The sequence below is a fragment of the Ammospiza caudacuta genome, chromosome 24 (assembly GCF_027887145.1).
Source record: "Ammospiza caudacuta isolate bAmmCau1 chromosome 24, bAmmCau1.pri, whole genome shotgun sequence".
In the NCBI taxonomy this organism is placed as follows: Eukaryota; Metazoa; Chordata; class Aves; order Passeriformes; family Passerellidae; genus Ammospiza; species Ammospiza caudacuta.
Genome location: NC_080616.1, coordinates 5,024,304 through 5,087,137, shown reverse-complemented (window position 1 = coordinate 5,087,137; position 62,834 = coordinate 5,024,304). Strand labels below are relative to the sequence as shown.

Sequence of the window (62,834 nt, the reverse complement as noted above, 5' to 3'; positions counted from 1 at the left end):
CTCGGGGGTAATTGAGCCTCAGAACAACAAAGCAAACTGGGAGTTGGGGATTTAGGGTGAGTTTGAGGTGCTAGTTCCTCAAATACTGAGGGCAGAGCTTCTGCAAAAGGGTTGGGATGGTCCCTGTTTGGTGACCAGCATCAGGGGGGGATTTTAGTGGTTTTTGTCATTTCAATGGGTGAATGACAACCTGTGTGGACAGCACAGCAGCTGGGGAGTCTCTGGTTATTAAACTGAGCAGGAGAGCTCAGTCTGGCTCCTCAGCAGTGGCCACAGGCCGGGGTGAGCTCAGGAACTCAGGTGGCTGCTCAGGAACTCACTGAGTCACACAAGGCAAATATTTTCCCCTTTGATTTTCACCCTGAGAAAAATCTCGAGCTGACCTTGTTAATCCCACGTGTTGCAAACCTCCCCCTGTCCTTTATCGGGTTTCGGGATAGTGTTACCAGCTTAGCACCTCTGGCTGCTCCTGCCAGCATCCTGCCTGGCACCGTGCCACCCTGCCCGCTCTCCTGGCTGTGCCAGGGCTGCCTGGACACCCTGCCCACAGGGATGGAGGGAGGAGAAAGAGCTGCAGGGCTGTAGCTGGCTCCAGCAGGGTGCTGCACATCTGTTGTGGAAAATGCACGTGTTTTACGATTGGCTTTTTGCAAATATTCTAATGCATATTGTATGTGTTGTGTTAGAAAGTGATGCTGTGTTAATTCTCTTAAGTACTGTGTTAAATATAGTTTTAGGTTATAAAAATTCTTAAAATACAAACTGTGCTATGTAGGAGACTTTTTTAAAAGAAAAGACTCACAGTGACATAGCAGCCACAGGACACCTGAATCTTTCAGAGAAAAAGAATTTATTGCTCCATTATCAAGAGAAATGAACTTTTCTCACCTTGAAGGCGCTGCTGGGATTCAGAGGAAGAAGCTGACACTGACCAGACAGAATCCTGTGTTTGAATGGAATTTATGCATCATGTATGAGGTGTATGAATATGCCACAGGCTGTTGCTGTTAAGGGTTAATCCTCTGTTAATGTGGGGCCTTTTTCGGGCTTATGCTGCCCAGAAAAGGAACCCAGGCATCCATAACTCTTTGTATTTATTGTCTCATATTGTCCTAATCCAAATTGTCCAAATTATTATTACTCTTATTGCATTACTATTTTTATAACCATTTTATTACTACTAAACTTTTAAAATTTTGAAAACAAGTGATTGGCGTTTTTCACATCTGTGAGGCGTGCTGGCCAGGATTTCTGCACAGTGGTGATGCCACAGGAGATCCTGAGGCTGCAGCATCCTCCAGAGCCCTGATTCCCCTTCACAGCCCTGATTCCCATGTCTGGAATGATGCACAAAGTGCTGGGGCCCTGCTCAGGTGGAGCCCAGATGTCGCAGACATTTTTTCATGTAAAATTTTTCTTTTAAGCTCTTTTCTACCTGAGAAGCTGGAGGCCTCAGGGCCAAAATGCAATCAATGATTGTCTGCTGCTGTGGAATGCATCAAGTAGATTTTTGATTAGCCCATCCTAGATGTTTACAATTAATAGCCAATCAAGGCCCAGCTGTCTCGGACAGAGTCAGCTTGGACAGAGTCCGCGACAGCTGCCTTTTGTTATCATTCTTTCTTTACTATTCTATTCTTAGCTAACCTTCTGGGATGAAATTCTTCCATTATTTTAGTGTAGTTTTAATGTCATATATATCATAAAATAACAAATCAAGCCTTTTGAAATACAGAGTCAAATCCTTGTCTCTTCCCTCACCCAAAGACCCCTGTGAGCACCGTCACACCCAGCAGCTCAGAGCTTGCCTGCAGCTCAGGGTCTGACCCCAGCCCTGCCTGCCCTGCCCAGAGCATCCACCCGGACCCTGAGCCAAGCCTGCAGCTCCCACCTGGCCCCAGCTCCTGCCACTCACACGTTCCAGCCCCCACCGCAGCCCTGGGCAGTGCCAGAGGTGCCCAGCCCCACTCAGGGAGCTCCATCTCCCCTCAGGGCGTTTGTGTGACCTGCTCAGCCCGGGGTGTCCAAACTGCTAAAACAGATCGGGTTTTTGTTTGCCGGCGCTGGGAGCTGCTGGGAGAAGGGTGTGATGAGAAACAGCCTCGCTGCTGGCACGGGCAGTGCCCAACACCCCTGTCCCAACAGCCCCGAGGGTGCCAGGGTGGGCTGGGGGTGCTGGGTGTGAGGGGGGCTCCGGGCGGGCACGGGGTGGGCAAAGGGCGTCCAGAACGCGGGGAGGAAATAGTTAATGCCCCTCTCCTCGCAATAGGAAGGGACAAATCCTCTCCCCGGCCCGGCGCCCAAATAAACAGGCGGAGCGTTGCGTAAGGAGGGTGGGAACTGGCCGAGGGTGGGAATTGAACTGTCCGTTCTCCCCGGACGGGTGCTCCAGACACAGCCACAGCCCCAGCTCCAGCTCTGAAAATCAGGCTCTGAAGATCGCCTCTGAACTTTGGGCTCTGAAAATCAGCTTGAAAATCAGGCTCTGAAAATTTTCCCATCTTCAGCCCCATTTCCAGCCCCAGCCCCATCTCCATCTCCAGCCCCATCTCCATCTCCAGCCCCATCTCCAGCCCCAGCCCCATCTCCAGCCCCATCTTCAGCCCCATCCCCACCTCCATCTCCAGCCCCATCCCCATTTCCAGCCCCAGCCCCATCTCCATCTCCATCCCCATTTCCAGCCCCAGCCCCATCTCCATCTCCATCTCCAGCTCCATCCCCATCTCCAGCCGCAGCCCCATCTCCAGCCCCATCTCCATCTCCAGCCCCATCTCCATCTCCAGCCCCAGCCCCATCTCCAGCCCCAGCCCCATCTCCAGCCCCAGCCCCATCTCCAGCCCCATCTCCGCAGCCCCCAGGCCCCCCGTGCCCAGCCCCCGGTCAGGTTTCACCCATCCTGATCCCACCTGCCCTGCCCTGTCCTGGCACCGGTGGCTGCTGTCCCCATGGGCAGTGCCAGGGCAGCCTCTGTGACATTCTGTGTCACCCCTGCAGTCACTGGGGGGGTCTGGGGGGGATGACAGAGGGCAGGAGGTCTCTGGTGACCTCCCTGGGGATCCGAGTCCGTCCATCCCAGCCAGGGGGACGCTGCAGCCCCAGTGGAGCGGGGACAAGGCCGGGAAGGTGCCCGGGATGGTGCAGGAGGGAAGCGGGAGCCGGGATCTGCTCCCAGCGGGCTCCCTCTGCCGACAGCTGCCCTGCCAGGCCACCTCTGCACACCCACCTCGCACCTCCTCCTCCCCTCACCCAAAATTTATACAGGAAAATAAAATAAAATAAAATAAAATAAAATAAAATAAAATAAAATAAAATAAAATAAAATACAAAATAAAACAAAAAACCATAAATAAAAAAATTAAAAAATAAAACAAATTAAAATTTAAAATTAAAATATATAAAATATAAAATAAAATAAATAAAATATAAAATAAAACAAAACAAAACAAAATATAATAAAATAAAAAATAAAATAAAATATAAAATAAAATAAATTAAAATAAAACAAAATAAAATATAAAATATAAAAATAAAAATATTAAAAATATAATATGAAAATGAATATAAAATATTGAATATAAAATAAAACAAAGCAATAAAATAAAACAAAAATAAAGAAAATATAAAGTAAAATAAAGTAAAATAAAATGAAATAAAATATAAAACTCCAGATCCAAAATGTGTCCTCCAGCCCTGAGAAGCTGAACAGCCTCAGGGAGGGAAGTCTGGAGCCCCCCACCCCACCTTCCTGCTGCAGGATCTTGGGAGCATTTCACAACACATAAATATAAATAAAAATGAAATATTTAATTTCCTTTAACAAAACAAAAAAGAGTACCCTTGACAAAGTGCTTTTTTGAGAATCCTCCCCAGTGAGGCGGGAGGGGGAAGGTGTTTGATGGGGGATATGCACGAGAGGAGGGGAAACTGAGGCACGGCGTAGTTGCCTCCACAGTGGCAGCTCCCTGTGCAGGGGCCACCAGCCCCAGGTGTCCCTCAGGGCAGCCTGTACCACCCTGGGAGCCACGGGGCCACCAGGCTGTGCCCTGGGAAGGGTCATCCATGGTGCCAAGGTGTCTGGAGAGCCCTGCCTGCATCCCTGGCACCGTCACCACAGGGACATCGAGGGGATGGGGACAGAGCCACCACTGTGACACTGAGGTGATGGAGAGCAGCTCCAGAGCTGTGGCAAGCAGCAAATCCTGGGATGAGCTGGCAGCTCCTGGTGTGCCCAGCCCTGGCACGGCCCTGGTGTGCCCAGCCCTGCCACTGCCAGTCCCCGTGGGCAGCTGGGGTGGGCAGCAGGCACTGACCCTGGGCAGGGCTCCACCGTGGGGTCAGCAGCATCTCTGCTTGGGCTTGTCGTTGGGAGTGAGCTTGATGGAGTCGGTCAAATAACTCTCCAAAATCCCTTTATACTGGAAGAGAAGCGGACAAGGGAGAGGATGAGCGAGCGCAGCCCCGAGCCGGCCCCGCGGTTCAGCCCTGAGCTTGTGGCTACCGGCAAAATGCAGCAAAAGCCACCTGGAGCAGGGCTTGGGGACACCGATGTCGCCGTGGCACGGCCGCTAGAGGACAGTGCTGGCGCGCTGTGGGTTCCCATCACTGGGAAAAGCACATGGCAATTCCCACTCCTATTGATTTAGGGTCAAACACTGCTGCGTTTCTATTGCCGGGGCTCTCCCTTGCAGCAGGAGCTGCTCCACACGGGAGGATGTGTCAGATAAATCCCGGATTTACCCCAAACCCCCCCCCAGCACAGCTCGGAGCTGCGGGGTGCTCACCGTGCTCAGCGCCTGCTTCGCCAGCGTCTCGAAAGCCTCGGCCACGTTGATGTTGTTCTTGGCGCTGACCTCGAAATAGGGGATGTCCTTCTCCTTGCACCAGGCTGAGGCTGTTTCCTTGGGCACCTGAGGGGTGGGAGGATGGAGCCACAGCTCAGGGATGGGGACAGGGGACAGAGGACCCTCCTCTCCCATCCAGGCACTGCTGGGTGAGCCACAGCTCAGGGATGGGACAGGGGACTCTCCTCAAACTCTGGTGGGATGGGAGGATGGAGCCACAGCTCAGGGATGGGACAGGGACCCTCCTCTCCCACCCAGGCATTGCTGGCTGAGCCACAGATCCGAGATGGGACCCTCCTCACTCATCCAGGCACTGCTGGGTGAGCCACAGCTCAGAAATGGGACAGGGGACCCTCCTCACCCACCCAGGCATTACAGGGATGGGAGGATGGAGCCACAGCTCAGGGAGGGGACAGGGGATGGGATCCTTCTCACCCATCCAGGCACTGCTGGGTGAGCCACAGCTCAGGGAGGGGACAGGGCACCCTCCTCACCCATCCAGGCACTGCTGGGGTGGGAGGATGGAGCCACAGCTCAGGGATTGGACTGAGCACCCTCCTCACCCATCAGGGCACTGCTGGCTGAGCCACAGCTCAGGGATGGCACCCTCCCATCCAGGCACTGCTGGGTGAGGGGGTGCTGGCAGAGCCTGAGGTTGTCACTCCTGCTGCCCCTGCTGGGGACAGTCTGTGCCCCAAAGGGCAGCAGGAGGATGTTGCTCATCCCCTCCCAGAGTGCTGGGGGAGGTGGCAGCTCCTTGCCTGGAGCTCTGGTTTGTGTGAGGACAGGGAAAGGCTGGTGAAGGATCAGCCCTCAGAACCATTAACACCCTACAGCATCCCAGTCATGGAATTGTTTAGGTTGGGAAACACCCTTAAGATCATCAAGTCCAGCACCAAACCATGTCCCCAAGAGTACAACAGCACAAGTTTTAAATCCCTGCAGGGGTGGTGACCCCAGCACTGCTGATCCTGCTGTCCCTGCTCCACCCTTACCTGCCGGTCACTGAGGTCTATCTTGTTCCCCAGCACCACCATGGGGAAATCCTGCTCCCTGGGGATGACCTTCTCCAGGAAATCATCTCTCCAGTTGTCCAGGGCCTCAAAGGACTCCCTGTCTGTCACATCAAAGGCCAGCATGCAGCCGTCCGAGCCTTTGTAGAAGGTCGACACCATGGACCGGAACCGCTCCTGTCCCCCCGTGTCCCAGATCTAGGGCAGAGGAGGGGACGTGACAGGGGCAGGGTGGGTGCTGCAGCCCACAGGAGCAGCTTCAGGGGGTGCTGAGCCCCCAGAGTTCCTGTGGGATTCCAGTGCAGGTCATGGATGCTGAAAATCGGGCACTGAAAATCAGCTCTGAAATTTGGGGTCTGAAAATTTGGCTTTGAAAATCTTACAGAGCCAAAGATTAGCTCTGAAAAATGGGGCTCTGAAAATTGAGCTCTGAAAATCAGGCTCTGAAAATCAGCCCTGAAAAATCAGGCTCCAAAAATTGGGCTCTGAAAATCAGCACTGAAAATAAGGCTCTGAAAATCACCTCTGAAAATTGGGCTTTGAAAATCAGCTCTGAAAATCAGGCTATTAAAATCAGGCTCTGAAAATTGGGCTCTGAAAATCAGGCTCTGAAAATTTGGCTCTGAAAATCAGGCTATTAAAATCAGGCTCTGAAAATTGGGGTCTGAAAATCAGGCTCTGAAAATTGGGGTCTGAAAATCAGGCTCTAAAGATCAAGCTCCAGAAATGGGGCTTTGAAAATCAGGCTCTAAAAATCAGGCTCTGAAAATCGGCACTGAAAATCAGTGCTGAAAATCAGGCTCCAAAAATCGGGCTCTGAAAATCACCTCTGAAAATTGGGCTCTAAAAATCAGGCTTTTAAAATCAGCTCTGAAAATCAGCTTGAAAATCAGGTTCTGAAAATCAAGCTCTGAAAATCAGCTTGAAGATCAGGCTCTGAAAATCAGCTCTGAAATTTGGGCTCTGAAAATCAGCTCTAAAAATCAGCCCTGATAATTGAGCTCTGCACCTCATGACTCCGGTGACATTCAGGCCCAGCAGTCCAGGCTGGGACACACAGCTGGGATCAGGGTGGGCACAGCGGGCAGTGCCAGCTCACCCCGCTCACCTGCAGCTTCAGGGGGGTGCTGTCCACGGGCAGGACCTTGGTGAGGATGCTGGCGCCCAGCGTGGTGCGGTAATCCTCGTAGAACGTCTTGTGCACGTACTGGTGCAGCAGGGAGGTCTTGCCCACGCTGGGGGCGAGCAAAGGGGCATGGTGAGGCTTTGCCCAGCTCAGGGGGCACCCGGCACACTCAGGGGGCTTCCCTCCCTCGCCAGCTCCTTACCCCAGAGCTCCGATGATGATGATCTTCAGATCCACCTTCTTGCTGGCATCCATGGACAGGCGCTGGGGGCGAGAGGGGCACAGGGGGCTGTGGGGATGGCACCTGGGTGAGCCTTGGGGTCCCGTCCCGGGGGTGGCTGTGCTCTCACCGTGCCAGCATCATGCCCGTGCCATGCCAGCGCAGAAAACCCTCCCATGCCAAGCCCGGCCCCCGTCCCCGCCCGCAGCACGCCCGGACTCGCCGCTTCATCACCATTCAAAGCTGCCCGGAGCCGCTTCCCTGCTTCTCCCACCCCCTCTCCAGCGCACTCCCTCCCCCCGGGCCTGGCACGCACGCCTGGGGTCCTGCTGAAAGTTAAATTTATTAAAGAATACCCCAACCAGAAGGAATTCCTTGGTGTCTCAAGCACAGCCCAGAGAGCATCCCCGCCCAGGAGGTCCCCCCAGGATGTGTCCCCATGATGTCCCAGCGTCCTCAAATGCTCTGAACCTGTCCAGGACTCCTGAAACCCCCTCAGGTGGCACCAGCATCCCCCAGCAGCCGCAGCAGTGCCATCCCCACGGCACGGATGGAAACGCTGGCAGCCTCATCGCTGCATTTTTCCCTGATGCGCTGGCCGGCCCTGCGCCATTCCCCCTTGGAACACCAGCGGGGAACTCCCAGCTCTGAAAATCAGCTCTGAAAATCAGCTCTGAAATCAGGCTCTGAAATCAGGCTCCAGGCCCCCCTGCCCTCCGTGCCCAGCCGCGGGCATCATCCCGGGCACAGGCACAGCCACACACAAACTTCCCGCTGCTTCCGCCAGCTTTTGGGGACTCCAGATGTTTCTAAACTCAAAATGGAGTTCCTTCCCTCGCTGCTGCTCCGCGGCTCTGCGCGGCCCCCGGGACTCACCTGCGGAGCACTCACCTGCCGGGCAGGGGCAGCTCCCGGCGCCGCTGCAGCCGGCCCGGGCAGGGGATGGGAGAGGCGAGAGAGGAGGAAGCGGGAAGGGGCGGCCGATCCCGGCCCTCCCGGGAAAGGCGGCTCCGGGGCCCCGCTCCGTGACATCAGCACAAAGGGGCCGAGATGCCGGAGGAGCCGCGGGCGGGCGCCGGGGTGTCCATGGATCTGCCGAGTGTCCCCGGCTCGGGCTCCGATGGGGAAGGAGAACGAGGTTCTGGAGTTTGCGGTGGACTTTTGGCTTCTCCTCTGGCTCAGAATCCCCTCGGTTTCTTTCTGCCTCCGCCCTTTAAAAAGGTTTTCTGACCCTTTATCTCAACAATTCCCGCTGGGGAATTGTTGAGCGGTGAGGACAAAAGCCGGGCGGGGCTGTGGCAGCATCCCTGGAGCCATGGCGGGCTTTGCTCTGATATCGTGGGATGGGATAAACGGATTTGGGAGATATGCATGGGTCAGGAGCGGCTGTGATCCCTCTGAGCTCTTTGTGAATCCTTTTCCAGGCAGGAAAGGGGCAGGGTGGGGATCACGAGCATTTCCAGCCCCTCATGTCACATCCCCGCAGCCCCCAGCCCAGGGCTCCCACCCAGTACCCAGAGAACACCCCAGAAACACCCCAAAAACAGAGAACAGAGATGGTGAGGTCTGCAGGAGGATGTGTTCAATCAGTAAATGGGATTTTGGGGATCTCAGCTGGAGCAATCCCAGCACCAGGCGGGTGCCCAGGGCTCTCTGGAGTGGGAGAACCTGCTTGGCCACGGCTGCAAGGCAGAGCTCTGCTCCCCAACGTGCCAGGGCAGGTTCTGTGCCTTTGCCAAGCATTCTGTAGGATTTGGGCTTTGCAGTGGGAGCGGGGTGTCCCCCATCTACGAACCCTCCCTCATCCTGAACCAGCAGCCCCCAGCTGATGGTGGTCTCGTGCCCAGGTTTTGGTATCCCTGGCTTTTGCTTTTTCACTTCCAGCATTTTTGTAGATTTTTTTTCCCCCCTTGCAGACCCTGATGGGATCTCAGGGAGGATCACTGCATCCAGCAGGACAAACCTTCCTCCCCCTCTTTTCCAGGTGTAATTTTGGGACCTGTCTGGCCAGAAAAATCTGGTTTTCCCCCCAGAGGGCAGGCGCTGGGAGGAGCTGGGCTGAGGCAGGAGAACCCAAGCCAGTTCTCACCAGTGGTGGGTAAAAGGCTGACATTTCCCTGGAGCAGCTCTCTCCTAATCCCCATTTTCAGCCCCTTTTCACCATCCTGCTTCACCTTTGCTCCTGCACAGAGAATTTCTTGTTCAACCTCCCCCCACAACAACTTCTGCCCTCATTCCTCTCGTGTGTCCCTGGTGGGATGGGGGATTGCTCACCCCATCAGATGATCAAAGCCTCTCCACGCTGCTGGGGCTGGGGTTTGTGGTCAATCCCAAACTGCAGCTGATGCCCACGGCCACTTCTGCTTTTGGCCAGGGTGGCTGTACCCACCAGGGTGCATCAGCCTTATCTCTGCCTTTTGTTTGATTTCACAGGAAAAGGGATTTCCCCAAAGCTCCTGCTCTCCTAATCCCCCCTGGGCTGAGGTTCTGCCTGGATGAAGGCAGTGGGAGCAGTGGTGGGGAGGAGGTGGTGGCCAAGGTGTCGCTCTGCAGCTCCAGTGACCGCAGCTTCAGTTCTGTCCTGGCTGCTCCCCCACGTCAGCAGTTCTGAGGAAAAGGCGTGGGGTTTGTGGCCTGTGACTGTGAGGAAAGTGCTGAAACCCAGGCTGGGGCTGGCACAGCCGGGGAACAGGCTGATGGGGACAAGGAGAGGATGGCCTGTGCCCTGCAGGGCCCTGGGAGTGAGGGAAAGGGAAGGAAGCAAAGGGCATCCAAGCGTTCCCGGCACTGCTCAGCCTCCATGGGGGACAGCAGGCTCACTCTTTATTGGGATGCTCGTATTTGTTTGAGCAGCTTCCCCCCTAAACCTGTCAAGAAGGCACAGAATGCCCTGAGATCCCAAAAGCAAAGCACCAGAGCAGTCCTGGGTGACTCCAGGCCAGGCCAGCCCTCACTGCCAGCTGCTCTTTGGGGACACTGGGTGGCCCCTGTCATGCTGGGGGAGCTGGATGCTCCCCCCAGCCCCTGGGCTAGTGCTCAGCAGCACCTTGGCGTGCTAAGGGTTAAGGTGGAAGAGGGACAGGAGAACTTTGTCCAGCAGCCCCAGCACCTTATCTGGGACTGCAGCAGGGGTAAAGTCAACACTGGAAACGTCACAGAGCCCACACTGGTCAGTGGCACAATCAGTGCCTCTGGGCAAGGCAGATATCTCCTTTTATTGCAAACCACAAGCTCAGCTGCAAAGTTTACAACCAGATCTGAGTATTCCAGAGCTCCCAGGCCAGCCCTGAAGGCTGCTCTGCTCTGAGAGGGATGGAGCAGCCACCAGGCTGGGCTGGGACATGGACACTCCAGCAGCCCAGCCCTGGCACTGCTGGCCTCACTGCAGGGTCACTGGGGAAACCAGAGCAAAGGCCTGGATAAAAATAACCTTTCTGTGCTTCCCTTTCTCGCTGCCTCAGGGCGCATCACTCGTGAGCCACTGCCACTCGTGCACTGTCACACTCTGTCACGTGTGCCACGGTGACTCCTGGGGACCCCCATGGCCAGCAGCCCCTCTGCAGCCCCCCACAGCCCCCCACACTTTGAGTCAGCCCTTTTTGCTTTGCCAGCCCTCAGCAGCTGCTTTGCCCTTTTTGCTTCAAGGACCCACCAAGCACAGTTTGCTGTGAGTTCCCCAAAGGAATCAAATGGAAATCACCGGTGCCTCCGGGAGTTTTGTGGCACAGAAAGAGCCCCAGGGTCTTTCCACTCTCCTTGTTTCCTTTTTGTTTACCAGCCCCAGCTGAGGAAAGGTGCATTCCCAGTGCTCCCTGTGCCCCTGCCCTGCCCCTGGGATGGCCACTGCCACCTCCAGGGATTTCTGCTCTACCTGGGCAAAGCATCCCCTTCTTTCTGCCCCTGTGGAAACCCCAGTGCCGTGGATCACCCAGGGAGGAGAGCAGGACATGGGCAAGGAGCATTTAACCCCCAGCATAAAGCTTTGAGATGTGCAGGATTTCTGCAGGGCTGCTGCTGACAGAAGCATGAGAGGTTTGGGTTTATTGACATTTTTATTGGCTCAGGATTTAAAACGAGAAAATGTGCAGAGCAGATCACAGAGCTGCTCAAGACATTTTTATATCACAGTGTCCTGGTGTGGACTGAACCTCTGCTGGACTCTTCACTGCATCCCTGGGGATGTCTTCATCCCCCTGGGGACACCGAGGAGGACAGGGTGACATCCACTGCCCTGCCAGGGTCCGTTCCTCTCCTGCCCCATGGATGTCACAGCCCTAAGGGACAGCAGGGGCCAAGCCCACCATGTTATTCCCCCGGTCGAAGACGGAGTAGAACTGACGGATGAAAACATCTCCCAAAATCCAGAGGGGTCCTGTGGGAGGGGGGATGTCGCTGCCCTGGAAGCCACTGGTGCAGAAGGTCATGCCATCAGCATCCTCCTGGAGGAGAAGTGGAAAGCAAAGCTGGGGATGAAGCCGAGAGCCTCATGCACATGCAAACACCCGGGAATGGCAGTGAAGCAGAAACCAGCAGGGTTTGTCACCCTTGGGGACACACTGCCAGCTCCTGGCGTGGGGCTGGGCCACCTTTGCCACTGGAGCAGCTGGGATTTGGGGTTGGGGGAGGCACAGCCATACCACGAGGGTGTAAGCCTGGGCGCTGAGCGTGTAGGGCAGCCCGTTGATGGTGAAGGTCAGGTCGGGCATCATGCTGAGGTTGCTGCACTCTATGGCGTACTGGAACAGAGCTGGAAGCTCAGGGGCAGCCCAGGGGGTCCCTTCCAGCAGGGAAAGGTCCCCAAGGCTTTGTCCCCTCCTGTCCCCACCCTGGCTCTCACCTCTCCATCCACAGACACAGCCCCAATGAGGTTTTGCAGTTTTTTGATCTCCTTGGTGGGACCCACGATGAGCGACGTCCCGGTGTCCACGATGGCCTGGCAGCCGTTGGCACAGAAGGTCTCTGTCCCACCCAGCTGGATGCTGCAAGAGAAGGAGCAGGAGGGATTTTACACACTCTGCCAGCCCTGCCCTGCCCTGCCCTCCCTCCCTGCCCAGCAGCACTCACGTGTCCAGCTGGATCTGCCAGTAGCCCTGCTGGGTGACTGGCACCCAGTTCAGGGTGCCCGTGAAGCGGGAGGTGTCATAGCCCCCAAAAAGCACCTCTCCTCCCTGGGGGGAGTCAGGGTTCCTGCAGGGAGGAGGACACATGAAGGATTTTTGTCCATTTAGCATGAATTTACCCCGATTTTCTTCCCACACATGCTGCAAGACCAGAGGTGTGGTGCTCAATCTGGTACCAAACCCCCTTCATTATCTCAGAAAAATATTTCTATTTTATCAACCCCTTCTACTCCCTAAAGCAATGCCAGACTCCAAGCAGCATCCCAGAGCAAAGCCATGTCTGTACAAGCTCATGTAGACAGAGAAAAGGGGCAGCTCCACCAAATTTTGGGAGGAGGAGACATGAGGGATTTTTGTCCATTTAGCATGAATTTACCCCAGCTTTCTCCCCACACATGCTGTAAGGCCAGAGGTCTGCAATGCTCAATCTGGTACCAAACCCCCCTTCATGATCTGTATTTTAGCTCCCTAAAGCAATGCCAGGCTCCAAGCAGCATCCCAGAGCAAAGCCACATCCGTACGAGCTCATGTAGACGGAGAAAAGGGGCAGCTCCACCAGATTTTGGGCCATCATGTTGTCGAAGACAGGGGTGACCCCATCCACGGCCAGGGAGGGATAAGCCAGCCCCAGGATCCCATCGAACTCAGCATCCAGGAAGGCTTTTCCCGGCTCACTGATGCTCTCTGCAAACTGCTGGTTGCTCACGGCCAGACCCTCGACCTGCAGGGAGGAGGGGGTTCCATGGGGGGGCCGAGTCCCAGGAAATTGTCCAGAGCAGGAAAACCCAAAGGTCACTCACGGCCACTTGGTCGGATCCGATGATCCCCGTCAGGCTCCCGGTGCCGTACTGGATGGAGAAGGGGGTCCCGATCACCTGGTAGGTGCTGGACTGGGTTGGTTGGAACTTGGTGTGCCCAGCTGGGGAAGGAGATGGGATCTGTCACCAGAAATGGCTTTTTTTGGCATGGTCACAGCTCCCAGGAGCCCCCAGTGAGGCGAAATGATGGCGCAACGTGGTGTCACCAAAACTCCTGGTTATGGGGGCTCTGCTGAGGGATGTGCCGGAGTTTTGAGGGGGGAGAAAACCTCTCCCATTTCAGTCTGATGGAGGGTGGAAGGGCTCTTAGGGAGAGCAGGATCAGCAGCAGTTAATGAGTCCTGAGATGAGCACTGCTGTCCCTGGTTACAGCCAGCAGTCCCATTCTCCAATTCTCTGCAGGATCCAGTCCCATTCCCCAATTCCCTGTGAGATCCAGTCCCATTCCTCAATTCCCTATGAAATCCAGTCCCATTCTCCAATTCCCTGCAGGATCCAGTCCCATTCCCCAATTCCCTGTGAGATCCAGTCCCATTTTGCAATTCCCTGCGGGATCCAATTCCTGCTGGGCTCAGGGATGCTCTGGTCCCTCTGGGCTGTCTTGGGCTGGCTGATCACTGACAGCCCCAAAAAGCCACATTTGTCCCCTGCTGAGCTGCCACCCCCTGCTTTCACCCCTGGATTTCTGTCACTGTTAGGAGGGTTGCCATGGCCTTTTTGGGGTCAGGGGCTCCCCACTCACTGCAGGCTTTGCTGACACAGTAGACAGAAGGCACCCAGAGGTTGGAGGAGCCTGTGTCAAACACCACGGTGAAATTCTGGGGGGGTGTCCCGATGGAGATCTGCCCAAAATACTCCAACTGCCAAAGAGAGGGGGCAGAGAGCACCATGAGCTGCCAGCACAGCCAGAAATGCCAACAGAAATGCCCTGGGGTGTCTGCAGGGTATGGATGGGGCTCAACGTTTGATCTGTGCCGTGCCAGGTGGAATAAAGGAGACAAATATTTAAGGAACAGCAATGGGGATTGAGGACAAAAGGCAGCATGTTGGGTACAGGCCTCTGCATCTTCCTGGCAAGGCTGGGCCCTGAGGGGACCCTCATCACCAGGCAGGGCTTTCGGGATGGGGAAATTGGGGAATGGGGACTGAGGACAAAAGGCAGCATGTTGGGGACAGGTCTCTGCCTCTTCCTGGCATTGCTGGGCCCTGAGGGGACCCTCATCACCAGGCAGGGCTTTGGGGACATGGGATTGTCCTGGGGAGCTCCCTCCACCTCCGTGGAAGGCTCTGCCCTGAAAAACTTGAATTTTGGAGTAAATCTGTCCCCGGTGGGGTGGGCAGAGTGCAGCAGGGAGGGAAGAAGCTGGCAGTGCCTGCCATGAATGCCCTCCCTTGTCCTCCTGCTGACATCCCCGGGGACAAAGGGCCGGGCAGGCAGCGAGCCCTGCCACGCCGGACACTGCCTGGAGCCGCGGGGTTTGTGGGCACTGCTCGGGCAAACTGAGGGCGCTCCCAGCCCTGCTCACGTCCAGGTAGTTGATGAGGGGCTCGTTGGTCTCCGAGAAGGCGGCGCAGTCCTCGCTGCTCGGCGCGTCCCGGGCCCTCCAGAGGTGCGAGAGCTGCCCCCGCTCCCGCAGCAGCTTCCGCAGCGAGCGGCGCCGGCTGAGGGGCACCCTGCGGGAAGGGCCCGGTCAGTGCCCTGAGGGTGCTGTGCCCGCCCTGCGAGCCCGATAACTGCCTGGGTGCTGTGCCCACCCTGAGAGCCCGATAACTGCCTGGGTGCTGTGCCCACCCTGAGGGTGCTGTGCCCACCCTGAGAGCCCGATAACTGCCTGGGTGCTGTGCCCGCCCTGAGGGTGCTGTGCCCACCCTGAGGGTGCTGTGCCCACCCTGAGAGGCCGATAACTGCCATGGGTGCTGTGCCCACCCTGAGGGTGCTGGTCACTGCCATGGGTGCTGGTCACTGCCCTGAGGGTGCTGTGCCCGCCCTGAAGGTGCTGTGCCCATCCTGAGGATGCTGTGCCCACCCTGAGGGTGCTGGTCACTGCCCTGAGGGTGCTGTGCCCGCCCTGAAGGTGCTGTGCCCATCCTGAGGATGCTGTGCCCACCCTGAGGGTGCTGGTCACTGCCATGGGTGCCATGCCCACCCTGAGGGTAATGGGCACTGCCCTGAGGGTGCTGTGCCCGCCATGAGGGTGCTGGTCACTGACATGGGTGCTGTGCCCATCCTGAGGATGCTGTGCCCACCCTGAGGGTGCTGGGCATTGCTGTGGGTGCTGTGCCCACCCTGAGGGTGCTGGGCGCTACCCTGAGGGTGCTGTGCCCACCCTGAGGGCACTGGTCACTGCCATGGGTGCTATGCCCGCCCTGAGGATCCTGGGCACTGCTGTGGGTGCTTCCCCATGTCCTGTGCCCACTCTGACAGTCCTGGACCCTCCTGTGGGTGCTGCCCATATCCTCTGCCCACCCTGAGGGTCCTGGGCACTCATGGAGCTGCTGCCCACGTCCTGTGCCTGCCCTGAGGGTGCTGTGCCCATCCTGAGGGTGCTGGGCACTGCCCTGAGGGTGCTGTGCCCATCCTGAGGGTCCTGGGCACTCATGGAGCTGCTGCCCAGAACTTGTGCCCACCCTGAGGGTCCTGATCACTCCTGTGGGTGCTGCCCATGTCCTGTGCCCACCCTGAAGGCCCTGTTCACTCATGGAGGTGCTGTTCACATCCTGTGCCCACCCTGACGGTTCTGGTCACTCAGGAAGGTGCTGCCCATGTCCTCTGCCCACCCTGAGGGTCCTGGGCACTCCCATGGGTGCTGCCCACATCCTGAGCCCACTCTGAGGGTCCTGGCACTGCCAGGATGGAGGTTCAGAGCCCACATCCCCGCCCTGCAGCAATTTCCAGCCGAGGCACAGCAGAACAGAGGCACTGGACGTGTTTTAGGGCACAGGCAACCAGGAGCTGGCAGGAGAGCATCTAGTTCCTGGCAGTGCCACCCAGGGGAAGGCCCTTGGGGCAGGGCAGGGCGAGCAGGCCAAGGACAATCCAGGCTGCTTTTCTCTGCCCTCTCTGCTTGCACAAACCCCTTCACAGCCCCTCCTGCTGCTGCCAGGCTCTGCCCAGAGGCATGGAGCACCCACAAATCCCAGCGTGGCGCCACCGCTCCGGTACAGGCTGAGCTCTGCCACCCATCACAGCCCTGGCAGTGACCCCCACTCAGACCCTGGGGACCTTGGGGACCTTGGGGACCTTGGGGACCCCCTTACCTCCTCAGGGCGCTGGCCAGGGCCAGGCAGAGCGCGGCGAGGAGCAGCAGGCGCCTCATGGTGTGGATGGTGGCTGTGCCCGCCGCCGTGCCGCTCTTATACCCACGGTGCCAAGCTCGATAAGAGCCCTGCCAGAGTCAACACCGGGCTCGGGCACCCACAATGAATCACTGGCCACAGCCCAGGCGAGGCTGAGCGGGCACTCCGGGGTCACGTTTGCTTTTCTGGGTGAGGACGGCGCTGGGGGGCCTGTGGGAGCAGAGCAGGGCCGGGTTTGGCTGAGTTTGGGGCAGTGGAGATCCCACAGAGGGAGCAGAACGGGGTCTCCATCCCAGCACCAACTCCTTATCCACTGGTGGAAACCCCCCAAAATGCTTTAGAGGAACATTTCCCTTCTCCTTCACCCCACAGCCCCACCCCAAGGAGCTGCCCCATGGCCGTGGGGTGCCCCAAACCCCAACAGCTGCACGGAGGTGCAGGAAAGGGCTGTGTTTGTACCACCGACCTAATTTTAAAAGGCAAAGCCTAATTAGTGATGAACAGCTCGGGAATCCTCAACTTTCCCTTCCAAAGGCCGGGAAGGAGCAGCTTTCCATGGGAAACAGCTCCTGGTGCTCTGCAGGCGTTAACGGGCTCGTCCTCTGTGGGTTTTGTTTTACCCGGCTCTCATTAAAGCCTCAGCGAGTGCAAACAGAAAATGCTGATGAACAAATAAAGCCTTCAGACATGGAGGGAGGCAAGTGGGGGCAGGCACGGATTTTCCTGTTGCCACCATCTCCCAGGCCCTTATTTTTGCATGCTGTCCTTATTTTCCACGGTTTTGGGTGCTAAAGGGGGTGTTCTGCTCAGTGAGCCCCATTCACGTGATTAACAGGCTTTAGCACCGTGCTAATCAATTTTTTGTTTGTCCCAGAGAGCCCTCTTTTATCTAATTAAATTTTTATCTAATTAAAGCCCTCGCCCAGGAAATTAAAGTCCTCATCTGTGAGGCACAGGTACCGACGGTGGCTGGGGACAGCTGAGTCACGTCCTGCTGTCACCGGGATCTTGTGTCCCCATCCCTGGAGATGCTGCCAGGCCTCTCCTCTCCTCAGCTTCGAGGGCAGATCAAGCTTTTAAAAAATCCATCTAATATTTCCCAATATGAGCAGGAAAACGTTGGGCACAGCACAGTTGATGCCGATGGCAAATGCAGCTGTTTTTTGAAAACAAATGAAAATTCCCTTCATTCCCCCACTCTGCAATATTTTTTTTTAACAAGTGGCTTTTATACAAATTTATTCTCTATTTCCCCTTTTGAGATGCAGTTAAATGTACCAGCCTCCCTCCTTGTCCTAATCACATATTCATGGATTAGAAAGAAACTTCCTAAAACAAAAGCAGCTGCAGCAAGTGCCAGATAAGCTGAAAACAGCAAGTGGATTGTTCCAGACATGGTTTATAACCCGAAAATCCTATCAGAAAACCCAGCCTGAAGGGTCACTGGGCTTTGGAGATAAACGTGAGGGTGAGCAGCAGCACAGACACGCCAAACACTCTAAGTGAAATAGTTTATTTTGTGGAAAAGATCCCCCAATTGGATCATCATAATCTGCAAACTCCTGGCAGCAAATTCAGCATTAAAATGGGAAGATGAAAGTCATAACGAGGCCAGAGCTTTCATTTAGAAATTTTTGCAGCTAAGCAAATCTATTTCGACTTTTGAGTTATTTTAGAAGCCATTTTAAAAGCTCAACTCTTAGGAGCACTTCATAATTATTATTTCAAGTAGAACAAAGTGGTGGGGGGATTTTTTCCCCTCTATGTTTTGGGAGCAACTGGGCTGGATTTGCACGGAAAATTGGGTCAAAACGGCTTTGTTTCATACAAATTCCAGCTGTAGCTCAATGTGTGGATTGCAGAGGGGGGAGATGCCCAATTTTCAAGCCTTGGTGTCCCTCAGCTTGGCAGGGCCAGCCTGCTCTGGAGAAATTGAGGAAAGGTGACTCCAGATCCTGCAACATCCCTGGTAAGGAAGGATGGGCTGTGCCAGGCAGGGCCTGTCCCCAGCTGTGTCCCACCCCTCCAGGGCCACACAGTTGGATCAAAAATGGGTTTTGCCCCTTGGGTAGAAAAAATACCTCTCACCAGCTCTGTGTGAAGCACTTTCTTTGTTTCAAAAAACCTGTTCTCAGGCTAAAAACGTGTTATCTGTGTTCCTTCTTACACATTTCCTTTAGTGGAGCCACTGCCCTGGTTGATTCACACTGTGCCCCAGCAGTGTTTTGTAAAAAACCTTTTTTTTCCTGCCTTTATCAGACACTTCTCCCACCTGTTAATCTGTTTATCCACCACCGAGCACTTGAAAGCGCTGCAGCAGCAAACTTTCACCTGAAAAAAAAAATCAACAAACAAGCAAGTTTCAGTTAAATAAACCCCAAAATATTTACCTGGGGTGCAGCAGCTGAGAGGAGAGCAGGACCAACATCTGGTGATGCAGCTGGTGGATGGTGGGAGCATGAAGGGGAATTTGGGAAGTCACCCCAACTTGTGATGCAGCTCCAGGGGTAGGTGATGCTTTTTGAAATCTTCTTTTTGCTTTTAGATAATCCAGGAGGATTCTTTGGGATGTTGTATCCCTGGGGCAGGATTGCTGTGGGCTGGTGGAGATGCTGAAAGGCGAGCAGGCACCGTCCCCATGAGTCAGGCACCTTGGAAAAAAGGGAATTTCTTGTTCCTTTCTGCCAGGGCACTTCCAGAGCTACAAACCCCACAGTTCCTAAGAACCAGCAGCCATCAATCCCCAAAATTCCTGGGAATTCTCAGGGTGGGATGTGCCAGGCTGCTGCTTGCACCCCAAAGCTTGCAGAGCATTTTCCAGAGTGTGGATAGTTGGAGGCCCATCCGCCCCCAGCAGCCATGGAGCCAGGTGGTGGAAAATGCTTCATCCCTGTGGAAAATGTTTGCTTGGAAGCACCCAGAGCTCATTTTAGGTGGCAGCTGAGTTGACCTGGGCACAGCTCCCCCAGCACCGCTTGGCTCCAGGGAAACTCAGCTCAATTTTGGGACAAAGCTGCTGGAAGATAGAGAATTGATGGAGGGGTGCAGCAGCAAAACAGCTGCAGAACAGAGAAACACCCCAATATATTTAAATGAGGCTACTGACAGAGGGGAGGTGTCATGGAACTTGTGTGGGCTCCACTCCTGGGGGGTAGAGCGTGACCGCATCCGGCACCGCCGCGCCGCCAGACCCCGCTCTGCACCCAAATCCTGCTGAAACCACCCCAAATCCTGCTGAAACCACCCCAAATCCTGCTGAAACAACCCCCAAATCCTGCTGCCTGCAGGGCCCCAGCTGCCCCAAGCCCTGGGGAAGGGAAGGTTGGAAAGCTCTGAGCCCAGGTAAGGCCGCGTTGGGCGCCGCGCTCCAGGTGTGATGGCGCGGGAAGCAGAGGGTGGAACAGCGGGAGCAGAGCTGGGCTGGGAAACCCTTTGGGCACATTCTGGTGCCATCCTGAGCTCCAACGAGCCAGCTGGGCCTGGCTGGAGTGGGATTAAAATAATTTGGGGCATTCTGGAGCTTTCACTCACGTTTAGCCGCGGGCAGATGCCTCAGGTTGGCCCTCGCTGCCCGGCTGAGGAGCAGCTCCATGCAAACCTTGATTTCAGCATTTTCTTGAGAAAGGATTGAAGTCTTGGAGGCTGCAGGCTCACAGAACTTCCCTGAGGCCCCCAAAAAAGCACATTTGGTGCCAGGCTCTCACTGGCTGCTGCCTCAAATCAGATTTTTTGATACCCACCCGATATCGGCGCCTCCATCTCGCCGTACCCACCTCGGCACAGAAGCTGCTGATAGTTTGATTTGGGGCTTATTTTGCAATTTCCTTTTGAACTGCTCATTTTTTCAGATCCTTATCTGCTGCTGCAGCAGCGTCTCCTGCCCCACAGTAGGAAATGAACCTTTCAAGAGTGGCAGCCCTTTGAGAAGGATATTTGGGGACAGATTTATTCAGTAAGGGAGGGGGGAAATTTCTGCAAAAAAATGAACTTTCAGCTTGGCAGTCATCAAGCTCTTTGCATGAGTGGAATTTTGCAGGAGATTGGTGGTTATCAGGAAAGCTTTTGATGAATTAGGCTCAGAAATGTGTCATAGAGGAAATGATAGAATCTGCTCCACAGGATGGATAATGCCTTTGCTCTATCAATTTATCCATCAGCCTATCAATCAAATTATCAGAGCTGCTTTAATCACTGTATCAAATCCAGCTGAAGATCTCTCCCTATCAGCCATTTATAAATAGCAAGTGTATAACACTGAGAGAGGATTTAAAGTGCTTCTTTGCAAGTGAAAGCTCACAAAAGGAGCAGCCTGCTGCTATTTTTACAAAATGAACACTCCTATCTTTTATTATAAATCTGTTGAGTGTTATGGCCAGAAGTCCCAAGCCAAGGGGCCCAGCCCAGGCATTGGTGCTTTCTGATTTTCTGCCTTAAACCCTCTTAACCTCAGCAGGATTGGAGCTCTCACAGAATTAAATCCGAGGTGTTTCAGACACTGAGGTGTTGCAGGGCCTCTGATATTTCTGTCTGGACCTTGACTGATGCAAGAGTCTCACACCAACCCACGATCTTCCTTTGGTTACTTTTTCCATGGATTTTTTTTCTTCATCTTGTAGTTTTCTTCCTTTTTTTAAATTTTTTTTTTTGGTGGATTAAAAAGAGAAAAAGAAAAAAAAAAAAAAGAACCATGAGAGAGGATTAAAGCAAGAAGAACAAATTTCAATTCTGTTGCAGTGGGGCCCAGAAAGTCCAGACAAGTCTCAGATATAAGAGTGTATAAGAGTGTATAAGAGTGTAAAAGTGTATAAAGTATTAATTCAGTGAGAAGGGACAGCCTGTGGCTCTGTGAGGGTGTGAACCACAGGGATTCTCACAGAGGGAGGGCTGGGATAAAATAAAAATCCTTTATTTCACATCTGCAACACCCAACCACTGCCTCCAAGTGCTGAGCCTGATCTCCAGCTCGTGTGGAGCAGCGTGAGGCTCAATGGGACCATTTCTATGGTTGCCACCAGGTCCTGCTGGCTGTCTGTGTCCCCTCAGGCCCTGGAGACGCCTCAGCAGGAGGATGAGCCTTTGTGCATGGTGAGTGCAGCACCCTGGGGCACAGAGCCCTCCACAGCCCCCCTGGGACCGCCTGGAGCAGCATCAGGAGGGGCAAATCCATCAAACCACATTGAAATTCCATAGATAAGGGCTGGGGTGGTTGTTGTCCCCTGTCACACACAGCAACCTGGTCTGGCTGAAAACGTCCCTGCTCATGGCAGGGGGTGACCTTCAAAGGTCCCAACCCATTCCATCATTCCACAATTCTGTAATTCCATCATATCTGCCATGTCTCTCTCCCCTCCAGCACCACATTCACCCCTGGAGGATTTTAAAAACCCTTCTGGGGACAGGCCCCAAAAATGAGGGGCAAAGAACTCAAATCATCCTTGAAAAACAAACCCCTCATTTTGAGCCACATCACCCCAAAACCAAAAAGCAAAATGAAAAAGCAAAACCAAAAGTTACCAGCAGCCCTGAGTCTAAAATGTGCCTTGAAGCCATGGGGGGGTTGAAAAGAATTTGGTGATTTCAGTGAGACTGAATGGTTTTCTCTCGTTCAGCTGGATTCCTGCTGTCACCTCACTTGTCACCTTGATACTCTACCCTCTCCTCTTGCTGACCCTTTACACCATGCTCAGCAGGAAAATTGGTAATTTAAAAATGCTTTTCCCGATTTGAGGTGGGTGTGGGATGGGAAAGGGGCAGGGCAGGGCTGGGCTGGGTGTCATGGCTGTACACATCAGTGAGGGTTGTACAACCTTGTGTTGCTTCAAAACCATTTTTTTCTTGGTCACTTTTTTAGTAAAGTGCTGGGAAAATACCAAGAATCAGCTCACAGAGTTTTAATTCAGATGAAGCTGCAATTTCTAGCAGGGAATTCTTTCCCACCAACTGCTGCTCACATTTGCACAGAGCCCAGCTCTGCTTTGGGTCAAAATCATTCCCAACTTGCAAGCAGAGGCCCTGACACTGTGATTTGTCACTGGAGCCTCTCCTGGTGGGAGAGCAGGGCCCTGGATCGTCTCAACAATTGAATTGATGGATATGAGCCTGCTCCAATCATTATTTTGGGGTGGGCTGGTTTGCACTGGCGGTGCTGGAGCAGGGTGGGGTGCTCTGGGCACAGCAGGGACCAGGGCTCACTGTTTTCTTGCTCACAGCCCGGCATTCCTGCAGGATGCAGGTGAGCAGCAGCCCTGGGGAGCATCCCAGCCCTCAGCCCACGCCAGCTCCAGCCTCAGCGCCAGGAGGGGACCCGGCACAGAAACAACCTGGGGCACAGAAACAACAACCTGGGGCACAAAACCCATCCCCAGCCTATGCAGGTAAGGGGCTCTGCAGCCGTGGGGCATTGTCCTGGCACAGGGATGGGAGTTTTTGGGTGGCATTTGTGTGATGTCTCCTCCTTATGAGCTCTGGGGTGGGAGAAGGGCCAAGCAGGAGCTGCCTCCTCTTCCCACCTGGCTCTCCCTGCCCATTTCTTCCAGGGAAGTGAGGCTGGGAGGGATCAAACTGATCCTTTGTGGATCAGAATTTTCACTTCTGAGCATGTTTGCTTCTTGTCCCTTGATCTTTTTTCTCCCTCTAACCCTCTGGGAAGTGCTGGGGTGGTAAATGTTTTGTGTTTTTAAGGGAGCAGTGACACATCCTCAGACACCTCGGAGGACTCAGACAACGACAACCCTTCCTGCCCTCAGGTACCACGGGAAAATCATCCCCAGCCCACCTGGGGCAGCATCGGGAGGGGCAAATCCATCAAACCACATTGAAATTCCATAGATAAGGGCTGGGCACATTGAAATTCCATAGATAAGGGCTGGGGTGGTTGTTGTCCCCTGTCACATGCAGTGTTCCAGTGTTTCTCATTCAGAGGGAACCATCCCTGGGCACTTTAGGAAAATTAGGAAGCGAAATCTTCTCTCTGAGGGTGGGCAGGCCCTGGCACAGCTGTGGCTGCCCCTGGAGCCCCAAGGCCAGGCTGGATGGGGCTTGGAGCAGCCTGGGGCAGTGGAAGGTGTCCCTGCCATGGCAGGGGGAATGGGATGGGCATAAAATCCCTTCCAACCCAGCCCATTCCACGATTCCCTGCACTGGTGCATGGGCTTGAGGGCAAAGGCTCCTGGGTGGGTGCTGGGCCTGACCTGGGCTCCATTTTGCTCCCGCAGGGCTGTGGCCCAGAGGAAAGCATCAATTACACATCCCTGGTGTTCCCAGGGAAAGGCCCCGAGCTGGGCTCTGCCCAGGACTACGAGAACGTCAGGTCTGGGCTGGATTATGTCAACGTGGACCCAAAGAAGAGGAAAACACATTTCTGGCCCTTCTCCAGCCCCAGGGCATCCAAGAGGGTGGAGTACACCGAGGTGAAGCTGTGACACTGCTGTGGGGCTGTGACACTGCTGTGGGGCTGTGACACTGCTGTGGAGCTGTGACACTGACGTGGGGCTGTGACACTGACGTGGGGCTGTGACACTGCTGTGGGGCTGTGACACTGACGTGGGGCTGTGACACTGATGTGGGGCTGTGACACTGCTGTGGGGCTGTGACACTGCTGTGGGGCTGTGACACTGATGTGGGGCTGTGACACTGCTGTGGGGCTGTGACACTGCTGTGGAGCTGTGACACTGCTGTGGAGCTGTGACACTGCTGTGGGGCTGTGACACTGCTGTGGAGCTGTGACACTGACGTGGGGCTGTGACACTGCTGTGGGGCTGTGACACTGATGTGGGGCTGTGACACTGCTGTGGGGCTGTCACACCAGGGTGAAGCTGCTGCCCAGAGGTGCCCAGAGCCCCCAGCAGCTGCACAGCTGGCACTGTCCCCTTGCCCTGGCACTGTCCCCTTGCCTGGGGGCACTGCCTGGCACGGGCTGCAGCACTTGTGCCACCCCCACCCGCAGCTTCCTTGGCTTTTCCTTAAAGGCTCCACTGTTCCTGAGGGACAGTGTGGGGCAGGGAAAGGCTCCTCCCAGCCAGGCTGGAATCAGCTCTCCACTTCTGTGTCACGGCCTTTTGTCCCCTCATTTCATGAAAGCAAAAGAAACATCTCCCCCCTTGCCTCTCAAAATGGGAGGGAGATGCATTGATCCTCAAACCTGCACTGAGCTCCTCTCAGTGTTGTTGTTTTGCTCATCAGCCTCATAAAATCTTTTTAAATACAATTTTTCCACTGGCTTTTCCCTCTCCCTGTCTCCCAGCTTTTGCTTTCCCTGCTTTGTCCCTGCTCCAGGTGCTGGGCTTGGTCTCTCCCCACCTGGGCCACGTCCCTGCTCCTCATTCTGTATTTTGTTACTCCTGAATTTTCCAGAAATAAACTTCCAAAGTGCCTGGGAATGGGAATGGTGCCCCAGTGGGAGCCGTGTGAGGGGGATGGAGCTGCTGCCTCCTCTTCCTCAGGGCTGCAGCTGCCCCAAGTGTGTTTTAAATGGGCTCAGTAATGCTGTGATTTAATGAAAGGTTGTGAGACAATTGATTTGGGATTGATCAGTGGCCGGGGGAGACAGGCACTCCTGCTTTCATGACCTTGGGGTGCAGATCTGGCCCAGCTCAAAGGGCACGTGAAGGAAAATGTTCCAAAATCCCCAGCAATCCCTGGGTAACGTTGGAAAACCCAGGAGAAGTGTGATTATGGGACTGGAGGTAAGGCCAAAACCAGTGAGAGGAAATCTGAGAAATCTGATTCAACTGCCTGGCGATTAAAAAGTGACAATATTGAAGATTTCAAAATATTTTCCTCTTAATGTTTTATTTTTACAGCTTTAGCCTGTGACAGTGAAAGGAATAATGCCCGTGGCTCGCAGGGAATTTGGAACCTTTGTACACCACCCTCAGCAGCTTTTGAGCTAATGGATGTTATTTTCTGCCTTATCTATGATTTATTCCTGCACAAAACAGCTCCTGGGACTGCGGGGGAATTGAGTTCCTGCTCCCCAAGCCCATGGTGGGTTTGGGCTCCCAGTCCCTGCAAAACGAGCCAAAAGCAGCAGCAGCAGCAGCAGGGTGAGAGCAGCTGCTGAGCACAGGATGGGGTGAGAGCAGAGCTGATGGGAGAGGGCACAGGGGCACTCAGGACGTGCCCGGCTGAGCTGGAGCAGGGCCAGGGCTGCTCCCAGCAGCTCCTCGGGGGTGCCAGCGCCGCATTTGGGGCGCTCCAGCGGGCACAGGGCACAGCTGTGCCCGGCACCAGGGGATGCCACAGCCCCGTCCTGGCCCCGGGCAGGCGGCACGGGGGCACTTCCAGGCCACAGGAGCTGTGCAGCCCTGGGGGGGACAGCGCTGTCCCCGCTGTCTGCTCGGGTGCGGGAGGAGGAGGAGGAGGCGGCGGCGGCTCGGGAGCAGATGGAGCCGCGTTGCCGCCTGCCGAGCTCCGGCTGCTCTGCTGGCAGCTGGGAACACAAACTAGGGGACCTCCGGGAGGGTTTTGTGGATGCAGCATCCCCTGTTCCTGAAAGGTGCAGGATCCCTTCCCAGAGATTGCGGGATCCCCTGATCCCAAAGGATGCAGCATCCCCTGTTCCCGAAGGATGCAGGGTCCTCCCCTGATCCCAAAGGGTGCAGGATCCCTCCTCGAAGGATGCAGGATCCCTTCCTAGAGGCTGCAGGATCCCTCTCCGGAGGTTGCAGGATTTCTCGATCCCAAAGGGTGCAGGATCCCTTGATACCCCTTGATACCACATCCTTTCCTGGAGATTGCAGGATCCCTCCCCAGAGGTTGCAGGATCCCCGATCCCAAAGGGTGCAGGATCCCCCTGTTTCTGAAGGATGCAGCATCCCCTGATCCCAAAGGGTGCAGGATCCCCCTGTTCCTGAAGGATGCATTATCCCCTCATGCCAAAGGATGTAGGATCCCTTCCCAGAGGTTGCAGGAATCCCTGATCCCAAAGGATGCAGGATCCCTTGATCCCCCTTGATGCTGCATCTTTTCCTGGAGGTTCCAGGACCCCGTGGTCTTGAAGGATGCAAGGATCCCTCCCCAGAGGTTACAGGATCCCCTGTTCCCAAAGGATGCAACATCCCTTGTTCCTGAAGGATACAGCCTCTCCTGATCTCAAAGGATGCAGGATCCCTTCCTGAAGGGTGCAGGATCTCCAATCCCAAAGGGTGCAGGATCTCCAATCTCAAAGGGTGCAGGATCTGATCCCAAAGGGTGCAGGATCTCCAATCCCAAAGGGTGCAGGATCTCCAATCCCAAAGGGTGCAGGATCTCCTGATCCCAAAGGGTGCAGGATCTCCAATCCCAAAGGGTGCAGGATCTCCAATCTCAAAGGGTGCAGGATCTGATCCCAAAGGGTGCAGGATCTCCAATCCCAAAGGGTGCAGGATCTCCTGATCCCAAAGGGTGCAGGATCTCCAATCCCAAAGGGTGCAGGATCCCCTGTTTCTTAAGGATGCAGCCTCCCCTGATCCCAAAGGATGCAAGGTCCCTCCCCGGAGGATGCAGGGTCCCCTGATCCCGAATGATGCAGGATCCCTTGATCCCCCTTGATGCCGCATCCTTTCCCGGAGGTTCCAGGATCCCCTGATCTCAAAGGATGCAGGATCCCTCCCCCGAGGTTCCAGGATCCCTCCCCGGAGGTTCCAGGACCCCTCCCTGCAGGAGAGCACCCAGAAGTTTCCCCAAACACGGCTGGGGGTGGATGCTGCGGCCGGAGGGGCTCTGTCCATCCCCACGGCAGCGAGGACACGGCGGACGCGGCGCTTTTCTGGGTGACACATTCCGATTTCTGCAAAACGCGGTGCCACCAGGTGGGGAGAGCCGCGCTCTGCAGCGAGAGCGAGCGGTGACGGTGTCACACCTGGAGCTGTCACACCTAGCAGTGTCACACATCTGGCTGTGTCACACCTGGCTGTGTCACACTTGGTGGTGTTATACACCTGGCGCTGTCACACCTGGCAGTGTCACACACCTGGCGTTGTCGCACACCTTGCAGTGTCACACTTGGCAGTGTCACACACCTGGAAGTGTCACACTTGGTGGTGCCACACACCTGCAGCTGTCACACTTGGGAGTGCTACACACTTGGCGCTGTCACACCTGGTGGTGTCACACTTGGTGGTGTCACACACCTTGCAGTGTCACACACCTTGCAGTGTCACACTTGGTGGTGTCACATGTGGCAGTGTCACACTTGGCGGTGTCACACATGTGGCAGTGTCACACACCTGGCACTGTCACACGTTGCGGTGTCGCACACCTGGCGCTGTCACACGTTGTGGTGTCACACACCTGGCAGTGTCACACAACTGGCGCTGTCACACCTGGCAGTATCACACACTTGGTGGTGTCACACCTGGCAGGTCACACTTGGCAGTGTCACACACCTGGTGCTGTCACACACGGCACTGTCACACCTGGCGGTGTCACACACCTGGCAGTATCACACACTTGGTGGTGTCACACCTGGCAGGTCACACTTGGCAGTGTCACACCTGGCAGTGTCACACACCTGGTGCTGTCACACACGGCACTGTCACACCTGACGGTGTCACACACCTGGCAGTATCACACCTGGCGGTGTCACACTTGGTGATGTCACACCCGGCGGTGTCACACTCGTTGTTGTCACACTGGTTGCTGTCACACTCGTTGCTGTCACACCCGGCGCTGTCACAGCCTAGAGCGTGCCCAACTCTGTCACGGCCTCGTCGCAGGGCGGGTGCAGCTCCCTGGCGCCGTCCCCGTGCAGGGGCACCTGGTGGCTGTGGCTCAGGACCGTGGTTTTCCTGCTGCACAGGCTCCCGCTGGAGTTGGGTCTGCGCAGCCCGGCCCGGGGGCGCCCCCAGCAGCCCCGGCAGCCCTGCAGGAGGTGCCCGCTGAAGAACAGGTAAATCCAGGGGTTGCAGCAGCTGCTGAGGCTGGCCAGCAGCATGGTGATGCTGAAAGCCACGTTGGTGGACTCTGGAGAGGAGAGAGAGAGAGATGAGACATCCCCAGGGGCTGGGCAGGGTGGGCAGTGGGCAGGAGCTGGGGGCTCTCCTGGCTCACATTCCCGTCCCACTGGCCTTCCTGGGGGATGGAAAGTTGGGAAAACCAGAACCCTTCACGTTCTGGAGAGCCAGAACCCTCCAGGTTCTGCAGAGCCAGAATCCTCCAGGTTCTGCAGTGCTGGGGCACACCCTCTGAGAGCTGAGAGGATGTGGTTCTGCAGTGCCAGGTTCTGCAGAGCTCGTGTGCTGGAGCACATCTTCTCCAAGGTAAGACCTAGCAGTTTCTGGGCTTTCCTTCAGCCTCTCTGCTGCCCAAAGCATCTCCCAAATGACTTTCAATCTTGGGTGAAAGTCCAGAGGACTTTAAATCTTGGGTCCCTTTTTCTAGAGATAGTCCTACTTCAGGAGTTAGGAAAACTACTGAAGGTTTACAGGGGAAAATAATTCAATATTTGAACTCAGAAATCCACTTCTGAAACCTCAGAAAATTCCCAGAGGAGAGGAAAGACACGCTGGGCAGGGGTGGGGTGGGCAGTGGGCAGGAGCTGGGGGCTCTCCTGGCTCACATTTGCGTCCCACTGGCATTCCTGGGGGATGGAAAGCTGGGAAAACCAGAATCCTCCAGGTTCTGCAGAGCCAGAACCCTCCAGGTTCTGCATTGCCCATGTGCTGGCCTTTCCTTCAGACTCTCATCTGCTCAAAGCATCTCCCACAGGACTTTCAACCTTGGGTGAAGTCCCTTTTTCTAGCACTAGTACTACTTCAGGAGTTAGGAAAACTACTGAAGGTTTACAGGGGAAAATAATTCAACATATGAATTCGGAAATCTGCTGCCCAAAGCCTCTCCCAGATTTTCAATCTTGGGTGAAGTCTCTTTTTCTAATAGTAATACTACTTCAGGAGTTAGGAAAACTACTGAAGGTTTACAGGGGAAAAAATTCAACATTTGAACTCAGAAATCCACTTCTGAAACCTCAGAAAATTCCCAGAGGAGAGGAAAGACACACATGGCAAAGATGTCTTTGCACATCCCTATTGATGATGGCCAGAAATCGTCACTTCTCAGTGTTTTTTTTCTGAAAGGAATGATCTAACTGGAAATTATATTTTATACATTTACAGGGGAGGAAATCCATATGGTATTGTATACATTTATAAGGAATTTTAGGAGGAAATTTTATGCATTACAGGGAAGGAAACCTGTAGCCTTCCTCATGATTTTTATCATGTAAAAAATCTGTTTAATCTCCATGATATTTATAATGTAAAAGTCTGTAGCCTTCCCCATGATTTTTGTCATGTAAAAATCTGTAAAATCCTCATTATTTTTATCATGTAAAAGCCTGTAGCCTTCCCCATGGATTTTTATCATGTAAAAAATCTGTTAAATCCCCATGACTTTTATAATGTAAAAACCTGTAGCCTTCCCCATAATTTTTATTATGTAAAAATCTGTAGCCTTCCCCATGATTTTTATAATTTTTATATTTTTATATTTTTGTATTTTATTTTTATACTTTTATATTTTTATATATATATTTTTTTTTTAGATCTGCAAAATCCCCATGATTTTTATCATGTAAAAGCCTGTAGCCTTCCCCATGATTTTTATCATGTAAAAATCTGCAGCCTCCGCATTTATTTTTAAATACCAAGGTGACATCCATCTCTTTTTATTAAAAACCCAACTGCAATCTTGGCATGTCCAGGGCTCTGTGCCCCACTCCCGTCACCACTCACCATCATCAGGAGCATCCCAGTCCCACACTGACCACATCTGCACGCTGAAGAAGGGCACCCAGCAGGTGACAGGGGTGGCCACGATGACAAAGGTCATTATTTTTATAATGTCAACGCCTGTAGCCTTCCCCATGATTTTTATAATGTAAAAATCTGTAAAATTCCCATGATTTTTATCATGCAAAAACCTGTAGCCTTCCCCATGATTTTTATAATGTAAAAATCTGTAAAATCCCCATGATTTGTATCATGCAAAAACCTGTAGCCTTCCCCATCATTGTTATCATGTAAACACCTGCAGCCTCCCCATTTATTTTTAAATGCCAAGATGACATCCATCTCTTTTTGCTAAACACCCAACTGCAGTCGTGGCTCTGTCCCCCACTCCCGTCACCACTCACCAGCATCAGGAGCATCCCGGTCCCACACTGACCACATCTGCACGCTGAAGAAGGGCACCCAGCAGGTGACAGGGGTGGCCACGATGACGAAGGTCATTATTTTTATAATGTCAAAGCTTGTAGCCATCACCATTATTTTTATCATGTAAAAATCTATAAAATCCCCATGATTTTTATCATGCAAAAACCTGTAGCCTTCCCCATGATTTTTATAATGTAAAAATCTGTAAAATCCCCATGATTTGTATCATGCAAAAACCTGTAGCCTTCCCCACGATTTTTATCATTTAAAAATCTATAAAATCCCCATGATTTTTATCATGCAAAAACCTGTAGCCTTCCCCATCATTGTTATCATGTAAACACCTGCAGCCTCCCCATTTATTTTTAAATGCCAAGATGACATCCATCTCTTTTTGCTAAACACCCAACTGCAATTGTGGCTCTGTCCCCCATTCCCCTCACCACTCACCATCATCAGGAGCATCCCGGTCCCACACTGACCACATCTGCACGCTGAAGAAGGGCGCCCAGCAGGTGACATAGGCGGCCACGATGACGAAGGTCATCTTCACCGTGCGGATCTTGGCGCGGGAGATGGTGCGCACGCTGCTCACCCTCGAGGGCTGCCCGCCCTTCCCCGCAGGGTTGGCACCTCCAGGGGCACCCACCGCGGCTCCCCCCGTGCCAGGGGCACCGCTCTGGGTCTTGCCCTTGAGGTTCTTGCAGATCTCGTGGCAGATGAGGCTGTAGCACACGCTGAGGACGCCCACGGGCAGCACGAAGATGCACAGCGTGGTCCAGGTGATGTAGGCGCGCGCTCCCCACGGGTACCCAAAATCCGCCCAGCAATCCAGCACCCCCGAGCCCGGCCGCACCTCCCGGAGGGAGAAGATGAACACCTGGGGCAGGCTGAGCAGGCAGCTGAGCAGCCAGGTGAGGCCGATCATGGTGTAAGCCTGGCGGCTGGGCTGCTGCAGCGACTGCAGCGGGTGGCACACGGCCAGGTAGCGGTCCAGGGTCATCACCAGCAGCATGTAGGTGGAGGCGAACATGCTGAGCACCTGCAGGTACTTGACGGCCCTGCAGAGAGGGTCGGGCCCCAGGAAGCGGTAGGTGACCTTCCAGAGGAGCTGCGGCAGCACCTGGAACAGCGCCACGCCCAGGTCGCTCAGCCCCAGGTGCAGGATGAAGAGGTGCATGCGGCTCATCTTCCTCCTCAGCCGGTACATGGCCAGCAGCACGCCCAGGTTGCCCGCGGTGGCCACGGCCAGGATTGTGCCCAGCACCCCGACCTCGGCCTTGGCCAGCTCCTCGTCCCGGGTGTGCAGCACCGTCAGGTTGGGGGGCCCTGCCAGGCTCAGCAGCCCCTGCCCGTGCCCAGCTGGGCTCTGCTGGGAGCTGTTCCAGCCCCAGCCGGGCTCCATCCTCCTCTCTGCAGGAGCACGGAGCTCCACGGCTCCTCTCTGACGTCCTGCTGTCCCTTTCCCTGTTTCTCCTGAGCTCCAGCTCCTCTGCCCTTGGGCTGGGTTTTACCCCTGCTGCGTCCCTCCCAGTGTCCCCAGGCTGGGTTTTATACCCTGGCAGGTCCCTCACAGTGTCCCCGTGTGTCACCGTCCCTGGGATGTGTTTCACACCTGGCAGGTCCCTCCCCAATGTCCCCAGGCTGGGTTTTACCCCTCCCGGTGTCCCTAGGCTGGGTTTATTACCCTGCCAGGTTCTTCCCGATGTCCCCAGGCTGGATTTTTTTATCCTGCCAGGTCTCTCCTAATGTCCCCAAGCTGGATTTACCCCTGCCAGGTCCCCCCCCCCCCCCCCCCCCCGATATCCCCAGACTGGGTTTATTACCCTGATTCTTCCTGATGTCCCCTTGCTGGATTTTTTTATCCTGCCAGGTCCCTCCTAATGTCCCCAGACTGGGTTTTACCCCTGCCAGGTCCCCACCCAGCTAGGGGCTGGATGTGCTTCCTCCAGCAGTCCCCAACACCAGGGCACGTTGTCACTTGTCACCTGTCACACTAACCCCGTGTTAGGCAGCTGCAGTTCCCTCTCTGCCGGGGCTGAAAATATTCCTGTGGAGCAGAGAGGTGCAAGAACCCCTGGTTCAGCCCTTGGTACTTCTCTTCTCTTCTCTGAAAATTCCCAAATCCCTGCTTCAGTCCTGGATAGTTCTCTTCTCTGCACTGAATGTTCCCAAATCCCTGGTTCAGTCCTTGATGCTCCTCTTCACTGAACGTCCCCAAATCCCTGGTTCAGCCCTTGACATTCCTCTCGTTTCCACAAACCCTTCCCAAATCCCTCTTTCTCCCTGCACTGCTCACCCTGTGCATCCCCTGTGCAGGTAAATCCGAGGGGAGAGAGAAATCCTCCTTAAAAGCAGCAGAAATCTCTACAGAGGCTGCATCCCTTCGGCTTTTCATCCCCAGGAGAGCAGCCGGGTGAGCGTGTCCCAGCCCTGTCCCTTGGTGTCCCCAGGCTGTGTTTTATATCCCAGCAGGTCCCTCCCCGATATCCCCGTGTGTGAGCGCCGTCCCTGGGATGGGTTTCACACCTGGCAGGTCCCTCCCCCATGTTCCCAGGCTGGGTTTTATCCCTGCCAGGTCCCTCCCGATGTCTCTAGGCTGGGTTTACACCTGGCCAGTGCCTCCCCGGTGTCCCCAGGCTGGGTTTTACCCCTGCCAGGTCCCTCCCGATGTCCCCAGGCTGGATTTTACACCTGGCCAGTGCCTCCCCGGTGTCCCCAGGCTGGGTTTTACCCCTGCCAGGTCCCTCCCGATGTCCCCAGGCTGGATTTTACACCTGGCCAGTGCCTCCCCGGTGTCCCCAGGCTGGGTTTTACCCCTGCCAGGACCCTCCCGGTATCCCCGGGCTGAGTTTAACCCCTGCCAGGTCCTTCCTGATGTCCCAGGCTGGGTTTTACCCCTGCCAGAACCCTTCCAGTGTCCCCAGGCTGCATTTTATCCCTGCCAAGTCCCTCCCCGATATCCCCAGGCTCGGTTTCACATCTGTCAGGTCCCTCCCCGATGTCCCTGTGTGTGAGCTCTGTCCCCAGGCTGGGTTTAACCCCTGCCAGGACCCTCCCAGTGTCCCCAGGCTGGGTTTATTACCCTGCCAGGTTCTTCCCGATGTCCCCAAGCTGGATTTTATATCCTGCCAGGTCCCTCCTGATGTCCCCAGGCTGGGTTTTACACCTGGCGGGTCTCTCCCCCAATGTCCCCGTGTGTGATCACGGTCCCTGGGCTGAGTTTTACCCCTGCCAGGTCCTTCCCTGTGTCCCCAAGCTGGATTGTTTTACCCTGGCAGGTCCCTCCTGATGTCCCCAGGCTGGGTTTTACACCTGGCCAGGTCCCTCCCGATGTCCCAGGCTGGATTTTTTTACCCTGTTAGGTCCCTCCCAATGTCCCCAGGATGATTTTTACCCCTGCCAGGTCCCTCCCTGGTGTCCCCAGGCTGGGATTTTACCCCTCCCGATGTCCCCAGGCTGGGTTCTTACCCATCCCGGTGTCCTCAGGCTGGGTTTTACCCCCGGCAGGTCCATCCCGATGTCCTCAGAGCTCGGGGACAAGGGGGACATGGGTGCCCTGCAGCAGGAACCAGACATGCCCCAGTGAGTGCAGCCGAGCTCAGCCCCACAGCAAAGTGGTTGCAAACATCATTTATTGCCACCACCCAATAGGAATTGATTTTTTTTTTCCATTTTTTTCCAAAATCTGGGAAAAATTCCTTGGAAAAACAAAGCTGGTGGGGAAAAGGGAGCTGGAGATGTCCCAGGTTCTGTGCAAGGCTGGCTGGGAGCTGAGGGAAAGGGGCTGGACAGTGGGATGAGGGCAAATGGTGTAAAAATTTGGATTTTTTTTTTTTTTTCTCCAATGGGGAAATGGGAATTATTATTTTTTTCCAGTGTGGAAAATCCAGGTGAGTCTGGAGCTGAAATGGTCTTGGATTTCACCTTCCTGAGAATTTGGGCATCTCCTCACCTTCCCTTCTGTCCACACAATTCCACTTCTGTTTGGCAACATCCAGCCTTAGTTTGCCCTGCTGGTTTCTAAATTATGGCAAGAAGAAGCGAAATTCGTCTATTCATCTATTTTCAGCCCCTTTTTCCCTTTCTCTGTGGGGAAAAGATGATCCAAAAATCACCTGGCGTGGCTTTTGTCCCACCTGGTGTGTGCTGGACACGGCTCTGCTATTCCATGGGAATTCCCTGTACAAAAAGCTGAATAAATTTGCAGATCACCCCTAACAACCCTAAATGAGCTCAGTTTGTGTCTAATTAAAAGACATTCACCCTTATGAGGCCCTGTGGATATGAAGTACCCATCAGAGAGTGCCTGGGAAGGGCTTTGGTGGATAATTTGATTTTCTGTGTTTGGGATCAGCTGTCTGATTTTCAGCAAGATTAATAGAGGGCAATATGAAAAAAAAAACAACCTTAAAAAGCAGTGAAAGGCTGAGATGAAGGCAGAGATGGAAGGGCAGAGAGAAAGAAACACTGACAGGTTTTGAGGGCAAAGTTGTTTTATTTTCTGGCAGCATTTTGGTTTGGGAGCAATTCCCTTGCAGTCAGAGCTTTTACTCCAGATTTTCCTGAGTTTAGCTACAAGGAGAATTCTTTTCCTTTAGTTACAAGGAGAACTCTTTTCCAAGAGAAAAGAAAACTGAGCTAATTTTGTTTAGTTTGGAGGAAAACGGAGCTAATTCCCAACTAAACCACCCCCTTGGAACCTGGAAATTCAATTTTCTTTAGAGGGAAGAGATGTCACCACAGGAAAGAAATTAATTTTTTCTTTTGGAGCAGACGGAATGGAAAATAAACTCATTCTCATTTGTGGGTTTGCTGAACATTTTGAGGCACCAGCAGCAGCTCCTGGGCTTCAGGAACACCAGGGCTGGGATTTGCAGCGTGGAATTCCTGCCTGAGGAATTGCTGCAGCCTGGGCAGCCCAGGTTGGGCTCTGCCCCTTTGGCAGCAGAGCCTGGAGGAGCTGGGGGATGAGGAAAAACCCAGGTTTTGGGCAATTTTTATGGCCATTTTTGGCATTTTTGATGTCCAGGGAGGGTACCTGGGCAGGGTTGGGGTGAATTCCAGCCTGGATGTTCCTGCTGCAGGGAGAGCCCTGAAATGAGGGAAAAATCACTGGGAGCCCTCCCTGCCACCTGGGAGAGGCTCAGGGAACACAGCAATGCATTTCCAGCTCCTAAATTTGGTTTATCAGGATAAAAATGTCACTGTCACATTTTCTGCAAAAATCTCTTCACCAGGATTTCCTCTCCTGGGAAGCTGAGAAGCCTCAGATAAAAGGAAAACAATAATTATCTGATTTGCTTCTCCTGTGTTTGGCTGCTTTGGAATGTGGTTGGAGATTGTTTACCCACAGGTGATTGTGTCATTGGTTTAATGTGAATTGGTTTTAATTAATGACCAATCACAGCCAGCTGTGTCAGGCTCTGAGGAGTCAGTAATGAGTTTTTCATTATCTCCATTATTTTCCATTCTGTTATTTTCATTATTTTCATTCTTGTTAAACCTTCTGTCTGTATCCTTCTCTTTCTTTAGTATAGTTTATTTATAGCATAATATAATATAATATAATATAATGTAATGTAATGTAATATAATATAATGTAATGTAATGTAATGTAATATAATGTAATGTAATATAATGTAATATAATGTAATATAATATAATATAATATAATATAATATAATATAATATAATATAATATAATATAATATAATATAATGTAATGTAATGTAATATAATGTAATATAATATAATATAATATAATATAATATAATATAATGTAATATAATATAATGTAATACAATATAATGTAATACAATATAATGTAATACAATATAATGTAATATAATATAATGTAATACAATATAATATAATGTAATATAATATAATATAATGTAATATAATATAATATAATATAATATTCTAGAATATAGAATAATAAATATATATAATAATAAATATATAATAATGAACATATAATAATAAATATATAAAATTATATATAAATTATATATAATAAAAATATGATAAAATAGAAAAAGTAAATATTAAAATAGAATAATATAATAAATATATATGATAAGATAATAAATATATAAAATATAAATGTATTAAAATTAAAATAATATCAATAAAATAATATAAACATATAACAATTAATATAATACATATTATATATTATATATTTATTATATATTGTATATTATATATTATATATTGTATATTGTACATTGTATATTGTATATTACAATAACATATATAGAAATACATAATATAATATATATAACAATTAATATAATACATTATATAATACATATATAATATATTATACATAATATAATGCACAATACATATATAGATAAAATAATATAAGATACAATATAATAATAAATATATAAACTATAATAATAAAGATATAAGGATATAAATATAATAAAAATAAATAAAATAAAATAATATTAAAAATAAGAAAAAATAAATTAAATTAAATAATATTTAAAAAATCAAAATAAATTTAAAATAAAATAAAAAATAATATAAAATAAAAATAGAATAGAAAATAGAAATATATAATATAATAATAAATCAGCCTTCTAAGAACCTGAAATCAAATTCTCCTCTCTCACCTCATCCTGGGACCCTCACAAACCCAACACCAGTGCATTGCACTGCTCTTTTTGCAGCTCCAGATCCCAGCACAGCACAGAAATTGCTGCTCCTGCTCAGCTGGCACCCTGAGCTCATTGTGGGCAGGGATTTTGTGATTTTTGTGATTGCTAAATCACTTGGCACAGCACCTGGTGACTTTGTTTTGTGGGCAGCTTGCTGGTTAAATAAACAAAATGTGCTGGCTCGGGTTTATGCGCTGCCTTCTCAACGCAAATATTTCATTTGTGGTGTGTGATGCTGTTAAATTTTATTGCTGACAGCACGGAGCAGGCTTGGGCTGCCTTCAGCATTTAATCACTGGAATGTTTTCTGTGGTTCAGGGCAGGAAAAGCCAGATTTGGTCATTTTCTGCTGCTTCAGATGCCATAAAATTAATGGTGTTGCACTGTCGTGGGGTTGTCTCCTTGGAAGGGCTGAGGGCAGTAATGAGGGCTGGGAATTCCTGATGTATCCTGTTCTATTAAATGCCAATTTCTGTCAAAATGAAGCCATGAATGGGCTCCCCCTCCACCTCCTGAAAATATAAACTCATAAATTGCTGAATCTTCAAAGCCCAACCTGCTCTTGCTGTTCACCTGTCTTTTGTCCTTTTTGTCCCTCTCAAATCTGGACAATTTGGATGGTGAAATTTTGATGTAATTCTGATTTTTGTTTGTGGCTTGCAGTGTTTGTGAAGTCAGGAAATCGCTTTGTGGTGTCTGCCTGGGGGAAATAAATTTTGTGTGAGATTTGGGGGTCTAAAAGGATTCAAACCAGTCCTGGTGCATCCTAAAACCTCAGGAAATGTCCCAAAAATGTGAAATTGCCTCTAAATATTCACCTGGGACTGAAGAGGAGCTTCTAGCATTTAAAGCCAGAAGTGAAACCTTTTCCAGCCTCACCTTTTCCAGCCTCACCTTTTCCAGCCTCACCCTGTTCCCTCATTCAGATTTGGGTTTTTTCCACTTAATTAAAACCCCTGCTCCTTATTAATATATTAGAGAGCATAAATAAATCTGCTGAGCACATGGGGAGTGCCCCAGAGGGGGGGCTGCTGGGCAGAAGGGGAATTTTCATGGAAAATCCACGGGAAGCTGTGAAAATTGGCAAGCAGAGCAACAAAAGCTGACAGGGGTTGTGCCAAAAATTGCATTTTTAAAGGATCAGGGCTCAAAATGTTGCCTTGAACATCAGCTGAGCTGGAGGGGCTGTGTCCAAGCTGGGGGTTTTAAACATCTCTCGCTTCATCCTGATGTTTGGGACAGCCCTGGCCACCAAAACACCCAAAATCTCCCCAAATCACCCCCAAAATCACAAGTGAAACCCACAGAGGCCAGTCCTGGTCCATTCAAACCAGTCCTGGTCCATTCAAACACCTCAGGAAATGGGAAATTTAAACCATTCCTGCCCTCATCCTGAATTTTGGGACAGCCCTGATCACCCGAATCTCCCAAATCACCCCCAAAATCACAGGTGAAACCCCACAGGGGCCAGTCCTGATCCATTTTAAAACTTCAGGAAATGGGGAATTTAAAACATCCTTCCCTCATCCTGATGTTTGGGACAGCCCTGGCCACCCAAACACCCAAAATTTCCCCAAATCACCCCCAAAATCACAGGTGAGACCCCACAGAGGTCAGTCCAGGTCCATTCAAACCAGTTCTGGTGCATTCTAAAACTCAGGAAATGGGGGATTTAAAACATCCCTACCTCATCCTGATTTTTTGGGACAGCTCTGGCCACTCAAACACCCAAAATTTCCCCAAATCACCCCCAAAATCACAGGTGAGACCCCACAGAGGCCAGTCCTGATCCATTTTAAAACTTCAGGAAATGGGAAATTTAAAACATCCCTACCTCACCCTGAATTTTGGGACAGCTCTGGCCACCCAAATCTCCCAAATCACCCCCAAAATCACAGGTGAAACCCCACAGCAGTGGAATTTGGAGCCTCCTGTGCCTGGCACAGTCTGTGATGATCCAGAAAATCCAATCCCAGGCTGGTAAAGAACATCAGGAGCTCCCTGGTGAATAAAACAAATCCCAAATCCAATCCCAGGCTCTTCTTGCAGCTGATAATAAATATAACTCAACAACAACAACAATAATAATAATAATAATAACTACTCCATCAGAGTTCACCTTTTCCTTCTTGTTTTTATTTTTAAAAAATAAAAATATCCAAAATATTTTGGATATTTTCATTTTGACCCACATGTGTGGAAACCTGCCTAAAGAGAGGCAACTGCCAGAGGTAAAATTGAAGCCACAGGCGTCAAAGATAGCAAATTACTTGTTTATCATCCTTAAACTCTCCCTGTTGGTTTCCTGGTGTACTCAGGGATGTTTAAAGCCTTTGGTAGCTGTGAAATGCTTCAATTTCCTCCCCTGCTCCCTCATCTCCTTTCGCTGTTACCATCATTAGCATTTAAAAACCAGACACAGCTTTACAACCTTAAAATCAATAATGGAAAAAAAAAAAAAAAAAAGAGAGAGAGCAACAACCAAAATTACATTTCAAGGCTGGAAATAAATGGGTTTTTTCCTGTCCTCTGCCGTGTGTGTGGACAGACAGAGGGGAAAGGAGGATTTACCTGGGCCAAAATTCCCACCCAGGTACAGTGGCCAGGCTGGAAAAGCTGGACAAGCTGGAAACAGCTGGAAAAGTTTAGGATATGTAAATTGCAGGTAAATACAAAGGGAAAGAGAAATTCTCCTTAAAAGCAGCAGAAAACTCCACATCCCTTTGGCTTTTCATCCCCAGGAGAGCAGCCAGGTGAGCTGGGTTGTATACCCTGGCAAGGATAAAAATATGCAGTGAAAATCTGATTTGTGCATGAATTTTTCAGTAAAAATCTGATTTGTGCATGAGATTTTTAGTGAAAATCTGATTTGTGCATGAATTTTTCAGTGAAAATCTGATTTGTGCATGAGATGCTTATTTTCAGCGAAAATCTGATTTTTGCATGAGATGTTCAGTGAAAATCTGATTTGTGTATGAGATGTTAATTTTCAGTGAAAATCTGATTTGTACATGAGATTTTTCAGGCCCTAGGAGGGCACAGGATTTAAAATCCGAATTAATTGAATATCTCAGTAGAGGAGGAGTGAATTAGAACCTTGCCACTGAGAGGAATGACAGATTTGTCTTTCCAAACGAGCTGTGGGGCTGCTGGTGGATAAAACCAGCACTGGCAGATAAAAGAAACAATGGGAAGGATTCCACTGATTGATAAATGGAAAAGTATATTTGATTTTACAAATAAACTTTAGGTTTGCTGGTAAATGAAATTAGACATTGAAAGATGAAAGAAGCAATGGGGAAAAACCTTAAATTCCATAAGAATTAAAAATTAAAAGGGAGGGTTGTACATTAGAGGGAAATCTTTGGTATCAGATGTTTGGGGAAGTCTGAACCTCTCAGGTACCTCAAAAATGGGGAAAAAACCCTAAATTCCATAAGAATTAAAAACTAAAAGGCAGGGTTATATATTTGAGGGAAAAATTTTGTTTGGAAATGGGCACCAGGAGTTAAAATCCAAATTATTGGATCCAAATTAAGGGCAACAGGAGTTAAAATCCAGATTATGGGATCCAAATTAAGGGCTCCAGGAGTTAAAATCCAAATTATGGGATCCAAATTAAGGGCTCCAGGAGTTAAAATCCAAATTAAGGGCTCCAGGGAACCCTTCCCTGCTCCCATCTGCCTGTCCCTGGGGAGAACAGAGGATTAATTCTCAATCTGCTCCCATCTGGGCTGCCTGGCAGGGCAGTTAATGCTCCTTAATCCCCTGCCAGGCTGAGGTGTCTGAGCAGGAGGTGACAAAGTACAGAGGTGGCACAGAGAGTCCTGTGGCAGGGGCTGGGCCAGCTGGGGACAGGGACAGGGATGTGAGGGAACAGCTCTGGGGAAAGAAAAAGGGTTAGGAACATGTGGGGTCAAGGGCAGAAACGTGTGGGAGCAGCTGTGGGGAAAGGGAAGGGGTTAGGAAAGTGTGGGACCAGGCCGGGAGAAAGGAAAGGGGTCAGGAACCTGTGGGATCAAGGGCAGAAAGGTGAGGGACCAGCCCTAGAGAAAGAAAAAGGGCAGGAACATGTGGGACCAGCCCTGGGGAGGGGGTTAGGAAAGTGTGGGACCAGGCCTGGGGACAGGTAAGAGACAGGAACCTGTGGCGTCAAGGGCAGAAATATGTGGGACCAGCCCTGGGGATGGGGAAGGGATCAGGAACATGTGGGACCCGCTCTGGGGAAAGGGAAGGGACAGGAATCTGTGAGGTCAAGGGCAGGAACACGCAGGACCAGGCCTAGGGAAAGGAAAAGGGTTAGGAACATGTGGGACCAGGCCTGGGGAAAGAAAATGGGTTTGGAGCATATGGGATCAGCCCTCGGGAAGGGGAAGGGATTTGGAACCTGTGGGATCAAGGGCAGGAATGTGAGGGATCAGCCCTGGGGAAAGGAAAGGGACAGGAACCTGTGGGGTCAGGGGCAGAAACATGTGGGGCCAGCCCTGGGGAAAGGCAAGGGATCAGGAACATGTGGGACCAGGCCTGGGGAAAGGTAAGGGACAGGAACCTGTGGGGTTAAGGGCAGAAATATGTGGGACTAGTCCTGGGGAAAGAAAATGGGTTTGGAGCATGTGGGATCAGCCCTGGGGAAGGGAAAGGGATTAGGAACCTGTGGGGTTAAGGGCAGGAATCTGTGGGACCAGCTTTAGGAAAAGAGTTAGGAACATGTGGGATCAGCTCTGGAGAAAGGAAAGGGGTCAGGAACATGTGGGATTAACTCTGGGGAAAGGTAAGGGACAGGAACCTGTGGGGTCAAGGGCAGGAACATGTGGGAGCAGGCCTAGGAAAAGGGAAGGGGTTAGGAACATGTGGGACCAGGCCTGGGAAAGGGTTAGGAACATGTGGGATCAGCCCTGGGGAAGGGGTTAGGAATGTGTGGGACCAGGCCGGGAGAAAGGAAAGGGGTCAGGAACCTGTGGGGTCAAGGGCAGGAATCTGTGGGGTCAGGGTTAGGAACATGTGGGGCCAGCCCTGGAGAAAGAAAATGGGTTTGGAGTATGTGGGATCAACCCTGGGGAAAGGGAAGGCCAGGAACCTGTGAGGTCAGGGGCAGGAATGTGTGGGGCCAGCTCTGGGGTAAGGAAAAGGATTTGGAGCATGTGGGATCGGCCCTGGGGAAAGAAAAGGGGTCAGGAACGCGTGGGATCAAGTCTAGGGAAAGGGAAGGGACAGGAATCTGTGGGGTCAAGGGCAGGAACGTGTGGAAGCAGGCCTAGGGAAAGGGAAAGAGTTAGGAACATGCGGGACCAGGCCTGGGGAAAGAAAATGGGTTTGGAGCATGTGGGATCAGCCCTTGGGAAGGGAAAGGGATTAGGAACCTGTGGGATCAAGGGCAGGAATCTGTGGGACCAGCCCTAGGAAAAGAGTTAGGAACATGTGGGATCAGCCCTGGGGAAAGAGAAGGGACAGGAATCTGCGGGGTCAAGGGCAGCAGCATGTGGGATCAGCCCTGAGGAAGGAGTTAGGAATATGTGGGACCAGCTCTGGGGAAAGGGAAGGCCAGGAACCTGTGGGGTCAAGGGCAGGAATCTGTGGGACCAGCCCTGGGGAAAGAAAATGGGTTTGGAGCATGTGGGACCAGCCCTGGGGAAGAGGTTAGGAACGTGTGGGGCCGGCTCTGGAGAAAGGGATTAGGAACATGTGGAACAAAGGGGTTAGGAACATGTGGGAGCAGCTCTGGGAAAAGGGAAGAAAGAGAAAGGGAAGGGGTTAGGAAGATGTGGGAGCAGCTCTGGGAAAAGGGAAGAAAGGGAAGGGGTTAGGAACATGTGGGACTAGGCTTGGGGAAAAGAAAGGGATTAGGAACCTGTGGCGTCAAGGGCAGGAACATATGGGAGCAGCTCTGGGGAAAGGAAAAGGGTCAGGAACAAGTGGGATCAACCCTGGGGAAAGAGAAGGGACAGGAACCTGTGGGGTCAAGGGCAGGAACATGTGGGACCAGCTCTGGGGAAAGAAAAGTAGTTAAGAACATGTGGGGTCCAGGGCAGGAATCTGTGGGGTCAGGGGAAGGAATACGTGGGACCAGCCCTGGGGAAAGGGAAGGGATCAGGAACGTGTGGGATAAAGGGGTTAGGAACATGTGGGACCAGCCCTGAGGAAGGGTCAGGAACATGTGGGAGCAGCTCTGGGGAAAGGAAAGGTGCCAGGAACCTGTGGGACAAAGGGGTCAGGGACATGTGGAACCAGCTCTAGGGATGGATTCTGCCTGGCCCCGAGCTCTGCTGTCCCTGCCCTGGGTGCTCTGAATCCCCCTGGACACCATTCCCATGCTCTGGGATGCTGAGCAGGCATTATTTGGGATAATTCCCACTCCTGTCAGTGGGACAGGCAGGGATGGCCCAGCTCGGGTGTGTTCAGTGCTCAACTCTGAGGGAAATCAGATTTAAAACTCCCAACAGCTGAATAAACTTCTCCTCTCCATTTCTAACTTTGCCTCGTGAAGCTGAAGGCCTGATTTCCTTTGTTATTTTATCACAAAGCAGATTCTCCGAGGAGCCTCTTTCCGAGCAGGAATTCTCATCTGGGAGAGGAGGGAATGGTGGCTTGGATGGCAAAGAGCTCTGATAAAAGCAAAACCATCCACCTCATCCTCATTGTTCACCGAGAAATTCCAGCAGCACGGAATGGGAGTGCTGAATCCTCCTCAAAATCAGATTTTAACTATTTTAAGCCCCTGATAACGCTGAACCAAGGGGATGCAGCCCCGATTTTCCAGGCAGATGATAGACAGAGAGGATTCTTTTAGCCAGAGGCAGGATCAGGCTGTGACAGTCGGTTTTGTGCCTCCAAAAAAATCATTTAACACCGCCAGACAATGGCTTTGTCTGTGCTCCGTGTTAATTGCCGAGCATCTCTCAGTGTTAATTGCCGAGCATCTCTCTGAGCGATTTTCATGTTTCACAGCACATCTGAGAGGCAGCAGGATGTGTTTAGCGCTGCTGCAAGATGGAATTGTTGCCCTGTGTGACAGAAAAATGCCATTTTGGAGCCTGCAGGGGTCTGTCACTTGTGGCTCGGCTGGGTTGGACTCCTCTGGTCACCTCTGGGGAACCTCGAGCTCATCCCGAGCCTGGGACAGCTCCTGGAGCTGCTGCCCCTCCTCACAGACAATTCACAGACAATTCCCATCCAGGGCATCAATTCCCATCCATCCAGGGCATCAATTCCCATCCAGGGCATCAAATCCCATCCATCCATCCATCCATCCATCCATCCATCCATCCATCCATCCATCGCATCAAATCCCATCCATCCAGGGCACCAAATCCCATCCAGGGCATCAATTCCCATCCAGGGCATCAATTCCCATCCATCCAGGGCATCAATTCCCATCCAGGGCATCAATTCCCATCCATCCATCCATGGCATCAAATCCCATCCATCCAGTGCATCAATTTCCAACTATCTGGGATATCAATTCCCACCCATCCAGGACATCAAATCCCACTGATCCAGGGCATCAACTCCCACCCTGGGGCTGAATGAGCCCTGCTGCTGTCACAGCGAGGTGAGAGCCAGGAGGGGCAGATTTACATCTCAGTGTTGGATTAAGATGAGATGTGAAAATCGCTGTTAAACCCCAGGGAGGCTCCAGCAGCCCCCGTGCACCCCAGCTCTGGGGGCTGTGATTGTTGGCCTCGTAAAAATAATTAAATTAATTCTTAAATCCTCCAAAGCTAATTGGGCCAGGATTATCCCAGGAGGAAACCAGAGATGCTGGGGACAAGGGATCCTTCCCTGGGGTGACCTGTGCTGGGGGATGAGCCAGATGCTGTTTGCCCTCCTGGAAACAGAAATCCAGGCTGGGGGCTCCTCTTGGGAGCCTCGGCCTCCAGACACCTTTGCCAGATGTGTCAGCCACAGCTGGAGGCGCAGAGCCTGTTGGGGGGATTAAAATGAATTTTTTGTCTTTTTTTAAAAAGGAATTATATAATAATTATAATATAATTATAATAAATATAATTTATATATTATATATATTATAACTATATATAATTATAATATATGTCATAATATATACATTATAAGATATAATATTATATATAATATTATAAATAATATTATATACAATAGTTTATATAATATATTATAATATATTATATTATAATTTTATTATAATTATATATAATCATTATATATAATTTATAATATAAATATATATACATATAAGTTATAATATATAAATTATAACATATAATAATATATATAATGTAAATAATATCATATACAATATTTAATATAACACTATGTATTATAATAGATAATAATTTCTAATATTATAATTATATATAATTATAATGTATGTAATTTATTATATATAGATATATGCATATAATTTATAATATGAAATAATAATATATAATTTATATATTTATATATTTCGTATAATATTATATATTATAACATATAATAATTTCTAATTATTATAATTATATAATAATGCCTAATTATTATATAATAATTTTTATTCAATTTATAATAATTATATAATGATTTTTAAATTATTAAAGGAATTAAACCTTGCCCAGAGAAGCTGTGGCTGCCCCATCCCTGGGAGTGCCCAAGGCCAGGTTGGACAATCTGGGACAGTGGGAGGTGGAACTGGATGGGCTTTAAGATTGATGGCATCCAACCCAAACCATCCTGTAATTCCATAATTTTATAATGCTGAGGGTTTTCTGCAGCATCTGTTGATATCTGACCTAATCTGTGAATAATTTTGCAAACGTGCATTTATCCGAGAGTGGGAGCAACCCCGGTGCCTTTATCAGGAGCCAGCACAGCCCTCTGCTCCTCCAGGGATAATTCTGCCATTCCTGAGAAGTGCAGGCAGCCCCCACTTCTCTTCCCACCCACCCCACCTCAAAATCCACATCCACAACATCATTTGCTTGGGAAGTTAAAGCTCCCCAGAGCCCTCAGCGACCCCATCCAGCGTTAAACATCCCAACTTTTGACAACCAATATCCACCGTCCTGCCCCCAAACTAATTAACTTTCTGCATGATTGGGCTGAACACCATCGTTTAGCTCTGTCTGCTGGCAGAGGCTTTGAAGTGCAAACCGATTATGCAGGGAACGAGCTGGGAGCTGGTTAATAACTCCCAGCAAAGTGTGCACTGCTGGGAGCCTGTGTTAGGATTTTATTGTTGTTTTGTCTTGGATTTCAGCTTGGAGAGGAGTGGAGCAGCAGAGAGAGGGAGAGAGAGCAGCAATGGCACTGCTGGGAAATGTCTAAAGCTCCCTAAGTGTTAATGAACACGAGCTGACTCTGAAAATCTCATCCTTGCCCTCATTTGCCTGGTTTTGCCTCGTTTCAGGGAGGGAATTGGAGAAAATCAGTTCAATTTCAAGGAGGGAATCAGAGAAAATCGGTTCAGTTTCAAAGAGGGAATCAGAGAAAATCAGTTCAGTTTCAAGGAGGGAATCAGAGAAAATCAGTTCAGTTTCAAAGAGGGAATCAGAGAAAATCAGTTCAGTTTCAAAGAGGGAATCAGAGAAAATCAGTTCCGTTTCAAAGAGGGAATCAGAGAAAATCAGTTCAGTTTCAAAGAAGGAATCAGAAAATCAGTTCAGTTTCAGGGAGGGAATCAGAGGAAATCAGTTCCGTTTCAAAGAGGGAATCAGAGAAAATCAGCTCAATTCTGCTCTGTGGGGCTGGCTGGAGGGAGGGAGTGCAGCCCATGAGGTTCTGCAGTCTCAGAGTGATGCAGATTTAAATCCTGTTTAATTTTAAACCTGCTTTGGGATGTTCCAAACCTTGGTGCCCACGATTGTCTCTGCTAAAGGCCTTTCCCCTGGGTGACCCCTCAAGAGCTGTTCCTTCCTTTTTTTTACAGAGCCAGGTAGGAAAAGAGCTCTTTAATTTCATTTAAATGGCTTTTTATTACCTTTTATCCCCTTCTGCAGGAAAACAGGCCTGTGAGCATCCACTGAGCTCCAGCACAAGTGCCAAGAGCAAAGCTTTGCCAATGGGAAGCCAAATTCCAGAGACTGAGTTCTGCAGGGGTTGTCTCAGTGATGGACAGAATATGTTACTTTTAGAGTATTTTAAACCTGTTTTGGTGAAGGATTTTCAGCCACAAAGTTCTGCAAAACACAGCTGCAAAAATCTTGGTAAACTCAATGAGAATACCAACCAGAAAACTTCAGCAAAGGCTTTAAATGACCCATTTCTGGTGCTCTGCTGATTATTTTCCTCCTGATTTTCTAGCAAGTGATCTCAGAAGGGCTTGAGCTGCAATTCAGGGAGAAAGGGAGGATGGAAATCCAAAACTGCCCTGAATTCAGGGAGAAAGGGAGGATGGAAATCCCAAACCTGCCCTGACTGATGGGAGCAGCATCATAAGCTGATGCAGAGATTTGTGCAGAAATCCAACTGAAAGGTGGGACCCGGCTCTGTTTGTACCACACCTCGTGGGAAAAAATACGCAACCCCCTCCCTAAAACCGAACAAAACCCGCCGGGAACGAAGGGAAACAAAGGAAAACTAAAGAAAAGGAAAATTCAAGGCGGCTGCGACGAGGTTGCGGCGCCCAGCAGGGCCGGGAGGGGGCGCTGCGGGTCCGGGGAGAATTTGGGGGGACAGGGAGAGAATTGTGGGGACACGGAGAATTGGGGGCGATAGGGAAAATTGGGGGGAATTGGGGGGAATTGGAGGTACAGGGACAACTGGAGAGGACACGGGGACAGCTGGGGACACGGGGAGAATTGGGGTACACGGGGGGAATTGGGGACACGGGGACAGCTCTGTAACCTGCTTCACTTTGGGGTTTTTTATTGAGTGAGCCATTCACAGCCTTCAGGGGACGGGGAGAATTGGGGGACACAGGGATAACTGGGGACATGGGGACAATGGGGGAGACAGGGAGAACTGGGGGGACAGGGGTAACTTGGCGGGACATAGCAGGAACCGGGGGACACGGGGACAACTGGGGGGACACGAGGACAATTGGGGGGCACAGGGACAACTGGGGGCATGGGGAGAATTGGGGGATACGGGCAGGGAATGGAGGGGACACAGGGACAGCTGAGGGACACAGGAACTGAGGGGAGCATGGGCAGTTTTGGGGTCAGCAGGGATGGGGAGGGGGCACCATTTCTGTCTCGGGCTCAGGAGGGCTCCAAGGGGTCTGTGCCAACCTGGGGTGTCCCATCAGGGGCAGGGACTGTCCCTGTGTCCCCAACAACCACAGGGGCCAGGCCTCTGTCACCTGCTGCACTTTGGGGTTTTTATTGTGTGAGCCATTCACAGCCTTCAGGGGAAAGGGGGACATTTCCCTCCTGGAAAACGGTGACATTTCCTTCCTGGGAAAAGGTGACATTTTCTCTTGGAAAAGGTGACATTTCCTTCCTGGAAAAAGGTGACATTTCCTCTTGGAAAGGTGACATTTCCTTCCTGGAAAAAGGTGACATTTTCTCTTGGAAAGGTGACATTTCCCTCCTGGAAAAAGGTGACATTTCCTTCCTGGGAAAAGGTGACATTTTCTCTTGGAAAAGGTGACATTTCCTTCCTGGGAAAAGGTGACATTTTCTCTTGGAAAGGTGACATTTCCCTCCTGGAAAAAGGTGACATTTCCTTCCTGGGAAAAGGTGACATTTTCTCTTGGAAAAGGTGACATTTCCTTCCTGGGAAAAGGTGACATTTCCTCTTGTAAAGGTGACATTTCCTTCCTGGAAAAAGGTGACATTTCCTCTTGGAAAGGTGACATTTCCTTCCTGGGAAAAGGTGACATTTCCTCTTGGAAAGGTGACATTTCCTTCCTGGGAAAAGGTGACATTTCCTCTTGGAAAAGGTGACACCAGCAGGATACAGTCCCTAGCAAAATATCCATTAAAAACCTACTACAAACCCAGGTTCTTCCAAACCTGGGCAATTCCAACATTTCTAGAGCTGAACAATGGAATGAGAGACACCAGGAGGATGCAGCCTCTAGCAAAATATCCATTAAAAACCTACAAATAAACACAGGTTCTTCTAAACCTGGGCAGATCCAGAATTTCTAGAGCTGAACTGAGCAAGGCCATGAAATAAGAGACACCAGGAGGATGCAGCTTCTGGCAAAATATCCAGCAAAACTGGTTGGGAAATTTTCACCACTTTAAAAATGATATTTTTATGACTTTTTTTTTTGGAGGGGATAGTTTTATTCCTGCCATGTGAAATGTCTGGATTTTTTCCCCCTGTGTCTGGCAGGATTTCTGCACTTTGAGAATATTCATGCACTGAACTGCTGCCTTTCCTCAAGCTGTTTTTATTCCTACCACCACTCTACCCATACATTGCTTTTTTCCCCCTCCTCCCTGCTCAGACTAAGCAAGAATAATCTCTCCCATGCCCCAGACTATGAGCAGAGTGAGTTGCTTTATTTTTGTGGCTGACTGGGCACAATATGCAGATGCTGCCCTGATGTGTGCCCACAAGATGCCAGGTTGATTTTGGGTTTTTTTCCTTTTTCTCTGAAGGTTCTGACAGAGCCCGTGGCTGCAGGAGGACAGAGCAAGGAGGAGCAGCAATATGAGCATTATTTGGAGTTTTCGGGGTGTTTATTGTGCTGTGTGCCTCAGGAGTGACTCCAGGCCCTGCAGAGCCCATTTGGCACTCGCTGCGAGGGGAGCTGATGCTTTTTGGAGCTCCTGATAAAAGCTGGCACATCTGATTTATTGTCTGACTCTGTTCCCAAGGAGACCACGTATGGAGCAGCCTGAGATAAGCTGCTTATCACCTAAAGGTGAAAGCCTTAAAATATCAGAGTCCCTTTCTCTGTCCCTGTTGAGTTCCTGCTTTCCCTCCTGCTATCTTTATTTCTCTGCTGGCAGAGAATTAAACTCTCTGTGTTCTGCTGGGGAACCTTTCTGTCCTGAGCTTCCAAATCCACCTGGGGTTCCTGATATCACACCTGATGCAGATTTCTGGAGCAAAATGTTTCTTATTCACCTCCTGGTGTCTCTTATTCCCTGGTTCAGCTCTAGAAATTTTGGATATGGCCAGGTTTGGAAAAACCTGGGTTTCTTGTAGGTTTTTTTTCTAGAGGCTGTGTCCTGTTGGTGTCTCTTATTTTGTGGCTTGGTTCAGCTCAGCTCTACGAATGCTGGATCTGCCCAAGTTTAGAAGAACCTGAGTTTATTTGTAGATTTTTATTAATATTTTGCTAGAGACTGTATCCTGCTGATGTTTCTATTTCCATGGCCTTGTTCAGCTCAGCTCTAGAAATTCTGGATCTGCACAGGTTTGGAAGAACCTGGGTTTATTTGTAGGTTTTTAATGGATATTTTGCTATAGGTTGTATCCTCCTAGTATCTCTTATTCCATGGCCTTGCTCAGTTCAGCTCTTGAAATCTAAATCTAGAAATAACTAGATCCTGTGCTGGATCTGCACAGGCTTGGAAGAACCTGGGTTTGTCTTAAGTTTTTAATGGATATTTTGCTAGAGGCTGTATCCTCCTGGTGTCTCTTATTCCATGGTTCAGCTCTAGAAATTCTGGATCTGCCCAGGTTTGGAAGAGGTTTGTTTTAGGTTTTTAATGGATATTTTGCTAGAGGTTGTATCCTCCTAGTGTCTCTTATTCCATTGTTCAGCTCTAGAAATGTTGGATCTGCCCAGGTTTGGAGGAACCTGAGTTTCTTGTAGGTTTTTAATGGATATTTTGCTAGAGGCTGCATCCTGCTGGTGTCTCTTACTCCCTGGCCTGGTTCAGCTCAGCTTTAGAAATCTGTGATTCTAGAAATATCCAGATCCTGTGCTCGATCTGCACAGGTTTGTAAAAACCTGGGTTTGTTGTAGGTTTTTATGTATATTTTGCCAGAGGCTGCATCCACCTGGTGTCTCTTATTCCATGGTTCAGCTCTAGAAATGTTGGATCTGCCCAGGTTTGGAAGAACCTGGGTTTGTTTTAAATTTTTAATGGAGATTTTGCTAGAGGCTGCATTCACCTGGTGTCTCTCATTCCATGGTTCAGCTCAGCTCTAGAAATTCTGGATCTGCGCAGGTTTGGAAGAACCTGGGTTTATTTGTAGATTTTTCATGGATTAGTATCTCTTATTTCATGGCCTGGTTCAGCTCAGGTCTAGCAACCTGTGAATCTAAAAATCTCTAGGTCCTGTGCTGGATCTGCCCAGGTTTGGAAGTATCTGGGTTTAAGTTTTTAATGGATATTTTGCTAGAGGCTGTATCCCCTGGGATCTCTCATTCCATGGTTCAGCTCCTGTGCAGATTCCTGGAGCTGGGAGGGTCAGGATCCCCATGGAATGGGCACAGGAATGGGGGTGCTGCAACCCCAGCCCCTTTTTGGGGGGCTTCCCCTTCCTCCTGCCTTGGGTAAATGGAGGTGTCCTGCTCACAGAATGCTGCAGAAGGGTTTTGGGTTGGAAAAGAGCTTAAAAATCATCTTTGCCATGGCCAGAGACACCTTCAATGCCAAAGCCAGCAGTGCCCATTAAATCAATGCCAAATCCATCAGTGCCCTCTCAATTAATGCCAAATCCATCAGTGTCCACTCAATTAATGCCAAAGCCATCAGTGCCCACTCAATTGGTGCCATAGCCATCAGTGCCCACTGCAATTAATGCCAAATCCATCAGTGCCCACTGCAATTAAAGCCAAAGCCATCAGTGCCCACTGCAATTAATGCCAAATCCATCAGTGCCCACTGCAATTAAAGCCAAAGCCATCAGTGCCCTCTCAATTAATGCCAAAACCATCAGTGCCCACTGCAATTAATGCCAAAGCCATCAGTGCCCTCTCAATTAATGCCAAAACCATCAGTGCCCACTGCAATTAATGCAAAATCCACCAGTGCCCACTCAATGCCAAATCCATCAGTGCCCAATAAATTAATGCCAAATCCATCAGTGCCCACTGCAATTAATGCTAAATCCACCAGTGCCCACTCAATTGGTGCCAAAGCCATCAGTGCCCATCAATTGATGCTAAAATCATCAGTGCCCATCAATTAATGCCAAAGCCATCAGTGTCCTCTCAATTAATGCCAAAGCCATCAGTGCCCACTCAATTGGTGCCAAAGCCATCAGTGCCCATCAATTGATGCCAAATCCATCAGTGCCCATTAAATTAATGCCAAATCCATCAGTGCCCACTCAATTGATGCCAAAGCCATCAGTGCCCACTCAATTAATGCCAAATCCATCAGTGCCCACTGCAATTAATGCCAAAGCCATCAGTGCCCATCAATTGATGCTAAAACCATCAGTGCCCATCAATTAATGCCAAAACAATCAGTGCCCACTCAATTAATGCCAAATCCACCAGTGCCCACTCGATGCCAAATCCATCAGTGCCCATCAATTGATGCTAAAACCAATAGTGCCCATTAAATTGATGCCAAAGCCATCAGTGCCCACTCAATTGATGCCAAATCCATCAGTGCCCACTCAATTGATGCCAAAGCCATCAGTGCCCACTCAATTAATGCCAAAGCCATCAGTGCCCAGGCAGGCAGGAGAGGCTCTGGTGCTGCAGGAGGGGCTCTCACAGCACCTGATGCTCCCCAAAATCTGCTGCTCACGAAATCCTGTGGGTTTTGGGGCCGCCCTGCAGCTCAGCTTGCTGGGAAGGGTTTTGTGCTGTCAGGAAAGCAGCAATTCAGGCTCCTGCACCACTGGCGTGTTTGTAACAAATCAAAATTCCATCCAGTTAATAAAGTAAAAAGGGTTTCTTATCAAGGCCAGTGCCAGCTGCTTTTAAGCAGTTTTTTAAATTTTGATTTCCCATAAGGAGTGGAATTAAAAAATTGGACATATTCTGCTGAATAAAGGCTTCCTGCCACTTAGGAATGCTGCCTTCTGCTAGCAGGGGAGAAGGGAAAAAAATGTCTTCATCTGAATTTTAAATTCCCAGCTACAAAGAAAGCAATTTGGGCTCTGGGTAAAATTTGAAGCAGGGTAAAATCCACTTTTACAGAGTAAAAATTCACATCCAACCTGGGCTCCGAGAAAGGATGGAGCAACACTGTGGAAAGTCTTGTGGTGGGCTTTGCACAAGAGCAGATTGCTTCATTTTTTCCCCCAACGTTTTGGGCTCTCATCAAACATGAGACTGAATCTGCAGGAGCTTTCACAACCTCCCCTCAGCTGGGCCTGTGCCATTCCATCTGCATTTTTAACCAAATCCTTCTCTGATCCTGTTGCAGTTTTTGGTGTTGTGGGGGTCCAAAACCCTCCACTGCTCTGTGCCCACCTGCAGGAGGATCAATGAATTGCTCAGAGCTCTAAAGACGTTTACAAATTTTAATAATTTTAATCATTTAAACCTCTGAAGAGATTTAAAAATAAAAATAATTTAATAAAAATGTAAGGATTTTGTGTTAGCAGAGTAGCTGTACACTCACTTTTGATTGAATATAAAAGGTTCGGAGGTTCATCCTTAGCCCTGGTTTGGGAATAAATCCCAAACACAGATCCTGTGCTGTCTCCAAGTGCTTTGGGGTGTTTTTTTCTGCTGTTTTTAATGTTTTAAATTAAACTGGCACTGCTCACACCCGAGCACACAGCTCTTCCCTTGCCAGAGCAGCTCTGGGTGCATTCTGCAAGCACAGCAGGAGCCACGGAGCAGAATCCTTCCTGCCCAAGCCGCAGGATGAAATCTGTTTAAATTGTTTAAAATGAAATAAATCACTGCTGAAGGAGCAGCTCTGGTGAAACCCCCAAAGCAAAAGGGGTGGTTTGGTCCTAAAACCCCTCTGCTGCTGGACTGTGGTGTTGGCTCTGAGATAATGAGGCAAAATCAGGCGAATCTCCTTAAAATTAACTCTCATTAATTTGCCTTTATGTCAGGATTTGTTGGACTTGCACAGCAGAGCCAGGACCAGCTTTTCTTTGGGGAAATGGGGGTGAGGGCCCCAAACACCTGAATTTCTGCTCTCATCTCCTGTTCTGGTGGAAATTTCCCCTCCCAAAGCAGGCCATATGCTGGAGAGGGATGAACTCATCAGCTTCTGCCATGGCCCAGCAGGGAGGGATCCCAGCGTGGATGGTTTTAATTAGAATTTCCCCCCAGGAAAGGAGCGATTGTTTAGTATAGCACAATGTTATAATATAATGTAATGTAATATAACGATGTATTATATGATATATATTATATTCATGATATATAATGATACAATATGATATAATACAATACAATGCAATGCAATACAATACAATATAATATGATATGATATATGATATGATATGATATAATATAATATAATATAATATAATATAATATAATATAATATATCAAAAAATAAGAAATTAACCTTCTAATAACATGGTGTCAGATTCATCATTCCTTCCTCCGTCTGGGAACCCTCCAAATACAAGACAAGGAGGAGGAAAAAAAAACAACCAAAAAACCCCAAAAAAACCCACCCCAACCCCCCCCCATAAAACAACAAAAAAAAACCCACCCAAAAAAACCCACCCAAAAAAACCCCAAAAAAACAAAAAAAGCAGGAAAATGCAGGAGATCAGGAAAGTGCAGGAGATCAGGGAAATGGAAGAGATCAGGAAAATGGAAGAGATCAGGACATTTAAACTCAGCCTGTGCCCATGCAGATGGCAGTGCTGCAGAGTGCCCTGTGTGCCACCACCCTGGCAGAGCTCAGGTGGCATCACAAGGGAGGCACCAGAGATTTGAGCTGCCTCAAATCTGTGTTTGTTCCCTCTTGCACTGCAGAGAGGAGAACGGCTGGCTGTCAATAACAGTGATCGCCCAGCTTGCTGTGACTCAAAAACCAAACTGAACTCAGCGATCATCACATCCCAAAGCTCCAAATGTTCCCATCCAAACCAGTCTGTGACCCTGAGCCTGCAGGTCTGTGTTGCACAATGTGGGGAGTCTGGTTCTAGCATGGCTTAAAGAAAGAGGCCATGAAGGTATACAGTTGAGGGAAAAGTAAAAGGTAGTTGTAAAGCATTTCCCAGGCTTGATTCTATAAATAATTAGGCTCTCTCAAGCACCACTTTATAAACAATAAGATTCTCGGACAGTCTTCCCATAACAGGCAAAACATTCTGTCCTTGGGCTCTCTGGGAACAGATAGCTGCTCTGGGAACAGATATGGAGGTTTTGAGAACTTTTCATATCACAGTGAGAACGTTGGTCCTGTTTTCAATAAACAAACCACAGGTATTATAAAACAAAAGGAGGGGTTAGAGTTTTCTCTGTAACCTATCGTGAGCTCGGATTTTGCAATATGCATGAAGTTAATTAACACCGTTATAAAAGATGACTGGTTTGATCAATAAATTGGAGTTGATGCTGATCAAGGACAAGGTGGATTGGCTCCCTTCGCTTTCAACAGCACAAGATCTTAAAAACTGCTGGGTGAGATCTGGGGTGGCCCTCGAGGCGCAGCCCATGGGCACAAAGCTCTTGGTGCCAGGACACTCCAGAGCCTTGCAGAAGCCTTGTGGAAACCCAGGGCACACAGGGAATATTTCTGTGTCTGCTCTGGGGTGTCCTGACCGCAGGGGAGCTCTGACTTGGACCCTCATCCATGGAGAAAGAATCCACAAAAATGTGAAATACGTTATACAGAGTAGTGTAGGTGTATCATTTAGGTGGGAAATTGAGGTTTTGGGATTTTTAGCATGTGGTGGATGGAAGCAAGATGGAGGGCACAGGGTGTCATCCTGGGTTTCTTCTTCTTCCTCCTTCTCCATGGGTTTGGGTGGCATTTTGTAATTGGGTGGAAAAATCCACATTGGGATCATTTATTGGGTTAAAAGGGAAAATAATCTAGGTGTCAGTTCTTAATTGGATGGTTTAGTCTTAAAAGACCTTGTGACAAGAGATTGTTGTGCCTTTTTGTGCCTTACTAATGAAAAGCTGCTGAACTCACTGCTGTGAGACTGTAACATAGATAAGAAATAATAAACACCTGAGTCTGAACTGAATTATCCCCTCAAGTGTTTTCAATCCAGACCCAGAGAAACCCACACCTGGGACCCCCACAGCAACCCTGACTTGGAGTCTCAAATTTGGGACCTTTCACCTGCTGTTCAGTCCCTCCTAAACAAACCCACATCCGATTAGAGGCACTTTAATTGCTCCGAGCCTGGGTGAGCAGAAGGAAAGGCCTTAGGATGCAGTTCCTGTTTTTCAGCCTTGTGATTCAGGGGCTGCACAGCAAAGATCACATCCAAATTGCCTGGGAATCCTCACCAGCTCCTCCTGGGTCACAGATCTGGCATTAATTCCTTCTGGTGGATCCACTCTGGGTCTCTCCATTACCCGTCCTGGTGTTTTTACACACAAAACCTTCCGAGGGATGCACAGCAGATTGCAGGGCTGTGCCACAGCACCAACACCTCTGATGTGCCAAAACCAGACAGAAAACAAAGCAGGGAGCTGAGCTCTTTATTCCAAACAGAGCTTTGGGTGAGGTGAAGGACCTGGGACCTCCTGGGTCACAGATCTGGCACTGATTCCTGCTGGTGGATCCATCCTGGGTACCTCCATTACCTGTCCTGGTGTTTTCCACAGCAGATTGCAGGGCTGTGCCACAGCACCAACCCCTCTGATGTGCCCAAAAACCAGGGAGAAAACAAAGCAGAGAGCTGAGCTGTTTGTTCCAAACACAGCTTTGGGTGGGGTGAAGGACCTGTGACCTCCTGGACCACAGATTCCTGCTGGTGGATCCACCCTGGGTCTCTCTATTACCCATCCTGGTGTTTTTACACACTCCAAGGGATGCACAGCAGATTGCAGGGCTGTGCCACAGCACCAACCCCTCTGATGTGCCCAAAAACCAGGGAGAAAACAAAGCAGAGAGCTGAGCTGTTTGTTCCAAACACAGCTTTGGGTGAGGTGAAGGACCTGTGACCTCCTGGATCACAGATTCCTGCTGGTGGATCCACCCTGGGTCTCTCCATTACCTGTCCTGGTGTTTTTACACACAAAACCCTCCAAGGGCTCCACAGCACTTTGCAGGGAGCACCAACACCTTCAAAAATCAGACAGAAAACAAAGCAGAGAGCTGAGCTGTTTGTTCCAAACACAGCTTTGGGTGGGGTGAAGGACCTGGCAGCGTTTCTGATCTGGTTTTGTGCCAGTTTGGGGTTCAATCTGCCCATAACCCTGGTGATCCTTAGGAACAGCCCCAGTCTCTGGGGCTCTGTGAATGAGCTGCTGTGGCTTTAACACAAAGTGCTCAGTCAGATATTTTTTTAATTTCAGGCAGAAAGGAGCAGCCCTGGACATGATTGATTACCTTGGTGACATCCATGACAGCTGGGGCAATAGCGGATATTTGCATGCTTTGTGTACAATACCTAAAACTTCTTTATTGCCAATAAGAAAGGTCTAAACTCCGTCAAAAGCTGCCCCATTCTTAATTTCCAGAATTAAGGTCTGGCTCATCAGCTGATGAGGTGAGCTGCTTTAATTGCACAGGCCTGTTGGAGCGAGTTCATGGCAGAACTTCCAGTTCTGTGTGTGCAGATGGGGAGCAAAAATAAAACCCAGAATTATGGATTTGATGAGGAATTCATCCCCTGCTTCCCTGTGGGAGAGGAGCTGCTGACTCAGAGTGGTGAAGGTTACAAATGACAAGTGCTGGAGAGGAGGCAACAGGCACAATTAGGTTTGAACTGTTGTGGTGCTTATGCAAAAATAATCAGATTTATTTTTAGCTCGTGAATTCTGCTGGAGAAAAAAAAAATAAATTTTGAGGTGTCACCTTGGCAGCTTGATGCTGTAGTGATCACAGGAAGCTGGCAAAAATTGGGATATTGAGTTATAAAGGGTTAACTGAGACTGAGAAACTGTCAGGCTTGTCAGTGAATCTATTTTTGGGTTGTCTAAAACAAATTCATAACACTAAAACCCCAATTATTCCACTCTTTTAATCCAAGCTGCTGTTTTATTGTTTTGATTATCCGATATCATTCCACATCCATATTTATGACAGCCCTGAAGACTCCAGAGTCCAAAGCTTTTATTTCCTGGGCAGACACAACACAGGAATTCAAAACAAGACACACACACATACAAATATACACAATATACATTTAAACAGTGCAGAAGAGGTAGTGCCATTAATTAAGAAATGGATAATGAGCAGTAAAAACACTGAGAGAATTCATTGCACCCCTTTCAAGTATCACAGGAGCCTACAGAGAGATTTATTCAGCATCAATCCAAATTTAAAAGTTCCCTCTGATCCCTGATATGATTTTATCTGGAATTTTTTATTGGTGGCCTTCAGGTGAGCAGCTGAAGGGGACAGAATTAGTTCAGAAATTAAACATGATGGTTTGTTAACAACTCAGAAAATGAGCTTTGAATTCATCACCTACAGGAACCAGATTGTCTGTGCAGCTCAGGATGGAAAATTTGGCATGAACACCAAATATTTAACTTTTATTTTTTTTGCTTTCTCTGAAAAGACCCAATTTCATGACTGAGTTTTATTTTGGAGAGGGGAAAAAATAATATATATATGTATATATTATATATATAAAAAAATATATATTACATATATGAAAGTGGATGGGTTTTATTGCTGCCCTGAAGAAAAACTCCATTGTAGCCTTGAAGTTCTACTAAGAAACTGCAAATTTAGGGTTAATCAGGGAGAAAAACCATCAACTTGATCTCTGTAGAGACAGAACCCTTATTACTATTATTATTATTATTAATATTATTATTATGCTGCCATTGGTCCTGGGTGGTTAAACCAGGATAATAAAACATGGTTTTATTAATAGCAATAATAATCAAACGTGGTTTTATTATTTTCCTTCTGACTCTCAGCCCCACTGATATGGAAATTTGAATAATAGACCCACGTAACATTGCACGAGTATCAAAAATCCTCTTAAAACAGCCCAGAAAAGCAGAGTTTGGTGCCGAAACCCTGAAAGTATTGAAAAATAAAGATGGAAATGCTCCAAGAGGCTTCCCAGTGCATATTCAGGAGCATCCTCAGGTGCAGAGAAGATGCAAAGAGCAGGAGATGCCAGAGCCAGAGCAGAAAACTTTGAGTTTTGAGCTCTGCCAGACCTGGCTGATTATTCCTGAAAATTCCTTTGAACTGAGAGCAGCTGAGAGGTTTTGCTCTGTGCAAAGTGCTTCGGGGAAGAAGAAAAGAAGGATTATCAGCTGTTGAGGGTTAAGAATAAAAAGCAAAACAGAGCTCAGTAAATGCACTTTGTGTTGGCATTTCCAAGGTGGATCTGCTCAGGCAGATTCAGGGAAAGAGCGAGAAAAATTCAATTTTTTTGATTTTTTTTCCAAATTTCCTGGTTGTTTTTTTTTCCCCTGCTGTTGAAGCTCTGATGAGCCACCAGGTGAAATGAAATAAACCCAGAGCAAAGAGCCAGGGAAGATGCTGCAGGTGGAATTCATCTGATGAACTCCTCCTCAGAGGCGCAGGACGTGTCTCCCTCGGTGCTCTCCTCCAGAGCTGGCAGGTTGCCCCACAGCAAAACATTCACACCTGGTGGGAAGGAGACAAAGGAGAGCGAAAAAAAGAGATATTTTTGGACTGTGACCTTATTTTTAAGTTTCACAACTGTCTATTTTGAGAGAAAATAATCCCTGCAAAAGCCAGGAAGTCACGTTCATGGTGAATAAATCTATTTTCTATCTTCCTTCAAAGTGATCTTGGGAGTGTTGTTGTTTATTTTTTCAGCCCAATTCAGAGGATAAATATTTATATATTTATGTAAATATATTATTATATACTTATAGAAATATATAAAATTATTTTAAAATACATTATAGTTATATAAAACTAATATAAAAATAATTATAGAAGTAATATTATAACATTGATATAACATATAATGTAATATACCATAATATAATATAATATAATATAATATAATATAATATAATATAATATAATATAATATAATATAATATAATATAATATAATATAATATAATATAATATAATATAATATAATATACCATAATATAATATAATATAATACATTCCATATAAATATATTAACATATAAAATTTAACATATCTTAAATATTATTTAAAAAATAACATTATATATCATTATATAACAATTATGTAAAAATAATATAACGAATATTGTTTCTGTTAACACGTTAAGAGGAAGAAAGTTTAAAGTTTTAGAGTTTAAGATACAGAAAAAATAAAAGTCGTTGCAAAGGTAAACAACAAGTTAAGGATGCAGTACTTTAAGTCTGTGTGTTTTAATATTATTATATTATATTATGTTATGTTATGTTATATTATATTATATTATATTATATTATATTATATTATATTATATTATATGGAAAAGTGTTTTACAGAAAGGGTGACAGTGTGGGAAATGAATTTGTAGAATGAGGCATTTACAGCATGGTGTGGCAAAAGCTGAAAGGCCAAGAAACACTTATAATGAATTGTAATTAGGAAATAGTTAACTTGTGATTGTGATGGTGTGAATTATAACATCTGTGTTGTCTCGCCCTTCACACGAGACTGAAAATAGAATAAAAGTTTTTAAAATGGCTCTCAGCTGCCCCATCTGTGGGTCAGAAAAGAGCATAATCTGACAATAAAGTTCTGGAATGTTCTGCCAGGGGAGGTGGTGGAGTCCCCATCCCTGGGGGTGTTTAACAAAGCCTGGATGTGGCACTGGGTGCCAGGGGTGAGCTGAGGGGTTGGACCTGGGTTGGACTCAGATGATCTTGAAGGTCTCTTGCAACCCAGTGATTCTGTGATTCTGTGAATTTGGGGAATTTTGGGAATTCCCAGGGACTGGGGAGGTGGTGGGGTCACCATCCCTGGGTGTGTTTAAAACAAGTCTGGATGTGGCACTGGGTGCCAGGGTTTAGTGAGGTGCTGGGGCTGGGTTATATTTGATGATCTTTGAGGTCTCCTCCACCCCGGTGATTCTGTGATTCTGTGAATTCTGGGAATTCCGTGAATTTTGGGGATTCCCAGGGACTGAGGAGGTGGTGCAGTCCCCATCCCTGGGGGTGTTTAACAAAGCCTGGATGTGGCACTGGGTGCCAGGGCTGAGTTGAGCTGTTGGGACTGGGTTGGACTGGATCATCTTGAAGGTCTCTCCCAACCTGGTGATTCTGTGAATTCTGTGATGGAGGATGAGGATTTTAGGGAAAGGGCAGGAAGCCACGGGAAAGGGGATGAGGATTTTAGGAAGGGCAGGAAGCCAAGGGAAAGGGGATGAGGATTTCAGGGAAAGGGCAGGAAGCCAAGGGAAAGGGGATGAGGATTTTAGGGAAGGGCAGGAAGCCAAGGGAAAGGGGATGAGGATTTTAGGGAAGGGCAGGAAGCCAAGGGAAAGGGGATGAGGATTTTAGGGAAGGGCAGGAAGCCGAGGTGTCCCTCACCAGAAGGGTCCAGCCTGTTGATGCCAAGCACGGCCTGGCTGTGGAACATCCAGAGGTGCCCGTTGTTGCAGGACTGCAGGCAGGGCTTGCAGGGACAGATGACGTGATAGCCAACAACATTCCCACTGAAAAGGCAAGGAAAAGAGTGAACCTGGGGATAAAGGTGGATCTTGGTGGCTTTTTCCAGCTCCAGTTAAACATTCCCAGTGCCAGGGCTTTGTGTAATGCTGCTGTTTTGATGGGGTTAAGGGAACGGGGTGAAACAAGTATCTGAAATATTTAGGGAACATCTGTTGGGAGTTACAGAATATCTGAGTTTTGGATCTTTGGCACACAGAGAAGCGTTTAGTAACCTAAATTGTGTAACCCAGATTAGTTTACATACCAACAAATGCTGGAGGATTTCTTTATTTGTTTTCCTTTGGAAGGGCAGTGATTCCAACCAGCAGAGAATTCCTCACACTCAAAATCCACCTGTACACAGTGCACAGGAGGCTGCCAGCAGCAGGAGTGATGAAAATGAGAATTATGGAATGGTTTGGCTTGGAAAGGACCTTAAATCTCATCCAGATGGGCAGGGACATCTTCCACCATGCCAGGGTGCTCCAGCCTGGCCTTGGACATTGCAGGGATGGGGATGGGGCAGCCACAGCTGCTCTGGGACAGGTTATTGACCTTTATCCACTCTCCTAGACTGAAACCATAACCACCATTTATCCATTTTCATGTGCTCTGGTGAGATATTTCTGTTTCTCTACTTCTACCTAAAAACCAAAATATTGTGTCCCTATCGCAACCCAAATTGTTCAAATCTAAGAAAGGCAAAAATCTCCATCAGGGAGCTGAAAGAATTCTCTCAGCAAGAATTCTCTCTCCCTATCACAACCCTCCAATTGTTCAAACCTGAGAAAAGTAAAAGTCTCAATCAGGGAGCTGAAAGAATTCTCTCAGAAAGAGTTTTCTCTCCCTATCACAACCCCTAATTGTTTAAACCTGAGAAAGGTAAAAATCTCCATCAGGGAATGGAAAGAATTCTCTCAGAAAGAATTCTCCTTATCACAACCCCTAATTGTTTAAACGTGAGAAAGGTAAAAATCTTAATGAGGGAGCTGAAAGAATTCTCTCAGAGAGAGTTTTCTCTCCTTATCACAACCCCTAAGTGTTCAAATCTGAGAAAGGTAAAAATCTCCATCGGGGAGCTGAAAGAATTCTCTCAGAAAGACT

General features: G+C 49.5%; 5 protein-coding genes across 5 annotated transcripts in view; 1 reads left to right on the top strand and 4 right to left on the bottom strand.

Annotated features, from left to right (window-relative positions):
- Positions 1 to 3,785: 3,785 nt before the first annotated feature.
- Positions 3,786 to 7,271, bottom strand: RAB7B (RAB7B, member RAS oncogene family). The gene is made up of 5 exons (XM_058819503.1): positions 7,183 to 7,271; positions 6,963 to 7,089; positions 5,837 to 6,052; positions 4,782 to 4,907; positions 3,786 to 4,415 (listed from the first exon to the last, which is right to left on the bottom strand). Exons 1-5 carry the CDS (start codon positions 7,233 to 7,235, stop codon positions 4,335 to 4,337), a joined length of 603 nt encoding a protein of 200 aa, XP_058675486.1. The 5' UTR covers positions 7,236 to 7,271; the 3' UTR covers positions 3,786 to 4,334.
- Positions 7,272 to 11,474: 4,203 nt separating this feature from the next.
- CTSE (cathepsin E) lies at positions 11,475 to 16,493 on the bottom strand. Its single transcript, XM_058819380.1, has 9 exons — positions 16,397 to 16,493; positions 14,665 to 14,812; positions 13,881 to 13,998; positions 13,121 to 13,239; positions 12,842 to 13,041; positions 12,265 to 12,387; positions 12,038 to 12,179; positions 11,838 to 11,936; positions 11,475 to 11,639 (listed from the first exon to the last, which is right to left on the bottom strand). The coding sequence occupies exons 1-9, from the start codon at positions 16,453 to 16,455 to the stop codon at positions 11,475 to 11,477; spliced, it is 1,173 nt and encodes a 390-aa protein (XP_058675363.1). The 5' UTR covers positions 16,456 to 16,493.
- A 5,010-nt stretch (positions 16,494 to 21,503) lies between these two features.
- RHEX (regulator of hemoglobinization and erythroid cell expansion) lies at positions 21,504 to 23,856 on the top strand. The gene is made up of 4 exons (XM_058819223.1): positions 21,504 to 21,520; positions 22,045 to 22,133; positions 23,117 to 23,181; positions 23,665 to 23,856. Exons 1-4 carry the CDS (start codon positions 21,504 to 21,506, stop codon positions 23,854 to 23,856), a joined length of 363 nt encoding a protein of 120 aa, XP_058675206.1.
- A 4,238-nt stretch (positions 23,857 to 28,094) lies between these two features.
- On the bottom strand, positions 28,095 to 31,975 carry AVPR1B (arginine vasopressin receptor 1B). Its single transcript, XM_058819524.1, has 2 exons — positions 31,021 to 31,975; positions 28,095 to 28,378 (listed from the first exon to the last, which is right to left on the bottom strand). Exons 1-2 carry the CDS (start codon positions 31,973 to 31,975, stop codon positions 28,095 to 28,097), a joined length of 1,239 nt encoding a protein of 412 aa, XP_058675507.1.
- Positions 31,976 to 58,148: 26,173 nt separating this feature from the next.
- FAM72A (family with sequence similarity 72 member A) overlaps positions 58,149 to 62,834 on the bottom strand; it is a 7,567-nt gene continuing 2,881 nt past the window's right edge. The window contains exons 3-4 of the mRNA XM_058819492.1: positions 61,611 to 61,735; positions 58,149 to 59,728 (exon numbers count right to left, since the gene is read on the bottom strand). Of these exons, the coding sequence (XP_058675475.1) occupies positions 59,634 to 59,728; positions 61,611 to 61,735 (220 nt within the window). The 3' untranslated portion in view covers positions 58,149 to 59,633. The remainder of the gene's footprint in view (positions 59,729 to 61,610; positions 61,736 to 62,834) is intronic.

Coding starts and splice junctions, on each gene's coding strand:
- RAB7B (XM_058819503.1), bottom strand. CDS start 7,235: ATGGATGCCAGCAAGAAGGTGGATCTGAAGATCATCATCATCGGAGCT. Junction 4,908..5,836: donor TAGACCTCAGTGACCGGCAG/GTAAGGGTGGAG, acceptor CCCACCCCTCAG/GTGCCCAAGGAAACAGCCTC. Junction 4,416..4,781: donor CGAAGCAGGCGCTGAGCACG/GTGAGCACCCCG, acceptor CTTCTCTTCCAG/TATAAAGGGATTTTGGAGAG.
- CTSE (XM_058819380.1), bottom strand. CDS start 16,455: ATGAGGCGCCTGCTGCTCCTCGCCGCGCTCTGCCTGGCCCTGGCCAGC. Junction 14,813..16,396: donor CTGGCCAGCGCCCTGAGGAG/GTAAGGGGGTCC, acceptor CCCTTCCCGCAG/GGTGCCCCTCAGCCGGCGCC. Junction 13,999..14,664: donor CCCTCATCAACTACCTGGAC/GTGAGCAGGGCT, acceptor TCTCTTTGGCAG/TTGGAGTATTTTGGGCAGAT.
- RHEX (XM_058819223.1), top strand. Junction 22,134..23,116: donor CATGCTCAGCAGGAAAATTG/GTAATTTAAAAA, acceptor TGTGTTTTTAAG/GGAGCAGTGACACATCCTCA. Junction 23,182..23,664: donor ACAACCCTTCCTGCCCTCAG/GTACCACGGGAA, acceptor TGTGGCCCAGAG/GAAAGCATCAATTACACATC.
- AVPR1B (XM_058819524.1), bottom strand. CDS start 31,975: ATGGAGCCCGGCTGGGGCTGGAACAGCTCCCAGCAGAGCCCAGCTGGG. Junction 28,379..31,020: donor CCGGGATGCTCCTGATGATG/GTGAGTGGTGAG, acceptor TCTCCTCTCCAG/AGTCCACCAACGTGGCTTTC.